Source organism: Chenopodium album, chromosome 11 (assembly GCF_948465745.1).
Source record: "Chenopodium album chromosome 11, dcCheAlbu1.1, whole genome shotgun sequence".
Lineage (NCBI taxonomy): Eukaryota > Viridiplantae > Streptophyta > Magnoliopsida > Caryophyllales > Amaranthaceae > Chenopodium > Chenopodium album.
This window is the reverse complement of record NC_137844.1, coordinates 40,465,215-40,537,303: the sequence shown is the minus strand read 5'-3', so window position 1 is coordinate 40,537,303 and position 72,089 is coordinate 40,465,215. Positions and strand designations below refer to the sequence as shown.

The 72,089-nt window shown below is 31.4% G+C and overlaps 3 protein-coding genes across 3 annotated transcripts; 1 reads left to right on the top strand and 2 right to left on the bottom strand.

Moving 5' to 3' along the window:
* Window positions 1-19,619: 19,619 nt before the first annotated feature.
* Window positions 19,620-25,280, bottom strand: LOC145566608 (protein FAR1-RELATED SEQUENCE 5-like). Its single transcript, XM_081625972.1, has 3 exons — window positions 25,268-25,280; window positions 23,114-23,943; window positions 19,620-19,775 (listed from the first exon to the last, which is right to left on the bottom strand). Exons 1-3 carry the CDS (start codon window positions 25,278-25,280, stop codon window positions 19,620-19,622), a joined length of 999 nt encoding a protein of 332 aa, XP_081482098.1.
* A 3,094-nt stretch (window positions 25,281-28,374) lies between these two features.
* On the bottom strand, window positions 28,375-52,967 carry LOC145567572 (putative starch synthase 4, chloroplastic/amyloplastic). The gene is made up of 19 exons (XM_081626885.1): window positions 52,555-52,967; window positions 50,819-50,852; window positions 50,341-50,407; window positions 50,105-50,233; window positions 48,680-48,884; window positions 45,878-46,012; window positions 44,524-44,628; window positions 44,241-44,339; window positions 42,592-42,721; window positions 39,933-39,983; window positions 39,723-39,833; window positions 38,007-38,116; window positions 37,703-37,871; window positions 37,327-37,404; window positions 37,145-37,213; window positions 29,244-29,357; window positions 28,999-29,060; window positions 28,795-28,888; window positions 28,375-28,666 (listed from the first exon to the last, which is right to left on the bottom strand). The coding sequence occupies exons 1-19, from the start codon at window positions 52,656-52,658 to the stop codon at window positions 28,547-28,549; spliced, it is 1,986 nt and encodes a 661-aa protein (XP_081483011.1). The 5' UTR covers window positions 52,659-52,967; the 3' UTR covers window positions 28,375-28,546.
* Window positions 52,968-58,030: 5,063 nt separating this feature from the next.
* On the top strand, window positions 58,031-60,411 carry LOC145568881 (dynamin-related protein 3B-like). Its single transcript, XM_081628258.1, has 5 exons — window positions 58,031-58,433; window positions 59,344-59,392; window positions 59,565-59,674; window positions 59,820-59,940; window positions 60,021-60,411. Exons 1-4 carry the CDS (start codon window positions 58,266-58,268, stop codon window positions 59,823-59,825), a joined length of 333 nt encoding a protein of 110 aa, XP_081484384.1. The 5' UTR covers window positions 58,031-58,265; the 3' UTR covers window positions 59,826-59,940; window positions 60,021-60,411.
* The last annotated feature ends 11,678 nt before the right edge of the window (window positions 60,412-72,089 follow it).

The window sequence follows — 72,089 nt, the reverse complement described above, 5'->3', positions numbered from 1 at the left end:
GCTCAAAGTTGATCCTTGAAATATTCCATGCAACCTGTAAAACAGGTTGAAGGTAAAAAGGGTTTTTTGAGAATATGGGGTGTTAAGGTGGGATTATTTCCAGAATATCCAAAGGTGGGATTGTTTTGAGAAGATCGGGCAAAGGTGGGATTATTAGTTTCCATTTTTCCTTTTGTTTTTTGTGTAACAAACTAATTAATCTGTTTTACAATGCTTAAATTGAAAAAAATAAAGAAAACCGTAGCTAAATCAGACTCTAGAAATCATAAAATAAAAAGGTTCTAAAATGCCATGGTATTACAAAAAGAAAAATATATGACCAAGGGCATGTTCACTTCAGCTTAATTTCAGTTCAGTTCAGCTCCTAATTTCCTTCTCTCATAAAATATTCATTTCAGCTCAGTTCAATTTAGTTCAGCTCTAATCAATCTAGTTAAGTTCAGTTCAATTCAATAAATGTAGACAGGCCCCAAGTCATGTCAAAACTCAAAAATACTCATGTAGTATACATATGACAGAGTAACTAAACCAATTAAGTGATTACTCATGAATCTCCTAATTCATTACACTTACCAAAGTACTGAAACAATACCTATGAAATAAACATCTCCCTAAGATATCAACTCTGTAATTTAGTGTAGGGCATAAGGTCACAATACTAGTTAGGTCGGACAGAAATATTTTCAAAGCTTATGTATTCATAAGAAATTAACTTTTGCCCTTATTAGGCAGTAAATATAAACTTACAAAAGGACATACAACAAAACCTTATAAGCACAAATATTACAAACAATAAAAAAAATTTAAAAAACAAAAAAAAAAGATAAGGTATAAAGCAATGTGAATTACCTTATATATATGCTATGTAAAGTCATACAATATAAGGTTGACATAGTCAAGGGTAAAATATATTCCCTTAATCAGACAACCTTAAAAAGTATAAACTTTTATCATGTCTTACTTTATTAAAACACAAATTTATATTTATCACAGTCGTATTATTTCACTATTGATAAAAAAATTGATAAAGGATACAAAACTAGATCAAAATAACAAAAATGCGAATAAAGCAGATATCTAAATTAACGCCGACGTTTGCAGGGAAATAAAAACTGATCATAATGGTGCATAGTGTTTTAAATAGTGGCAAATAGTATTCGAATAGTGGCAAGTAGTATTTGAATAGCGTCAAATAGTATTTGAATAGTGTCAAATAGTGTTTTGAATAGTAATATGCAATAGGTAATGCGTATGAAATCCAGCTGTTTCAATTACCGTTAGATAAATATTGATAATGTTGATCTGAATTGCAATTTATCGTATACAATATTAACCGTGGGAGAAAAAAAAGTAGCATTATTTCACTATTGACGATTATACATCCAAAATTGACAAAAGAATACAAAGAACTAGATTGAAATAAGCAAGACATAATAAAAAGTAAGATAAAAAAAAATTGAAAAAGAAAAGAAAAAGAAAAAAAAGGAGGAAAAAAAATAAAAAACAAAAAACAAAACAAAAGCTACGTATAAGATCCGAACTATACGCTGAGCATACAGTAAATTATAACAAAAAGTGAAATAATTGCTCCACTATAATTCCACAATCTACACTGAAATACATATAGCATTAGTCCATTTTACGCAGAACATTCTAATTATCAAGTTCCCACTACCCCGCAAATCGCTCAAGTCCATAAATTTATCATTTTAGATAAATATTGGCACAATTAACCCGGATTGAAATTAATCGAATCCAATATAAATTGAGGGAAAAAAAAAAGTAGTATTATTTTAGTCTGTGGCTCATAGTGATAAAAAGTGTACATTCAAGGAAATCCCATTAGTACTATGACGTGTACTACTTTTTTAGGTGTGGCAATCTTTATTGAAGGAAAAGAGAATGTTTGTCATTTCCCTGTTCTTTGTTGGGTGTTAGTCTTTGGAGTAGTGAACTTTATAGGCAAGTTGTCCAAATTGGAGTATTGTGCTCAGGTCTTAAAAAAAACTACTCGATAAAATAAAAAATACTCTAACACTCTAAATGACAATACTAATACACTTATCACGTTCGGGATGGTTAGACAATACTTGTTTATAGCTAAATAAAAAAATGACTCTTTTCCCTGGCGAGACAAAATGTCGTACTTTTATACTATACAATTGTCATAAGTATACGTATAAAAATATGGTATAATATACACACTTTTTTTTTAACTATAAAAAGAAGATTACCCTTATCCAAATCTCCACTCACCACTTATTTATTATCTCCTTCTATCTTCCTTCTTACTCGAAAAAACCAAGCAAAATCACCATTAATTCGGCCACCATGTTCCAAAATAACTAAGAAGATCAATCTATCTTCACATTCGAAGAAGACATGAGGGTGATATGGATCTACTTCATATACATTGTGGGGTTAGTGATCCTCCTAATGGTTGCATTAATTTACTTGCTTACTAGCAAATGAAGCCCGAAATTACTTCGGTGGAGAGGGTAAAAATGCATGTGGTGTTAGCTGTAGTTCAATATTTTGTAATTTAGTAGTTTAGAAATACAAATTGTAACATGTAGTTTGGAGATTATAAATAAAAATTATTATTTATTACTCGTTTTTTCCGTTTTAACTAGTTTAAAATATTATCATTAAGTTTATAAAAAAAAACATTTTCGCCTATACTTGTGTTATTATCACATAATTAAAAACGATAGCAAAATAATAATAATTAGTGCAAAAACAACAACTATAATAATAAAAATAATAAATAATAATATTAATAGTATTAATAATCACAATAGTATGATCAAAATTTGGTGTCTATAGCACCCACATATGAACATATAGACGATATAGTAATTTTAAAATAAACATACGTTTTTTTCCCTTCTTTATATTGTAACCTCTCTTTTCTTGTTTCTTACCTCTATTAATTTTCTCTCTCCGTTGTTTTCTTCTCAATCTGAAATTTTCTCTCTCCTTTTTTTTCACCTTTTATTAGAAGTTAAATTTCACTCCTACCTCCATATTCGGATATTCTCCATCTTTTTAAACGCACATGGCCTCCTTATTCAGATAAGCTCCAATATGTTACCATTGTACCATTCTCCATCATCATCATCACGATCGTGAAACTTGAGGTACTTTTGAGTTCTTTTTATTAAAAATAAATATATATTATAAATATGTGGGAAAGCAAAACATTATAAATATGTAAATGTTGTAAAATTGTTGATTTTTATCAATTTTACATTCGTGATTCCTAATCTTTTATATTATAGATAGATAATGATTGTCTCTATGATGAACTAAGATTAGATTTAAGGTGGATATATTCAAATTTTTAGAGTTAAAATAATTACAATCGAATTTGTTCTCTATAAATAAAAAATATAAACATACCGTACTTTAAAATTGAAGATTTTGTGCACTAAAAATGAACATTAGTATATATAAAATGAACATAATTTAATGATATATTTTATCTTTATATTTTTGTTAATTATTATATACAATGAATTTGAACCTATATGAATCTATGAAAATCATATTCATTTTATATATACTAAATGTTCATAATTATTTTTAACGCGTTCATTTGTTTAAGTGTTTATTTTTTTGTACTAAATGTTCATTTTATATAATATGTTCATTTTATATAATATGTTCATATATTTTTATGAAATGTTCATTTTATTAGGTATGGTTCAGCTATTCTATGATTGTATGATAAATATTCATTTTTACTATACTAAGGGCCTAAACTGATTTATTAAACTGAGCTGAACTGAACTGAACTAAACTGATTGGAGCTGAATTGAATTGAACTGAACTGAGCTGAACTGAATTGTTTATGAGAGAAGGAATTTAGGAACTAAACTAAACTAAATTGATTGGAGCTAAGCTGAACTGAACTGAAATTAAGCCGAAGAAAAAAGACCCTAAATATTTAATTTTTTTTTTTTTGACATGTACTTTTTTTATTACTAAATATTCATTTTCTTACGTGTTCATTCTTTATTACCTTAAATGATTATTTTATTTTTACGTGTTCATTTTGTAATATCCCTAATATTTTAGTACTCTATCTATATATTTGACGAAACTTGTTTTAAGGAGGGTAGATTGTAATACCCCTAAATTTTTCTAACTCTAAGTTTCGAAGACGAAACTTGTTTTAAGGAGGGTAAATTGTAATACCGTATATTTTACGATTTGACAAAAGATAAAATTATAGTTATTATATTTTAATAACCCATTTTCTTATTTTTTGATAGTTTCCTTTTTAAAAAAAAATCTTTTTTTTATCTAGTTAAGATCTTTGTATTTATATCCTTTTATCTCAAAAATAAATAAATAAATAAATAAATTTGCTATTATTTTGCTTGTGCGTGAATTCCACAAACCAACCCCAAACTTGATTCTGTTTTTTTTAAAAGCTTTTCTTTCGTTACTCCCCAATCTTCATTTCAGTATTTCGTTCCTCCATCGGATTTGTATAATCAAATCCCGCAAATTGCAACAACACTCCATATACCCAATATTGTAGTTCGAAAGGTAATCATACTATATCAATTCTTTGGAATCGTATGTTTAATTTATATACTTTTTCTAGCAATCACACTATTGATTTCTTGGAGTTGTTTGATTATAGATTATCGGTTGTATTGATTGTCCTTCATATCATTGTGTGTAAATTTTATGATTTGTTATTTGTATGATCAAGATTTATATATTTGTGATTAGTGTGTTGAATTATATGATTTAATTGTCGTATTGATTATTGTGTTATTTATGCTAGGGTTTTTATTTATTATTGGGGTTTTAGGGTTAGTTACTCATATAAATTATTATATTGGGTTGAGATTTGATTATATTTGGGTTATTAGTTTTATTTCCCTAAGAGTTGAGATATTTATAAATCGAATTGTTATGTTATTTGGGAACCTGTGCCATTATTGAGATATTATAAATTAGTCTGTGAATGATTATTTGATCGAAGTATGAGAACAAAAGGTTGAGCAAATTATTTTGTTCTTGGTTTGAGGCTAGGCATTATAAACTTTAATCCTTGGCATGTTGGTAAGGAGATAATGATCATGAATTAAGAATGAGGTACAATGTTTATTTATATTTTTCTATGGTCCCTATAGTGGGATTTGACCCGTATGTTGGTTTGGTTCAAGGTGTTTTCTGTTTATTGAGAGTATTCAAGTTTTTATACTTGTTGGTTTGTTAATCAAATTACCCATGTCCAAAGCTAGGTATAGAACAAAGAGCATGGCACACTTATGGGATAGTTGAGTTAAATGAGTAAAGAATCGTATTATTAATCGAGGTTGAGTTGACAAAGGTTATTTTCAGAGTACAATGTGTAATGTAGTTTTGAACTACATTGTTTAATTGAGCTAGTAATGTTAATTATTCCATTATTCTCTGTATTCTGATATGTGATGATTACTCAGCTTTTTGCTAACGTATGTGTTGTTTTGTTGTGCTACTTGTGTTTGCGGCTATGTCTTTTTCTTATGGTGGCCCTGCAACGATCTATTTTGGAATTTGTTCTTAATGGTGAGCAATCAAGTTTGTCTAAACAAGTTGATCAAGTGATCGTAGCTAAAGGAGCTCAAGTGTTTCGATTAGTCTGTTATAAAGAGTTTGTACAGTTGTATAATTAGCTCACTTAGATTATTGGGTTGTAATTATTGGGATTTTTGTAAGCCTTAACACTTGACAGGCTGTCGAGTGTGGCAGTAATACCTCCGATTTAGGTGTATGCTTCCGCGATTTTATTCAAAGATTGTTTAATTTTCATTTAATTCTTGTTTAATTTTAGTTAGTGAATCCGGGGTTTTACACATTTACTTTATTTAAATGTTCATTTTTTTAAGGTCGTAGTCCATCAATTTTATAATTATATGATAATCATGTTCACTTTTAATATACTAAACTAGTTTTTGGCCCGGGTAATGCCCCGAGTAAATTATATATATATTATAAATGAGGAATAAAATTATGTGATAAATTACAAATATAGATTAAATTAGTTAAATTGTTGTAAATAAAATAGTCTAGTACAAACAGTATAAAAATATTTAAGTAAGATAAAAAAGATAATCTCACAAACAATGGAACAATGTCGGTGAGTCGTGATGAAAATCTTTGACTTGAAAACGAATTTTCGGCACAAGCTCCAAGGTGCTCAATTGTATTTGCCGAGATGAACCCTAAGGTTAACACACCACTTACACACAAAGACACTTTTGGGTGGAAGGTTTGAGAATGTGTTTAGACTATCGTGCTTGATGTATTTTTCAAGTGTAAAACCAAAAAAAAAAAAAAAAAAAAAAAAAAAAAAAAAAAAAACTTCTTCTATTTATAAAGAAACATGAAAGAACATAGAAGAAGAATCTCAAACATCAACGGAGGTGAATAATCACCTTAAACATCCTCTTAAATGGGGGGTTATGAGAGTTACTTATCAAGAGAATAATGGTTGTATTTGTCTAGTCATGACGACACATGGCGTGCTCATGTCTTCCCATATATGTATATATATATATATATATATATATATATATATATATATATATATATATATATATATATATAATCCTTTTTTTAAACATGTTTACTTTTTAATACTAGATGTTCTTTTTCTAATTTTATATGGAAAAATTGCAAAAAACCACTTTTTATAACACCATTTTTTTTTTGTAAAAAAACACCGTATAGAAATATTCTTGTGAAAGCACACCTAAAACCATTTTTTTTTTTTTTGCGAAATTACACCTTAACTTGATTTCCGGTGTTTGACTTGGTTTTCCGGCATTGACTTTGCACTGTGGGTCACGTGAACTCATAAAACCACCTTCCTTTATATTTTTCCCCTTTCCCTCACAAACACCACCTCACCACCACCACCATCTCACTGCCACCACCACCTTACTGCCCCCCTCACCAACACCATCTCACCCAATAAATCTACTCCTATGAAAATTCCAGCCTAGTTAATTCACCCCCATCCACCCAAAAGCCCCACCTCCTCACTCCTTTCCTCCATTGAAGCCCAATGTTAATTGTAAGCACATAAAATAAAATAAAAAATCAAAGACCATATTGGTGGGCATACTAAACACATTGGCCCCTCAAAATTACTGCTAATTTCATCCTAAACACATTGGTGAGCATAAATTAGACCCAAAATAGTAACCTAAATTTTCAATTACAAACCCTAATTTTATGAAATTTTGAAAACCCAAAAAAATTAATAAGCAATTTCATTAATTGAAACAACTTACTAGCCTCGAATTTAGGTTAATTGCAGCAATTTGAGCTCAACAATAGAGTTTTCTTCTTCAATTGAGAGTAATTGAGGCTTGGTTGGAAGAATAGAGGAGACAGAAAGTTCAATTGGAGGAAAAAGGGGGAAAAATTAGGAAAAAAGGGTTTTGACCGGACCACGTGCGACTCACGTGAGGGTGAAAACCAAAGTCAAACACCAAAAACCAGGTCAAGGTGTTACTTTACACAAAAAAAAAAAAAAAAAAAAAAAAAAAAAAAAAAAAAGTGATTTTAGGTGTGCTTTCACAAGAAAATTTTTATAAAGTGTTTTTTTTTTAAAAAAAAGGTGTTATAAAAGGTGGTTCTATGCAATTTTTCCTTTTTTTTAATGTGTTTATTTTTTTATTAATAAATGTTTTTTTTTTTTACTTTTTCATATTTTTTTACTAAATGTTCATATTATAGGGCGTGTCGCAGCTATCCTAGCTGCACTAAGGTGTAGTTAAGACTTATTGATTTATCATGCCCTTTACACAAGAGCTCGTTGGGTTTAAAGAAGGGGTTAATGAGATTTAAACCCGTGACCTCTTGCTTTGATACCATGTCAAAGGACTAAGTCAATCAAAAATTTAAACTAATGGTTAAAGCCTAAAATTGATTTATAAACTCTAACCCTTACCAATTGATTGTTGGTACAGTGGTGATTGAGACTGCACTTGGTAGGGAGGACCGCGTGTTCGATCCCCACAACAACAATTGGGAGGGGACTGGAACTTAACCACCCAAAACTAATCCCCGAATCCGGATTAACCCAAAAGGTGAACCGCATGGAACACTGAAAGAAAATAAAAAAAATAAATTCATAGCCCTTGCCTATAATACTTATATTTTAATTGAAGGTGATAATTTATTTATCAATCATATTTTAAAGCAAGGCTCATCAGCTATTGTAATTTGAAAATGTCACATCATATATGTAGAGAAGGCAAAAGGCAAACTAGTAGCAGATTAGGAAATTTTGACTTTTGGTACTACGAAAATTGCCTCTATTAACATTTGGTACCCATCTAAAATTTTATTTTATTTTGGTACCTATCGGGGTAAAAAATTATATTTGTTTTTACCTTCATCTAACTTCTGTTACGGTTTTCGTTATTGAGGCCCAGCCATCATCCTGCCACCTTCCAGCCACCCCTTCCTCTTCAGCCATCCCTTCCTCCTCAGCCATCTTCACTACAGCCTCCCAGCCCGTGCCAGCTGCTGGCGACTCCACCCCCTCCCATTCCTTCACCCACGCTGCCCACGGCGACGATATCATATCAAAATTAAGGCTTTTCAATTTGATGCAAAATTGGTGCAATTGGGGCTACTTGAGGTAACGAATGGTTGAGGTTGATGCTGCTTCTGTTGGTGGTGGGTTGCCAGAGTTTGTGGGGCGAAGAGGGAGTAGCAGTGCGACTGGAATTGCTGCTACCATTGTTGCAATTGTTGGAGTTACGGTGAAGGCTGCGATTTTGTTCGTGGGAAGAGGAGTAGCGGTAATGATGAATTGTTGCTGGAGTCAAGGGGGTAGCGAGGTTGTTGCTGGTGATTTAAGTGAGAAGAAAGGGAGTAGAGAAAAATTTAATACGTAATCTATTTTTTTATTATTATTAGTTTAGTTAAATAGTGAACGAATCTAAAAAATTTAGAATTAATCCGCCTAGTCCTATCTAGAGTGTCTACGCACCGGTTATTGTATCAACACAGGCGGCTAGATAAAGGAGGAGTGGACTTTTTATCGGTATTTATTAATTTCAATTTCAACAAGCAAGCTTTTTTTTCTACTCTTTTTTATAATCTTCTTTTTTGCCCAGCCAGTTCTCTTGCCTTGCTTTTGGTAATGCCTTCAATAATATATAAAAAAAAAAAAAATTGTGTGCAGGGATTGATGTTGTCGGTGTATGAGAGCAGAGCTGTGCGCGGTGGCGGCTAGTGGAGTCGGGGTGGGAGTAGGAAAGAGAGGGGGTGGGGTCGCTGGCACTGGGGGAACGTTTGGGCATCGAAAGCCGACACGGGGAGGGGGACAGGGAGAAGGGTGGCTGACGGGGAGAGGGAGGGGTGGCAATGGCTATGATTTTTTTTTAAAAGTTTTTTCTTTTTTTTTTTGATAAATTAAATCATTAATTAATTATATAATGAGCCCCACTTAACGACACCCTAACGAATTCTGTTAAGTGGTACCAAAATCTATATTTTGTAACTTTTGAAGGTACCAAAATAAAATAAAATTTTAAACGCAAACTATTGGGTGCGAGCGCCGGCACCCAACAATTTGTGCGTCTGTGCAATTTCGGCCCATTTTAATACGACCCTTTAGCAAAGGCCCATATCAACTTTCAGTCCATTTATTTTCTTCCCTTTATTCCGCCATTTTCTACTCCATTTTATTATTCCAAAAAAACCGCCATTTCTACTGCTGCAATTTCAACTTCTTTTCTTCTTTACTTACATTTTTCTGTTGTTTATTTATGAAATATTTCTCAATTCAATACTTTCGTCAAAGAAAATCTTTAAATATGAGGTCGAAAATGCCAATCGTCCGCCATTGAAAGATACGGAAGTAGATGTGCTGAGTTAACTCTTTCAAACATTAGGTATTCATTTTTTTTATTCTTAATTTCTTATTTTAAAATGTTTTGATTTAGGTTTTTATGATTCCGTAATTTGTTCAGAAAGTTCAATTAGGTTTTAGTATTTGTATTTGATGTTTTTTTTTTTTCATTTACAGAAGATCTAAAGTGCGAAAGGGAACTTCAAAGAGAAAAAATCAAACGGAATCTAGGTATGATGTTTTACTTTTTTTAACTTTTGTGTTGCTTGATATTTTGATTGTTTTCCTTGATATTTTTTGTTGTTTAAAATGTTTTACGAATTGGCTGATATATTTTTGGTATTAGCATATATATCTTTTATACAATGTGATAAGATTTACTATGATGGCTTGTTTATGGTGATATTGGAAGGTGATATATGTATTTTATTGCGTTAAATAAACATATTGATGGCTTATATATCTTTCTTACTTGTTGGCTGATATGTTTAATGTGTTGGCTGATATGTTTCATATGTTGGATGATTTGGTATTTGAGTTGGCTAATATATTCCTTTTGTTGACTGATACACTTCATTTGTTGGCTGATATGTTTAATGTGTTAGCTGATATGTTTCATATGTTGGATGATTTGGTTTTTGAGTTGGCTAATATATTCCTTTTATTGACTGATACACTTCATTTGTTGGTTGATATGTTTCATATGTTGGATGATTTGGTTTTTGAGTTGGCTAATATATTCCTTTTGAATTGGCTGATATTAAACAACATTTGGCTTTTATGCTTCTTTAGTTGACTGATATATTTATTATGTTGGTCGATATGTATATTATAATTGTTGGCTTAAATGTTTCATTTTGTTAACTGATATATTTAATTTGTTTGGTTGCCTTTTGTTTTTGTTGGCGCTGATACACTTCATTTGTTGGCTAATACGCTTCATTTGTTAGCTGATACACTTCATTTGTTGGACAATATATTCTTTTTGTTGACTTAAATGTATCTTTTGTTTGTTGATATACTCCTTTTGTCGGCTGATATGTATCTTTTGTTGGTTGATATACTTTTCTTGTTGGCTTATATGTATCTCTTGTTGGCTGATATACTCCTCTAGTTGGCTTAAATGTTCACTTTGTGGCCGATATGTTCTGTTTAATATTTGATATATACTTTATTTGTTGTCTTACATGTTTCCAAAGTTTACTTATTTTTAATCTTTGTTAGCATATATGATTTATTTGTTTATATTGATGGTTTGTATGATTTCTTTATTTGCTGATATTCTCAGTTTGTTGGCTGATATGTATAATGTGTTGGCTGATATTTTTCCTTTGTTGGATGATATGGTTTTTGGGTTTTGTAATATAATCTTTTTTATGATCTGTTATACACTAATTGTTATCCTATATGTTTTAAGTTGGCTGATTTATTATTTTAGTTAGCTTATTGATTTATTTGGTTGGCTGATATGTTATATATATTTGGTTTACATGTTCTATTTGGTCGTTTGAATACTTTTTTGTTTTATTAATTGACTGATATTTTACTTGTTGGCTGATATGTTTCATAAGTTGGCTGATATGTATCATATGTTGGATAATTTGGGTTTTTAGTTGGCTAATATATTCCTTTTGTTGAATGATACACTTCATTTGTTGGCTGATATGATTCATGTGCTAGCTGCTATGTTTCATATGTTGGATGATTTGGTTTTTGAGTTGGCTGATATTAGACAACATTTGGCTTTTATGCTTCTTTAGTTGACTGATATATTTATTTTGTTGGCTGATATGTGTATTTTAATTATTGGCTTAAATGTTTCATTTTGTTAGTTGATATGTTTAATTTGTTGGGTTGCCTATTGTTTTTGTTGGCTGATACACTTCATTTGTTGGCTAATACGCTTCATTTGTTGGTTGATACACTTCATTTGTTGGCTGATATGTTCTTTCTGTTGGCTTATATGTATCTTTTGTTTGTTGATATACTTCTTTTGTTGGCTGATATGTATGTTTTGTTGGCTGATATACTCCTATTGTTGGCTTATATGTATCCCTTGTTGGCTAATATACTCCTTAGGTTGCTTAAATGTTCACTTTGTGGCCAATATGTTTTGTTTAATATTTGATGTATACTTTATTTGTTATCTTACATGTTTTTAAAGTTGACTTATATTTAATCTCTGTTAGCTTATATGATTTATTTGTTTATATTGATGGTTTCTATGATTTCTTTAGGTGCTGATATTCTAGCTAATATTTTTCTTTTGTTGGATGATATGGTTTTTGGGTTGGCTAATATATTATTGTTTTTGTTGACTAATATGTTTTATTATCTCTTTTGTTGGCTGATATCAGACATCATTTGGCTTTTATGCTTTTTTTGTTAGCTTATATATTATTTTGTTGGTTGTTATGTATATTTTAATTGTTGGCTTAAATGTTTCATTTTGTTAACTGATATGATTAATTTGTTGGGTTACCTGTTACTTTTATTGGCTTTTATGTTTCATTTGTTGGCTTAAATGTTCAATCAGTTGGCTTATATGTATCTTTTGTTGGCTGATATTTCTCTTTTTATTTGTTATCTTATAGGTTTTTGAAGTTGACTTATTTTTTATGTTTGTTAGCTTATATTATTTTTTATTTTATTTTTTTTTGTTGATGATATCTATATTAATATTGATGCTTATATGATTTTCTGTATTTGTCGATATTCTTTGTTTGTTAGCTTATATGTTTCTAAAATGGTTGATTTGTTATCTTATTTATCTTATATGTTTTATTATGTTGGCTTATATGATTTTGGCAATGTATTTTGCTAACACATATCAGCTAACACATGAAACACATAAGGCAAAAAATGAAACATATCATTTGGATTATTTGTTATTTTAGTTAGCTTATATTATTTATTTGGTTTGTCTCAAATGTTTCATTGTTGAGTTATATATGTTTTCTTTTTTAGTTTATGATTTTACTCTTTCTTTTTTTTAATACTTTTCTTTTTCTCTCAGTGGCAATTCTAGTGATGTTCCTAAGGTTGGAAAGAAAAGAAAAATTGTAAAGGAACAATTCGATTTTAGGTATTTCATTTTTCATATTCTTGATTCAAAATGGACATGTGTTGTTCTTTATTTAAAATTTTTTAATTGATTATTTTTCAACAATATTACAGAAGATGATTTGTCATATATTTCTATTGGAAGCCAATCTAATGCTTCAACAATCACCAAGATGGTTAAATTATTCAGTGAAAAACAAATAGGTGATATTATTGATATTGGGTTTTGGTGGTTTGTTGAAGATTAATTTATCAGAAGATCTCAACGGAAAATTGTATCCATATTTGGTTTTACATTACAATCCTACAACAATGATATTATTTGTTGGAGATCAGAGGATATCATTTAATAGTGCTGATCTTCATAATGTGCTTGGTCTTCCTGCCATTCTTATGAAAAAAATTATCTTCATTTTTTTTTTCTTTTTTAACAAAAATATCTCCTTAAAAAAACACTTAGGGTATTGTTGAATTTATATAAAATATATGTAAAAAAAGTATAAGACTCTAAACCTAAGTCAAGCATGTAATTAATATTTGAGTTGAAACTTCTTGAAACTAAACATGCAATTAATATTTGAGTTGAAATTCTTGAAACTAAAAATGAAGTTAATGTTTGAAGAAAAAAAAATTAATTTTAGGGTTTTTGATACGGGAACAAAAAGGAAAGATGTGAAATGATGATTAATAAAGAAGAGCTTCCTTTATATAATTACGTTTAGAGTTTTTTATTTTTTTTTTTCAAACAATATGTCGTTTGGTTTTTGATAAGATATTTTAAACAAAATTAATATTTTTTATTTTTTTCCAAAATTAATATATTCCTTTTGTTGACTGATACACTTCATTTGTTGGCTAATATGTTTCATGTGTTGGTTGATATGTTTCAGATGTTAGATGATATGGTTTTTGAGTTGGCTAATATATTCCTTTTGAATTGGCTGATATTAGACAACATTTGGCTTTTATGTTTCTTTAGTTGACTGATTTATATTTATTTTGTTGGTTGATATGTATATTTTAATTGTTGGCTTATATGTTTCATTTTGGTAGCTGATATGTTTAATTTGTTGGGTTGTCTTTTCTTTTTGTTGGCTAATACACTTCATTTGTTGGCTAATACTCTTCATTTGTTCGCTGATACTTTTCATTTGTTGGCTAATATGTTCTTTCTGTTGGTTATATGTATCTTTTGTAAGCTTATATCTATTTTTTTAGCCTTATTATGTTTAATGTATTGGCTGATATGTTTCATATGTTGGATGATTTGGTTTTTGAGTTGGCTATATATTCCTTTTGTCAACTGATATACTTCATTTGTTGGCTGATATGTTTCATGTGTTGGCTGATATGTTTCATATGTTGGATGATTTGGTTTTTGAGTTGACTAATATGTTCCTTTTGAATTGGCTGATATAAGAAAACATTTGGCTTTTATGCTGCTTTAGTTGACTGATATATTTATTTTGTTGGCTGATATGTATATTTTAATTGTTGGCTTATATGTTTCATTTTGGTAGTTGATATGTTTAATTTGTTGGGTTACCTTTTCTTTTTGTTGGCTGATACACTTCATTTGTTGGCTAATACGCTTTATTTGTTGGCTGATTCACTTCATTTGTTGTTTGATATGTTCTTTTTGTTGGCTTATATGTATGTTTTGTTTGTTGATATACTCCTTTTGTTGGCTAATATGTATGTTTTGTTGGCTGATATACTCCTCTTGTTGGCTTATATGTATCTCTTGTTGGCTGATATACTCCTCTAGGTTGCTTAAATGTTCTTTTTAGGGCTGATATGTTTGTTGTGTTGACTGTTATTTTTTTTGTCATTTGCTAAAATAAATCAATACTTGGCTTATGCATTATTTCCTCATATATTTTAACTTAAATAAAAGCTTATATGATACCTTATATAATAGCTTATAGGTATTTTTGTTAGATTATATAAATAATTTGTCAGCCTATATAAGAAACTATATTGTTTTATATCAATAATATGTTATCTTAAAAGTATTTTACTTGGCTTATATCAAAACTTTGTGAGCTTATTGGTATATTTTGTAAGCTTATATAAAATTTATAAGCTTATATCTATTTTTTGTTGCCTTATTATATTGAAATTTTTTACGCTTATTCAAATTATTAACTGGCTTATAATATTCATCATAAAACAGAACCATTGGTACTATGATTACATATACGGAATAGATGTATTTCACAGATTAAAAAAAATATTCTAAAGAAGGATTTAAATTCATACATATACATTCTAAAGAAGGATTTAATTAAATTCATACATATTAAAAAAAAAAAAAAAAAAAAAAAAAAAAAAAAAAAAGCCATCCATCATATACAAAATTAAGATCAAACATAATTAAATTTATATATTTGGACTATAGGTCTTCTCCAAATGATCAATAGAATGTTTATCATTATCAGAATCATAATCCGATTTTTCAAACAATTGAACTGTAGAGTCGGGCTCATACCATTGCTCAATTCTCCTAGCTTTTTCCTTCCTTTTTTGTGAAATTTCCTTCTGCTTACTTTGCCCTCTTCCTTCTATTTCTTTCCTCCTCCTACCTTTGTTTCACTCTTTCTGCCATCTTCTCCTTTAAGTCTTCTTCTTTGAGTGCTTAATCAAGATTATCCTTCTTGCTTAAAATATCACTTAACATGTCTTGCATCCCATACCCTATTTACTGAATATATAGTACATACCATTCACACTCCACCAACAATTTCTTCTTCGCTTCCTTATCATCCTTGCTTTCTTGTATCCTCTTCTTAATGTCTATGCAATTCTCCACTATTTTTCGATACCCATCTTCTGATCAAAGCCAACAATAGACAACTTGAATTAAATGAGCAAAAACTTTGACTATCTCCCTTAGCCTACGATTATCTCCGCAAATTTCTTTGTCATTAGAGGAAGAAGCTTTTACCATTGTTAATTTTAAGGAGAAAACAGAAGAAAATTTTGAATGAAAAGCTTAGGGTTTAGTTTTTTGGATAGATTTATGATAGAGTAGAAGAAATGAAAGGGTTTTTATATTAGAAAAGAAGAAACGAAAAGGCACCAATATGGGGAGATGAATATTAATTAAATGATTCAACTTCCATTAGTAAATATTGTTGACCATAAATTATACACATCAAAATAAATGTTATGGTTCTTATAATTTTAGGTTCTCTGTTATATGTTGGCTATTATGATTATGTAATCGGCTTATATAAATCTATTGTTGTCTAATTTGAATCTAAATATGAATTCTATATTATTAGTGTTGGCTGTTATAATTCCTACTGGCTTATATATTACTTAATTTGATTATATGAATCTATTGTAGTCTACTTTGATATTTATGATGGCTTAAATGAATCTATAGATAGCTGTTATGATTTTATTTTTGGCTTATATGTACTATTGATGGCTCACATGACTTTTAAGTTGGCTTAGATCTTTTTTTTCCTTGGCTTATATGTATCTATTTTTAACTTATGTGAATTTAATCTTAGGTTCTGTGTTATCTATTGTAATACCCCATATTTTTATACGTATTTTATTTGAAATAAGTATTTTGTGAAGTATTTAAATAAATTGAAATGTTTTATTTATAGTATTTTAAAATAAGTTTGGAAATATTTTATAAAAGGAAAGTTTATTTAATTAATTATTTTATTTAAATTGGGAATTTATTTAAGAAAGTTTTATTTTAGTAAAGTTTTATTAGGAAAGGGATTAGGAAAGATTAAAAAGGAAAAGTTTAGGAAGAAGGGTTTCTAGAGAAGGGGTATAAATATTCAACACTTGAAGCAAATCAAACTTTGTTCAGATAGAGTGGAGAAAACCCAAGGTAAACTCTCTCCCTTCTCCTTATTTTTCTTTTCTTTTTCTTTGTTTTTCCCCTTCCCATTTTTCGGCCTTCACCACCACCGGCCACCACCATGCCGCCGGTGGGCTGCCGGCCACCACCAGTAGCAACGGCGCCACCAGCAGCCGGCTGTGGTGCCGTGGTTGCTACCCGGAATTTCCAAAAAAAAAAAAATATTCTTTTGTTTTAAAAATCAATTTAATCCTAGATCTAATTATTAAATATGAGTTTTATGATTAATATTATGATGTTTGATTATAAGTAGTATGTAATTTAATTTTCAGATTTTAATTCTAATTAAAAAGCCCCAATTTTGAAACCCTAGATTCATAAATTATTAATTATTGAAGGATTATGATATAGGATGGTTTAAACCTTTGATTTAAGTGTTTTAAAGCCTAATTACAGCAAGTTTTCATTAAAATATAATGCTGGAATTTTTGGTAGTTCATTAAAAATCAAGTTTTTTTAAGGAATTTTAATTATCCATTAATTGGGATTAAAGTATGATGTTTTAAATATAATTTCAGCTTATTTTAATTAAATTATGAGGGGTTTAATAGTATATATTGCTGGAAATTTGTGTAGAGAGGATTTTAATACTCTTCTATTATTTTAAATTGTAAGAGACTTCGAAGTGAGTGATTTCTATTAGTCGTGGCGATATTAAGATCGTATTCAAGGTACGTTCGCGTACTTAGCATAATTTTATTGATGTAGTAGCATGCTAAATGTGTTTAATTGATTACAAGTAGTATCATGCTAGATTCGGAATGGAAATTATGATTTGGTTGTTATTGGTGATTGAATATCGAAGCATGAATTATTTGTGATGGATTAATGGTTGGAAAATAATAGTTTGGAATATTGTATATGAACCACACTTTTATTTATGGCATGATAAAGAGCATGTTTAATTAAACTAAATGTTTAATTTGGTTTGGAATATTAAAAGAGAATTTTATTATGGTTCATATAATTTTTATTGATACTTTAAGCATGAGAAAGGAGCTATGTAAGTGTCTATGTACACGAGGAATAAATTGTATGTTGGTGCCTTAGTGCACTTAAGGTGTTTTTAACACCGAGGGATAGGATTTGTGGCGATTTATGCGTTTAAGGCGTCATTGACATCGAGGTAGATTTAAAAAGGGTTCAACATTAAATATTATGTGGTCACTAATTATTCAAGAATTAAATCAGTATGTTTGATTGTTTGAATAATTATTGTTGATCGAGTGATTATGATTTGAGAATCATCACCAAGTTTAATAAATGTAAATAACGTAAAGTGAAAGAGATTACGCACCAAAACTCTTGGAACGTATATACCTTGAGTATGAACATATGGGGGGGGGGTTATGGAGTTTTACATTTAACCATAACTTCTACTGGAGTACAGGACGCTGTACATTCCTTTTATTATTATTATGTGCAGGAATTCTGCTACTTACGAGTGGTTATTTGATGCTAGCACAGTTAGCTCCCAAGTTAGTAACCTCATTTATTGGGGGAGGTTAGTTGGGAAACCCGTTCGATGCGTAATTAATGCTAAACAAATTATGTAGTTGTCTAGTTGAGAAGTTTTGTTGAATGTTGAATGCTTGAAAAACAAGGACAACAAGGTAAGTTGTGTGTTGATAGGTAATGCATGTTAGTGTGTTTAATTACGCTTATGTACTCAGCTTTGCTGATTGTGTGTTTGTTGGCCTTGTCTTTACCTTGACCCTATGATGACCCATTTTTAATGGAAAGTAATGGGAACAAGTAGAGAGAAGCTTTTCAGGTGATGAAGTATATTCATGATGGGCATGAGTGAAGAGCGAATCATGCTAGTTTCCATAAGTATATGATGTGTTATTGCTTTATTTATATTATGATATTTCTATTGCGAGACTAACATAAAAGTTTTAAGTTGAATTGATTTGGTTTTAATAAGGGCCTATAGTGGTTCCAAGTTGTAGGTTGATTTTATTTTACTTCGTTTAACTTTGGTTTTGACTTTACTTTTGTTGGTTGACCTTTCAAGTTGACTTGTTTTGAATGGTTTTGAAATTAGTCTTCCGCTGCGTGTCTTTAATAGTTGCCTTAGCCGTTTTCACGGTGGCGGTAATGTCTTAGATGTTCCTATTTAAAGTTTTAAACAGGCAAAACATGTATTTTAAAAGAAAGAAATTTCTAGGGTGTTACATCTATGTTGGATGTTATGATTCTAAAATTGTCTTATATAAATATATTGTTGTCTTATGTGAATCAAAATATGAATTCTATATTTTTAATGTTGGCATATATATTATTAGTGTTTGCTGTTATAACTCCTAGTTGGCTTATTTAATACTTAATTGGCTTATATGAATCTATTTTTATCTACTTTGAAATTTATGTTGGCTTCAATGAATCTATAGTTGGCTGTTATGAATTTGTTCTTAGCTTATGTGAATCTATTATTAGTTCTGTGTTATATAATACTTAATTGGCTTATATTGATTTAAAAAACATATAACTGAACAATATTATATACTAATGTACAACCATCCTAATGAATATTATAATCTAATTTATATTACATATAAGCCAATCTAAAAACATGTAACATCTAACAGATAATCTTTCACTTTATTTAAGAAGAAAACAAACATTAAAATGTAACATAATTTTATTAAGATGTAAATATATATTACATTTTTCTTGCAACAAGATAAAAATACATTAAATAAAAAAAAATAAAAAAAAAATTAAAAAATTAAAAAACATTAAATTTAATCATATGGATAACTACTTTGAAGATTGACTAGTTTCCTTCTACACACAAATTCTTTCACTTTCCGCTGCAGCAACGGCAATATCATCTTCCCAGTACCTTTTCTTCTTCTCTTTCACAATATTTTCTAGTTTGTTCATTTCCATTGTTAGATCAATACATAGCTTTTCTTCAGCATTGCATCTATCAACGGCTTCCTGTAATTGACCCTTGAGATAGCTCAATTGAATCTCTAATTATTTAATATTGTGCATTTGTTTTTTCAAGTGAATCATTTGTTGATTTTCGGTCTTCCATTTTTGAAGAAAAAAAAATTAATTTTAAGATTTTTGATATAGGAACAAAAAGAAAAGATGTGAAATGATGATTGATAAAGAAAAGTTTCCTTTATATAGGGAGGCGTTAACTTATATTATGCGATTAGGATTTTTTATGCCGTTTGGTTTTTGATAAGATATTTTAAAGAAAATTAATATTTATAATATTAATAATTGATATAAATGATAATTATAATTCTTTATAATTGAGATACAAAAACTAAAGTAATTCATCAAATAAAAAGAATAAAAGGAATATACTAGCATAAGTTTTCATTTAAAACATATCAGCTAACAAATAAAAACATAGGCAACACAAAATACACAACACCCTACCTAAAATATATATCATCCTACAATTTAAACATATCAACTAACACATGAAATGAACTAGCATAAATCAATATGTCAAGTTACATGTTTTCTAAATAAGTTGATTTGTAATAACTTAGATTATAAGATTTATTAGGATGATATTTTTTTATAAAAATGAACTACATTGATATATGATATTGTTAGGTTACATGATTTTAACATTAATAAAAGCCAATTAAATAATATGTAAGCCAACACTAATAATATAGATTCACATAATCCAACAATATATTTATATAAACCAATTATAGAATCATAATAGCCAATAAAAAAAACACAGAAGCTAACAATAGATTCATATAACACATGAAAAATATCAGCCAACACAAAATAAATAACAGCCAATGCAAAATATATATCAGCTTACAATTTAAACAAATTAGCTAAAACATGAAATATTCTAGCCAAAATATTTAGATTGTTTTATTTCAATTGTATAATTAAATTACTTTTAAATAAGTTGAGGATTTGGAGTTTTTGTTCCAAATTCATTTGGATGTCTTGTAGCAGCTTTTCTTTTTTGATTCACATAAGCCAATAATATATTTATATAAGACAATTTTAGAATCATAACAGCCAACATAGATAAGACAAAAGCCAAAATTAGATTCACATAAGTCAACAATAGATACATATAAGCCAAAGAAAAAAAAAAGATATAAGCCAACTTAAAAGTCATGTGAGCCATCAATAGCACATATAAGCCAAAAATTAAATCATAACAGCCATCTATAGATTCATTTATAATTAAATAAGTTGAGGATTTGGAGTTTTTGTTCCAAATTCATTTGGATGTCTTGTAGCATCTTTTTTTTTTCAAAATGACCTCTAATCCTTTTGTTTCTTCCAGGCGGCCTTCCTTTTGTTTTTGGTCTTAAAGGATCAAGTACTATCTTTCTTCTTTGTTCTTCTTCATTAATTTCTTTCAACTTCTCCTCATCTGTTTGAAACACCTTTTCACTAATTGATACATCTTTTCAAGTGCATCATTACATACTTTTTTAGCTTCCTCATTTGATTGACAAATGGACACCAAATTGTAGGAATTTCTTGAAATTGTATGTCTCCATGGTGTGTCAACTACTGAATTTTGATCCAATACTTCTTGAACATTTCCTAAAAAATTATAAGCCAACAAAGATTCTTATAATAAACATATCATATAAGCCATTATATAAGTTAAGATAAATTATATAAGGTATCATATAAGTTAAGTTTATTACATAAGTTAAGATATATCATATAAGCTTTCTAATGAATTATATAAGTTTACAAAAATTCTTATAAGACAAATTGGTACCTTCACTGTCTTCCTAAATAGAAGATTTTGCTGATTTTGTCCATCTCTTTTTTATGTATACTGATGGAATAGTAAACACATTATGCATATGCATTACTCTCAATATATGATAGCATATCATTCCTGTTTCATTAAAACATAAATAGGTGCATGCAAATTCTTTCAAATTCTCATAGTACATGACTCGATGGCTGCCCTTGAAATCTTCATTTATTGACACTTCAAGCATCTTTAGACCTTCAGTTAAAATAAAATCTCGATTATAAGATCTCATACTTATTTCATATTCTTCTAAAAAGTCTTTGTAAAGGTTCAAAGTGTAAACTTGAGCCGCTTGCTTCAACAATTTGCAATTTGTTTTTGGCTTCTCTGTTTTATTTATGAAATTATCTTCCTTTTCAGTGCTTGTCCATCTTTTGACTGTTGTTTCAAAGATATGAAAGAATTCAAACAATGAAGTCTTCTTGTTTTCTTTGAAAGATATAGCTTTATTTGTCACCTCTGATCTTTGTGATGATAAAATACCAGCAGAAAATATGTAATTATTAAACACAGGACACCATTTCTCCCTAAAATCATATAATCAGTCAAACCACGATTTTTCTTCCAAACCACACTTCTAAATCATTTCAATCCATAACGCATCAAATTCTTTATCATCATCACAGCCATATAAACATTTGTCAAACATATTTTTAAATTCTTCATTACTTTTCAGTTGACCAAACCTTGAAACAAAGTTTTTTTGAAGATGCCACAAACATAATCTATGTCTTGAATTTGGTAAAACCTGAAACTATTGATAGGACATAGGATGATTTATACAACCCAACAAATTATTTATATAAACTAACAAATAATACTTATAAGTTACAAAATTATTGATATAAACCAACAAAAATTATTGATATAAGCTAACAAATTATTTATATAAACTAAGATTCTTATAATATATCATCCAACTGTACATCTATATAAGCCAATAGATTATTGATATAAGCCAATAGAAAATACTTATAATCTAAGAAAGATAACATATCAACCAACTGTACATCTATATAAGCCAATAAATTATTGATATAAGCTTACAAAAATTACTTATAAGCAAACTAATTATTGATATAAACAAAAAATTTTATAATATAACATATCATCCAACTGTACATCTATATAAGCCAATAAATTATTAATATAAGTCAACAGGAAATACTTATAAACTAACAAATTATTGATAAGCCAATAAATATTCTTATAAAGACAACATTTTAGCCAACTATAGATTTATATAAGGTATCAATTTATTGATATAAGTAAACATATAATTCAAATAAAGAGAAAAAGAATTCATAAGACAATTAATTATATTAATATTTACCTTTTCAATTGCATTACTCATTGCTTGATCTTGATCTGTAAATATTATACTTGGCTCTGATCCTCCCGTTGACTTTTTGAATGTTTCAAGAATCCATTCAAATGTAGCAGTTGTTTCATCAGCGATAAATGCACAACCAAACATACTTTTTCTTCAATGGTTGTTTACCCCAGGTGCACAGATTAAACCATATTTATTGGTCCTATAAGTTGTATCGAATAGAACTACATCACTAAAGGCTTTGTAATCTTCTAGCATCATTGAATCACGCCAAAAATAACTTACAATTTGATCACATTCACCAAATTTCAATCGATAAAAGAATGAGGAATCAGAATCTGCTCTTTCTTGGAGTGTATCCAAAACACTTTGCATATCTCCACCTTCAATCATATCTGCTTTATATCTAGTCACATAATTTAACAAATCTCTCTTTGTGTGTCCCAAAGCCTCTTCTGATCTAGCCTCATTAGATAGAAATTGATATATATCCATTGGCTTTATACCACTTTCAATCATTTTTTCAATCACTTTTCCTATTTCTTCCTTTATATTTCTTTCAGATTTCACATGATGTCTTTCTGTTGATGGAACATCATGATAGTGTTTTGTGTTATGTTGAATAACACAATATTCTCCATTTTCTTTTACCTTAAATTTGATATTGGCTTTACAACCAGTTCTAGTCTCATTGACACTTCTTTTTTTCCTCTTCTTTTTTGATTGTCCTTCTTTTTCTGAAGGCATTTCACCAACAAATATAATTTCTTTATCCTTTTTCTGTCTTTTTTCATCTGTACATCTTTCCTTTGAGCAGCAAAAGTAAAAATCAGATGGTATACCATTGTTTCTTTTTAGTGTACTTTTTCTCACACTAAATCCAACTCCTCTAAAATGTGCTTTGTATAAACGATATGCATCTTTATGACTTTCAACCATTCTTCCCATCAAAGATAAATTTATGTCTTTGTCACCATCATACTTGAAATAATCCAAATCTGTAATAAAGTAAATTTTTAATGCATGATAATTAATGTATAAAGAATATAATAAACAAGAAAAACATATAAGATAATAAATGAAATACATAAGTCAATAACAAAAACATATTAATAGTCAACAGAAACAACAACAAATTATTCTTATAAATATTATAAATGCCAACACTAATAATATAGAATTCATATTTAGATTCACATAAGCCAACAATAAATTTATATAAGACAATTATAGAACCATAATAGCCAACATAGACAACACAAAAGCCAAAATTAGATTCACATAAGCCAACAATAGATTAATATAAGCCAAAGAAAAAATGATATTAGCCAAATTAAAAGTCATGTGAGCCATCAATAAATACATATAAGCAACAACAAAATTATAACAGACAATAATAATTTCATTTAAGCAAACATAAATAATGAAGTAAACAACAATAGATTCATATAACACATGAAACAAATTAGCCAACACAAAATACACAGCAGCCAACGCAAAATATATATCAGCCTCCATAGACAACACAGAAGCCAAAATTAGATTAACATAAACCAAAAATAGATTTATATAAGCCAAAGAAAAAAATGATATTATCCAAATTAAAAGTCATTTGGCCACAATAAACATATATAAGCCAACAACAAAATCATAAAAGACGATAATAATTTCACATAAGCAAACATAGAAAACAAAGTAAACAATAATAGATTCATAAAACACATGAAAGATTTTAACCAACACAAAATACACAACAACCAACGCAAAATATATATCAGCCTACAATTTAAACATATCACCTAATATTGTTATAATCCAACTCATCGGTATCAGCTTCTTTGTCATAATGTTGTGTGTTTGTTTCTGATTTTTTTTTCTTCTGTATTACAAAAATACATATAATCAGATCATTTTAAAAATCGTAAAAAGATTGATAAAGTAATAAAAATAAAATTACCAAGATTTTCCGACGTGATTGTAGATGAATTAGGTGAATTTGACTTGTCTTTTTCTTAATTTAAATCAAATTGTTGAAAATTCTGTTCGTTTTGTTGATCAAGTTCTTCATTTTGATTATTTATTGATTTTTCTTTTCGATTTTCTGCTTCCATTGTTTTAAATTTCGAAACCACACGATCGTGTTTTTTTTTTTTTTCTTCAATTTTGCGAAATAAAATTTTGAAATTTCTCTATCGATCTTGTGCAACACAGAGTATTTTGAGTGACCTAATTCTAAGCTTCTATTTCGAAATTGGGTTTTAAACCTGCGAAGACCGTTAATACTACAAATTTTTGCCTACACTTTAGTGTAGGCAAAAATACCTGCACCCCCCATTCTAACGACCAAAAAAACGCATCCTCAACACTGTATCACCGCACTTCACTCACACCTACTCTGTTGCCCTTGAGCACCGTACTTACCCCTTGTCCCTACAAGGCTACAATAATAACAACAGCAGGAACCAAACAGAGTATTTAGCAAAGCTGTCGAATTTATATGCACATCAATCGAGTTCACCCAAATTGATGATCACAAATTGATAATCCTAGCTTATATAAAACAAGCAAAGTACAAGCCTAATCAAAGCAACAACAAGCAAATAAAGAAAATTTAAGCAAAAGTTCCCTAATTTTGATAGGGATGAAGATTTGCACAAAGGTTGTAACGATGACGATTTTTAATTGTTGTTGTTATGGTGGCAATGACGACAACGATGAAGCAACAATAGTTACTGTGGCTGGAGATGAAGTTCCGTCAGACTAAGCGGCTAAATCAGAGGATTTATGAAGATGAGAGAGATTGAAAGAGCTCAAACCACCGTATATATATGTTCTAACTTGTGACCTTGAAAATGAACATATGTAGCTTCTAAAATGTACATATATGTCTCTTAAAATGAGCATGTTTATTTTATATATATATATATATATATATATATATATATATATATATATATATATATATATATATATATATATATATATATATATATATATATATATATATATATATATATATATATATATATATATATATATATATATATATATATATATATATATATATATATATATATATATATATATAATACTTTGTACACAATATATATTTATTACAATAATAATGCATACAAAATTATAAACATTCATCATCATGAAAATAAAAATATGGTAAATTAGGAGGATATTGTGCTCAATATATTTAAACAAAACTCTTTATAACAGCGTGTTTTTGATGTTGTTAGTCATACCATGTGACCACTTGTGAAGAAAAAAAAGTACATAAAAAGAGAAGAATTAATAATTTATACTACATACGAGTATGAGATTTTATAGAAATGAGCATTTTACTCTCTAGGTAAATGAACATATCGGTATATCTAAATGAACATATGTGTGTTACTAAACAATTTAAATGAACATACTACTTTGTACTATTATAGTCACTTTATAAATAATTATAAACAAGTGTTATAGCAAATATGTATTTCGTATTATAATTATCACCTTTAATGTGATAATAAATAATTATAAGTGTTAAACTAATGACCATGTTTAGATATGAAAATGGATATTGTATAAATGATTATCTTTTACTTTGATAATGACCATGTTTAGATATGAAAATGAATATTGTATAAATGAACATCGTTTACTTTGATAAGTCGATAAAGAACAAGTATTAAATTTCAAATGAACATCTTCCAATATGAAAATGAACATGTAATAAAGAAAAGAAAATGAGCATGTATCAATTAAATTGCACATTTATAAATAGATGGCCATAAATGAGCGTCATTTAAAATGCTCATTTACGATAGATTAAATTAATTAGTTGCCCAAAGTTCACCGAATACAAGTTTTAACTTTTAATTCGCGAAATAAGTAATACTAGTAATAATCGATTATGTATATATGCTTCAATTCTATAAATCAAATTGATATGACTTAATTTTAGTTATTATAATTAAAATATTATTTCTTTTATATATGAACATGAATCCTATTTAAATTGAACATTTATAATTGAGCCTGAATTTCATCTAAATGAACATTTACGATAAATTAAATTTGCCATTCAAAATTCACCGAATAATAGTGTTAATTTATAAAATATTTAATACAATTGATAAGGGATGCTTCAAGTAGATAAATCAAATTGATAATTTGTCTTTAAATATTAGTTGCTATAAGTAGAATTGAATATTAAACTTTTTAAAAGTGAACATAAAGTCCATCTAAAATGAACCTTTACGACAAATTAAATTTGCTATCCAAAATTCACCGAATAACAGTATTAATAACAAAAATAAGTAATATAATTAACAATTGATGTTTCAAGTTTATGAATCAAATTGATAATTTGTCTTTAATTTTAGTTACTATAAGTTGAATATTAATCTTTCTAAAAATGAACATAAAGGCTATCTAAAATGAACATTTATGATAGATTTTTTTTTTTAATAATAATTAAAATAAATGTGAAGTACTACTTTTAATTTTATTTTTTTCATTTGAGAATCACTAAAAATAATCTTCTCTCCCCTCTTTCTTGATAATGGGAAAGAAAAAGATGGTTAACTATACTTATGAAACCAATCAATTAGAAGAGAAAGTATCTCACTATCTTAGAGATAGAAAATTTAGAGGAACCAAAATTCACGGGAAAAATAAAAGAGATTTGGGGTTGATTAAATAATTTTCATTTAAATGCTTCATTAAATTACACACTTCTAAGTGAAACGGGTGAACATTCATCTCGGTCACTGTTGGCGACGCGAATTCAAAGTACTCCGGCGTCGAAAGAGAGAGAAGCACATTTCCCAACGACGACTGGGTTGCTAAGGTAGAGCAGTGGGAGTAGTTTTGGGGAGAAATCATTGTCGGATCGTTACTTGTGAGCGATCTTGTTGATTTTATGAAACATGTCATTTTGATGGGTGTAGATAATGGAGGTAACTGGGGGTGTAGGTAGAGATACATACACTTGGGTCTAGGGATATATAATTACGTTAATACCGGGTTTAAAACCCGTTTTCATTTTGGGCTTTTGTTTAGTAGCATGTCCGCACGAAATAGCGAACGTCCGCACGCAATAGGTTCTCAATTTTAAATGGGTACCAAAAGTCAATAGAGACCATTTTCGTGGTACTAAAAGTCAAATTTTCCAACAGATTATGTTGCTTACCTTGTTTATTTTATGCATACTAATTATTAGGATCCTTTAGGAATTCGTCTTTGGAAAAAAATTGTCCTAATTCCTTCTATTTATTTTCTTTTTTAAAAAATTTTTAAAAAAAAATGAGATATCTTTTTTTTTTTTTTTAATATATATATATATATATATATATATATATATATATATATATATATATATATATATATATATATATGTGATGTAAAATCAATTTTTAGACCTGATTTCCCACTTCTCCGTTCTAAATATATATATATATGTGATGTAAAATCAATTTTTAGACCTGATTTCCCACTTCTCCGTTCTAAATTAAACAGCAGATAGTGGGAAAAGCATTTTTTGGGATTACATTTTCATCCAACTAACAGAGCCCTAGTTTTACATCAAATGCATAATACAAGGTTTTACAAGTTCTTTAAAGATTCATAAGCAGATATATGCACATCATAACACTCAGTGTCCCACGAAAAGTCCTTCAACATTGCCTCTTCTATCTTTCGGCTCCACTCTACAGGATTATTTTTCTAGGAAACAAAACAAAAAGAAAATGAAATCTAAAGCTAAGCAACATGCTTGGGTTTTTTAGGTAAAAAAGAAGAAATGAAGCAGTACAGTAGGTTAGGAAATAATATGATTAAACCAGAGAACTCACAATTTCATAGAGAGCTTGCTTTAACGACATGCTAGAGAATGTGGAAATGTACTGAGAAAAGTGAGTACTACCAAAGTCGTGCTCCACAATATGCCTGTTACAACAATGCCGGATGAAATAAGTCCTTTATAAGATAGCTAGAATGGTAAAAGCAGAGGAGAGACAAAGGGAATGACGCTACTCCGAGATTAAAGAGAGTATAACCTGAATCTTCTTTCAATTGAAGTCACCAAGATGGGGGCAGCTCCATATCTAATAGCTTTAAGCTGTATTAGACCAACAATTAAGCATATCAGAATGGCTTAGGAACATAAGAATGAAATTCCCAAAAAACAGTATGCCAGAAGTCAAGACATACTTTTTCAATGGAAGAACATTTTTTTTAACGGAAGGAAATAAATCAGATTGAACAAACTTTATTTCACCCAAGTTATTTGGCATCAACATACCGGCACTTGCAGCACTGGATCTTCATATGAGTGGCACAATATTATATCAGATCCTCCAAATATCAAGTGCAATAAAGCTTCGTCATACTTGTTTATAAATCTCACATTCTTATCCTGAGAACATAGTAATTTAGCAAGTGATTTACAAAAAAATGACTCCCTAACCATTCCAAAAGTTGAGAGTTCCTGAAGTAAGATTTGGAACGAAGAAGCAGACATAATATAACCAATTTCCAAACCTCTTGATCCTTGAATAATTTAATCATATGATGCAATTTTAAAAATTACAAGATATGAGTGATAAGCTAGAGTATCTTGTAAGATTACGACAACTCTACAAGGGATCAACACATTATTCTTTTCTCTCATATTCATTTTTGGTTCTTGACTTTATGCATCAACTTTTGTTAATTGCTATGTTTTTAAATGAACACGAACACTGTTGCCTTTCAAGTCACAACTTAATATTATAGGTATATGTTATTTGAGCTAAAGTGGTGATTATAACCAGGAAAAGCAAAGCAATGGTAATTTTATCAACCAAAACATGAAATAGATACAACCAAATTATGTTTATTTGAGAGATCTAGCCATCAGACCCTAACCACCCACCACTAATGCATTTTAATTATGATAGCAAAATACAACTGCCAAAATTTTCAAAATGCAATTGAAACTCCAAGATACCTTACCTAATACTAGATCTAGACTCTAATTTCAAACTCTTCATCCAAGTAAATCCACCATGGTAAAATTAAAAAAAATTTACTGCCACCAAAATGGGTTTGGTATATTTCGGATTTTCTTCATTTGAAAGTGAACAAGATTAATTCCGCATCTTCTCATTTACTCTTATGTACATATGTCCCTTTTTAACAACTAGTATTCTTTCACTACTGATCATCATATAGATATTAGTCATTTTGCAATGACCTGATTTGCAGTCGCCACATCAATAAAAACTTAAAAAGTTTTACTAATAGAGTTGAGCAAAAATTTTGAATATCTGAATATCCAAAAGTCTGACCAACATCAAATCTGATGATCTAGGATTTTTTATCCAAAATTTTCAGATTTTGGATATCCTATTTCCAAAAATCTGCAAATAAAAAGGTAATCACATAATTCCTCCGTTCCCTAATATTGCAACAATTACTAATTAAGAAGTTATACAAATATTGCAACATTACCATATATATGCACGTGTTTTCTCTCAATCTCTTTCCTCATCACATGGGTCCCTATCTTGATTTCTCTCTATCTCTCTCATCATCTTAAAGTCTATGTCTTTACCCCACTATTGCAATATTAGAGGAACTAAAGAAGTATTAGATTATAGATATCTAATCCAATATCCAAACTTTGTGATATATTAACATTTTATTTCATTAAAAATGTACATTTAAGGCACTATTCATTTCACCTTATGATAACTTGTTATTTGATATGATTTTAGGGTGTTTTTGAACCATGTTTACTTGATAAATTGGTGTTCTAGTTCACTTTTACTCTATTATTATACAATTTTTGTGTATCCTATGCTTCACGGGTTGTTAGTGTTTTTGTTGAGATTTTAGGTCCAAAAACAACCAATTGAAGCCTATGGATAATAAACCGAGGTTAGAAGCAAGAAGATGATGGGAAAAAGCCAAGACAAAGTAGCAAAACTAAAGAAACGGTGAAGAAAAGGGCATTAAAGACCCTACACGGCCGTGCTAGACCTTGCACGTCCGTGCAGGAGTGCTCCAGCAGAATCCGACGCTTCAGCCAAACGGTTTCAGAGCTTGCACGGCCATGCAGAGTTAAGTACGTCTGTGCAAGATACCCATAAGAAGTCTGCACATCCGTGTAGGATGCCAAGCCCAAATCAGTAGGTACTGATCCTGCAATACAAGGCCTGCACGGCCGTGCTTAAGTTGGCACGTCCATACAAATGAGGCTGCACGTCCGTGCCATACTTGGCACGTCCGTGCTGGACAATAACAGTAGCTACTGATCTCGGTTCTCAAGCTCTACACTGCCGTGCATAAGGTAGCACGTCCGTGCGTAATAGGTTGCACGTCCGTGCCAAACGTGGCACGTCCGTGTAGACCTACAGTCGAGCCCAATTCTTGTTTTCTCCGTCCTTTTCATTTGGGGGTCTTATAAATACCCTCTTTAGCTCATTTGTACGGATATCCAAATTTTTAGAGCTTTTCTCTTAGTTTGTAATCTTAGAACATCAAAACTCTCAAATCATTAGTTAAATTTTAATTATTAGCTTGAAAAATTCAATTTCAATCATTATAGAAGACAAGATTCCACCATTGGTGTTCAAGTTTGAAGCTTTTAGTAACTATTTCTTACTCTTCTCTTCTATTTCTCCTTATTTTGTTGTTAATTACTTGCTTAATTCTTGCATGCTTAGATTGTTAACTAGTTTAATTCATAGTTTGAATTTGTTCATGAATTGCTTAAACCCTTTAATTACTTTAATTTCCATGGATTGTGAGTAGTCTATTTGTTAATTTTCATGAATTGCTTAAACCCTCAATGTAGTCACAAAGAATTTGTTGCATGTGCTAATTTGGTAATTGTTGGGTGTTAATTAGTTAAGCTTAAGTGGTTTTATTGTTTAGTTCTTGTATATGGCAATTGCTAGAACTATTTATCTAAGCTTTCTCAACAAAGGATCGAGAGATGAACTTAAGCTAGCTCCCTTATGCTTAATTAACTTGAAATGCCATGAGAATAGGAATTTTCAGTCAAGGGAATGTTTATGTTATCGTGATTATGCTTTAACACTTGCTTCATGCTTTGTAACCACGAGAGTAGGTTGTATTCATGATTCAAGTAATCCCTCTAGCTTGAGAGAGTAGTTAGGTGCTTTAGATGACTTCCCCTATATTATCCCCTTATTTTACCTTGATTGTTGCATGATAAATGTGATTTGTGATGAAATAGAGTGGTATAACCCGAGCCCTAGATTCCTCTTAATATTGTTAATCTCCCCTTAGCTTTTAGTTGATTTGATCTAGTAGAAGTTACTTAAAACCAAACCAATTTCAACTTCATTTAGCTTATTTAAACGGTAGTATCTCGGGGTTGATGCAACGCCAAACTTGGGTTCGACCCTTTCTTACCCTTGTTATTAGTTAGTGAGACCAAGATAGGATTAATCTTTGGTAGGTTCGACACTTTCTTACCGTTATTATTAGTTAGTGAAACCAAGATAGGATTTATCTTTGGAAGGCTTTTGGGTGGCCCATAACCGGAACCACCGGACCTAAGGTTAGGTACCCTCATAATTATAATGTAGGGGACTTTTAGAGAAGAATCTCGGGTCTTTTTTAGTACAACCCTAGGTCTGATAAGGCCACAGTCATTAACTACCTCTCTTTTAGGCTATCTCAGCGTACTATAGCAAACACGACGTTTGTTAGGGGTGATAGTTGAGGGCTGGTGTCCAGAAGAGAGCTTTACTTCCTTTGGCACTTCAGTGAGGGGAACACTGCTTTGGATGTTGGGTCTTGACTTATAGACCACCTTGAGAATATTGCCACAGGATCCGATAACATCACCATAGGTGGCATGATTACCATTATTGCTGCTTCTCTTAATGCTGATGAAGAGGTTTGTCCAAAACTGACACAGTTAGACATGCAGTCGTTGAGGACGATGAAATGGCTTAGGGATGCCGAAGGGAACCACCCCTACTTGTGGTTGGTGAGTAGGTGGCCCTATGCCTACCTCCCCGACTCGGAGAGCACGGTCATCTACAACGAAAACAACTAGGTCTTTGCAAAGGAATTTCCATGGGCTCCCGGTGAAGAGGGAGAAGAGCAAGAGCAACAAGAAAAACAGCAACAACATCATCAACAATTTCAGCAACAATTTGATCAACAACACGAGAACCAACAAGGGTACCAAGGCCAAGGGGTGGGTGGAAATAACCCATACCTATCATTTGAGCAACAAATCACAAACATGAATGCGGGTTTCAACCGCATGACCACCGAATTCGAGATCATGAGAAAGTCAAACGAAGACATGAGGACCTCATACGACAATATGAGAACAAGCTTTGAGGGTCTCAAATCGGAAGGGCGAATTCTGCAATGTGTACCGGCATCTCTACCCCGGGAGCTCGAGCTCCCAAGGGGGCCCGAACCAATGAGTTAATTTCTTCCTCCCCTTCTCTTTGTGCTTGCATTGCTTTATCATTGGGGACAATGTTAATGATACCGCAGGGGGGGGGGGGGGAAGTGTTTTCTCATGTGTCAATGGTTCATGTTGTTTTCTCATGTTTGTATGTTGAGTATGCATGTTGTTTGTTCCCTTTCCTTTAACATCCAAATCCCTTGAATCCAAATTTGCTCCCTTTGAAATCCAATACCCTAAATCCAAATCTCTTATCTTGTGAATACTTCTCTTATCTCCGTATTTAGATGTATAGTTATGTTTTATTTTAATGCTTAGCTTAGCTAAGCTTAATGTTGTAAATTTTCTTGCTTTGCTTTCTATAAAAAAAAATTATAATAATAATAATAAAAATAAAAAATAAAAAATAAAAAATAAAAAAAAAACAAAAAAAAGCCCAAGGATGAAACTCAAATGACGATTCTTATGTAATTCCCTTGTTTAACTCTTGAGTAATGAGTAGTTAGTTTTTTTTTAAAAAATGTGTATGTAAGAGTTTAGGTCATCTAAAAATTTATTAATCTTGATTGCACAAGTGTATATGAAATAAAAGCCGATGAATGCTCAATTGCACGTCTAGTGTAGGACATTGCTTAATTCGCTCGAAGTAGGATATGTTTCAGTATTTGCGATCCCGTGTGCCCTTGATGTGTTTCCCACTCTCCCCAAAACAAAGCTTTATTGGAGACTTGTTTATGAGTGTAATGTATGAAATAAGCGGCATAATAAGTCACAAGTTATCAATAAAAGAAAGAGTCGCTCGCAGTTAAAAGAGGCTAGAGCATTGAAAAAAAAAAAAAAAAGAATCAAAGAAAAAAGCTCTAGAAAAAATTTTCCCAAAAATCTTCTTTTTCTTTAGAGGTTAATTTGTGGTTGCCTCCCACACTTTCTTTTTTTATTTATGTGATGTAAAAGTCTCGAAATAGAATGTAGTTAGGGGTGTCTACGCGCATCTTGGGAGGTGGACTTGTATTTTGCAATTTTATAACGGAAAGAGAACTTGTTAAAACCTTGAAATAGCTACATGTACTCTAATGAGCTAGTAAGAAGCTTAAGTAAGTGTCCAAGTGCAATCTTGTTTAATTTCTTTCTTTACCGCCAACTCATGTATACATTAGATCAATTCTTCTTGAATGAAAGTTGCTCTTTAGCCTTATTTGTGTTTCATGTCCCGATGAGTTGACTTGGGCAAATAAAATGAGGATATATGTAGTTTGATAGTTTTGTTGTGGTTTGTGTGAGTTATAGGTTAAGCTCAATGGAAACCCTTACGAGATTAAAACTCGTCCTCTAAGGCGACTTAGAGGTTTAAATTGCTTTTCATTTGCGCTAAAAGTGATTATGGTTGTCACCATACGGATTTGTGTATATGTGCTTCCTCCTTGTTACCTCTCCTTGGTTTGATGTTAGCAAGTTGTTTTCCTTCTTTGGTTTGACATGTTTGTTTTGCTCGAGGACTAGCAAAAGCTTAGCTTGGGGAAATTTGATAACTTGTTATTTGATATGATTTTAGGGTGTTTTTGAACCTTGTTTACCTGATAAATTGGTGTATTAGTTCACTTTTATTCTATTATCATGCAATTTTTGTGTATCCTATGTTTCACGGGGTTGTTAGTGTTTTTGTTGAGATTTTAGGTCCAAAAACGACCAATTGAAGCCTATGGATACTAAACCGAGGTTAGAAGCAAGAAGATAATGGAAAGAAGCCAAGACAAAGGAGCAAAACCGAAGAAAAGGGCATAGAAGACCCTGCACGGCCGTACAAGACCTTGCACATCTGTGTAGGAGCGCTCCAGCAGACCAGACACTTCTGCCTAAGGGTTTCAGAGCTTGCACAGCTCAGCGCGTCCGTGAAGAATGCCCAGCCGAAATCAGTAGCTACTGATCCTGCAATACAAGGCCTGCACGGCCAAGCTTAAGTTAGGCACATCCGACAGAAGAGGCTGCACGTCTGTGCCATACTTGGCACGTTCGCGCTGGATGTCCAACCTAAAATAGTAGCTAATGATCCCAGTTCTCAGACTGCCGTGCATAAGGTGGCACGTCCGTGCGTAATAGGCTGCACATCCGTGCCAAACATGGACGTTGACGTTTGTGCAGACATGCAGTCGAGCCCAATTCTTGTTATAAATACCCCCTTTAGCTCATTTGTATGGATATCCAAGTTTTTAGAGCTTTTCTCTTAGTTTGTAATCTTAGAACATCAAAACTCTCAAATCATTAGTTAGATTTTAATTATTAGCTTGGAAAATTCAATTTCAATCATTGTAGAAGACAAGATTCCACCATTGTTGTTCAAGTTTGAAGCTTCTAGTAACTATTTCTTACTCTTCTCTTCTACTTCTCCTTACTTTGTTGTTAATTACTTGCTTAATTCTTGCATGCTTAGATTGTTAACTAGTTTAATTCTTTGTTTGAATTTGTTCATGAATTGCCTAAACCCTTTAATTGTTTTAATTTCCATGGATTATGAGTAATCTATTTTCTAGGGTTTGCGTAAACCCTCGATGTAGTCACAAAGAATTTGTTGCATGTGCTAATTTGATAATTGTTGTGTTTTAATTAGTTGAGCTTAAATAGTTTTATTGCTTAGTTCTTGTATATGGCCATTGCTATAACTATTTATCTAAGCTTTCTCAATGAAGGATCGAGAGATGAACTTGAGCTAGCTCCCTTATGCTTAATTGACTTAAAATGCCATGAGAATAGGAATTTCCAGTCAAGGGAATGTTTATGTCATCGTGATTATGCTTTAACACTTGCATTATGCTTTGTAACCACGAGAGTAGGTTGTATTCATGATTCAAGTAATCCCTTTAGCTTGAGAGAGTAGTTGGGTGCTTTAGATGACTTCCCCTATATTATCCCCTTATTTTACCTTAATTGTTGCATGATAAATGTAATTTGTGATGAATTTGAGTGGTATAACCCGAGCCCTAAATTCCTCTTAATATTGTTAATCTCCCCTTAGCTTTTAGTTGATTGAACTAGTAGAATTACTTAAAACCAAACCAATTTCGACTTCATTTAGCTAATGTAAACGGTAGTATCTTGGTGGTTGATTCAACGCCTCTCCTGGGTTCGACCTTTCTTACCCTTGCTATTAGTTAGTGAGACCAATATAGAATTTATCTTTGATAGGCTCGACGACGGCCTATCACCTTAAAAAAATAATATTAAGTAAAAATAAATTCAGTTTTGAGAATACGTAGCATGGATAATATTAAGTCAAAATAATTTCAGTTCAAACAATCCATTTTCATGGTTCTCATATCATAGAAAGGATAATTACCGGGCTACATGTAACTTTGGAAATTTTATATCAGGCAATCATAAAGTCTTATTGTGGATATGCATAGTGTTGAGATTTCCAAATATCTATGATGTTATAATTATGCAAGATAAGTTTAGAGAATACGCATGAAAGAATCGAAAGAGGCAAGCGGGGCCGCAAGCCTATACAGATTTGATCATTCTGAATAGTACCACATAATCAGGGTAATCTCAAGTCCCAAAGAATCTTTCTGAAGGAACATCAGGGGTAATGATGAAGTTTTGAAAATAAAATTAGCTATCTTTTCCTACAATCATTTAAAAATTTTACCCCTCCATCCAAATTAGGTATGAAAATTAAATTTAAAATTGATTGCAACGACATAGAAGCTTTAAATTTGAAACATGAAGATGCGAGAAATTGTGAATTGAAGCAGTTGATAATTTACCTTAATTCCACTGAGAGTTTGTAGCACATTGTTGATGCTAGGTAGCTTGCTTTTCCCAATAAAGATAAACTGTGATAAAACATGGACATACTTGGTATTTTAATTGTATTAGAAACACTACCAATAGAAAACTGAATGCATCTTAAAGGGGCTTGATAGACATAATAGAGATGACGCAGAACCTGAATTCCACTCAAAGCAGTAATCTGCATTAGATTCTCCAGATCCACGTCTGAAATTTCAAAGAAGATGCATCCAACCTAACAACGGACCATTGCTTAGATATACAACAATAAAGTCAAGAACAAATATAGCAACTCCCCAATATGTATTCAACCTATTAGACAATTTGAGAAGACTAAATGTAATATCTGTTCTAGACATGTCATCACCAACCAACAAATATTCTATTCATAATGTTTCAACTGACGCTTAAAATATATTGGGTCCCTCTTTTCCTTCTAGTAAATTAAACATTGTGTTTGCTGCAAAGAACATGGTCCGCTCACGAGTGTAGGCACAAAAAGCATAAAAAATAAGAGTATTCAAAAGACATACCAGTATAGATGAAGCATCCTCAATTAATCCCATGCGTCTCTGTAGTGAACCTTTACAAATGGCTTTTCCTTTCATGTCACTGACACTATAGTTTTCAGGAAGTAATACATCCCTCGAAGGATCCCAAGTGGTTTGATCAAATCCATATGGAGCAATAACTAGCTTATCCCTGTATCCACAGTGTAATGACAACATTTGTAAGTGTGTCGCTTAGGCAGTCCACTAATTTAGGTCTAAACCATCTTGGCTAGGAAAAGACAGGGAGAAATTCTCAATATAAATAACAAAAGTACGGTAGAATTACTTATGAGTGGACAAAGTTGGTTCCAAACCATGACCTAGACTCTGGATGATTCTTTCTTTTGAATTCATGGATGACATAGCCATTACTTTATTGGAGTAAACAACTCCACCCTGTAATTTTAACAAGATAACACAGTAAATTGATAATCTGCTAATGTATCACTAGGAATTAGGCTAAGATACAGGCACAAACATAAAATAACTTCATGTATTACAGGGAAAAATTGGGTAAGGCACGTCAGTTCTACTTTGGGTTGAGCAATTCACTAGTTGGGGCCTTGGGACCTGCTGAAGGTGGACAGGTAGAAAGCGATTGTCAATTTGATTCAAAGTCTCCAGATTTTGGTTAACATGGCAATTAATACTTACCAACACCAAATAGCTTTCAAATGAAGTGTAAGAAAAAACGAATTTCTTCTATATTATTACAGGTACAACTCATGATCATAAACATGCACATACAATACTTAATGAATTAACACCATCTGTACAATACATGCTGCCAACAGATCAAAAACAAAAAGAAGCAATTGAGTATATAGGGACAGCAAAACATCAGAACAGATATTAAAGGAAGAAAACAATATAGTGCATGATGTATTTTTTTTCATATTAATATAGTACTACTATTGCCTTTTGACTTTCCAATTTGGAATTTCCTTTTATGTTCTACCTACATTTACTTTCTCTTTTTGGGATTTCCTTAATTCCCTTTAAATGTGACATATAACAGAAAACAGAGAAGTATAAATTAATAGACTTAAATCTTGAATCAGCATTTCTGGTATTATGTTGATGATTAGAAAATGAGGTACAACATGCAGCTTCAATGCATACCTATTATGAAAGGCAATTATCTAGCCCAACTAGAGAAAAAGAAAATATTTTCAGACTTTCTAAATTGAGGTAAAGCTAATACTTTTATCAAGATTAAATGTCAATTAAATCGAACATGTATTCTAAAAAACAGCTTAAAATCAATACTACCCTACAAAAGTACTCACAGAAAAAAGGAGGGAGAAACACATACACCACAGTACCAAAGAAAAAGTGTAGGAAAGGGAAACCAATGAAATTCATGGAACTGAATAAAGAAGTTAAGAAAAAAAGAAAACACAATACATGTACTCCCTCTGTCCCAAATTAGTGACTGTAAATTCTCATTCATAAAAAGAAAAAACCATAGTCAAATGAGATCATTATGTGACATTCCTAAACATCAAATTTTTATTTATTGTTTTCAATACAAAATAAATGATATTTTCTTAAAGTTGTAGCTTGGGAAGCGTAAAATAGTACTTCCACCATTAATTTTGGGATGGAGGTAGTAATGTGTAGTAGGGAATGATATGGTCCGCGAATTTTGCACAAGGTGCTTTCACAAAATACACCAATGGTTTAATCTTTTCCCTATAAGGCTACCAAAGCCACCCAACCCAAACTAGAAAATTTTTTTTGACATAGATCTAGGTTTGAAATGAATATTTTTTTTTCAACTCCCGGATTTTGAGTTTTTTCAAGTCCCATCCATTTTTGTTAGGTCTATTCACAATGGACAATGTATCTATTGATTAAAAATAATATGCCAGAAAAGAGAAAAACATGGATGAAACCATCACTCCAAGATAATATCCACAAAAGAGAGAAACATGGTTGAGAGCTATATTCTGGAGTCATAAGTAATCATTCCACTTGAAATATCATTCTATAACTTTACCTTCAACAGATTCACAAGATGCGGTTTATTATTATCTTGCAGACGATCTGGACGATTGATTCTAGAGGGATCAAGTCCACATAGTTCAAGCTTTTCAGGCTGCTCAAGGCACTAGAGGTCATATTTTCAAGGTTAGAGCATATCATAGGGTAGCCTAATCAAAATGAGACATAGAATGAAGGAAAAAGAACAAAGAAAAAAAATGTATACCTGGGAAGCAAAGCTTTGGCATGTCAATAGTATCCTGGTACCTGCAAATCCCTGAACATACCAGTCATTATTCAAAAGGATCACACTCTAGAGAACCATAAGGCTTATTGAAATGCCCAAATGCCATTGCCATGTCTGAGAACCATTATTTAACATTGGTACAATAAGTCATTATTCAAAGCATCATGAGCCACAAAAGTAACATGAGCTACCTTTAGTCAGATGGCTATCAGATACTCACAAAATTGTTATTACCCATGGATTATCCTTGCATGAGAACATGTCTTCTTGATTTATAAAACATTGAAGGCATATCTCCTTGGCATTAAGTGCTCCAGCCTTCCAGGGAATTGAAGTGAAAGTCAATTTTTGATGTTTGCAAGTGATTCTTTGTGATCATCTTCTACTCATTTACCTATGCTTATTTTTGTGATATTTGCAAGTGATATTTGAAAGTTAAAGTAATAGACTGGAAATTTGGTGATGAGAGCTAAGGGAAGTAGATGATTATTATCAGTAATAATATGAGAGAAGACATACAATAAGATGAAATGAAATCAAGCATTATGGTTAATTGATTGTAATGCTAAACAGTTGGACACTACCAAGTTCCAACTACTACCTATGTTTCCGAAAGTTCATAACATTTACTAGTTTGAACACAAATTAAGGCATTAAAGAGATAGTATTGATGTGATGAGTTGGTGTAAGAGTAAGGTGAATATAGAAAGAGAGAGAGTATAAAGAGATGGGTGGGTTTGAGGTGGGTGAGTAAGTAAAAGGAGGACAGAGACAAATCAACCTTGCTCAAGGTGCCAAATTGGTTCAATTTGACCATTTCGTGAAGGACTTTAGCTTCTTTACTTCAATAATTGGCTCATTTTCACGATCTTTAATAACTGAAATGAAATATGAGAGGGATTCATTTAGTTGGTTTTTTGCCCTAATTTGACGATTTCTCTCCCAATATTATACTCTTGATGTTTTGGATTCATGTGTGTGTTACTTGGCTCCTTGAGCATGCTTGATTGAAGCATTTGAGTTTGGAAGACTTAGGAAGCTTGAAAAGAAGATTTAATCAAAGAAGAAGAGCCTAGAGCAGTGGTGTGGACACTGCCTCTCCGTGTGCCCACACCAATAGAGCAAAAACTCACACCATATCTAGCAACATCCGAGCATGCATCAGCGTAGCCAAACCCTACACCATATACGCAGCAACTTTGTTCTCAGTGTGGTTAGTGGGCCAACAACAGCCCACCCACGTGATGCACTAGCACCACCACCAACCTGCACGTGCACCGTATTTTCTTCTTTTCTCCTTGTTTGTATATATATATAGACTTCGATTTCAAAGCGGAGTTTTGTGGAGTTAGTTTTTAGTATATTTTCAATTTCCAAAGAGAGAAGCTTTATTAGAGAGAGAAAACCAGTGTACTTCAATTTCAAGTTCAATCCAATGATCATATTCAATAATCTTTATTTCCTTTGCTTTAGTTTTTCATATCTTTGCTTTATCTCTTATTAATTTCATGCTTAATGAGTTGATTTACATACTTAACTATGTTAAGAATTTTGGTTTTAGCTTTGACTAGAGTAATTGCTAGGTTGATGATATTACTTGGTTTAATTACTTTCTCTCTAATAGAATGAAAGGCGAGTATCGTGGTTGACGATTACAGAAGCCATTTTTGGGATGAAGACTTTGACTGTTGTTGTTGTTGTTGTAAGTGTATTCTCCCTTATGATGATCATGTTTCATTTCACTTCCATGAGTGAGTAAATTCCTTGTAAAAGTAGGGGATTAGCAAATGATGTGATCGATCAAATTATTAGCATTGTTTTTGGGGTGAATAGCTTAAAAATGGCATGAGAACATGATCTTACTCATCTACGGTTATCATTACTAATTTGAGCTTATTTTTGACACCTAAATACTCACTCTTCTAATGAGAATATGATTTCCTAGAATGTAGGATACATATAAACAAATGAGAATTCTAAAATGAGCGAATTGATAAATTAGTTTCTCATACGATAAGTGCTCATGTGATCAAACTGATCATTGATTATCACGATTTCCTGTATCATTGATTACAAAACCTGATCACTCTCTTAGCCTATCTAATTCTTATTAACTCCCCTTTTTTTTTCTTTTTTATTGTCGTGTTTAGTTTATTAGCATTAGTTTAGATTGTCATTACCCAGTCCTCCTTCAGTTTAGCCGCACCACTCCTAGAGAATGGTCTCTTACTTGTTGCTGCACTTGTGTTAGAGCCCCGAGTCCTTGGTTTCAGTTGTTTAATTGTGTGTCTGCGTGTGTAGATGACTGGCAAGGAGGATAAGTAGATAACAGGGATAAACCTACTTACTAAGAATGCAGCAATCTTTACAACGGTTGTAAGACAATCAGTCATAATAGTCGCCAACCGTAGCCATTTAATGATGTTTTTTTCATTACAGAATTAATTAAGTTTTTTCCTCACAGTGATGCAACTTTAAATCAAGTACAAGGGGAGATGTTAACTGTCGATAAACTAATATGGAAGGATCTGACATAAAACAGTCACGTTTTAGAAATTATTATATTCATAATCCTACGATAATTATCAGAAAAATATTCGAAATTAAAAATAAAAAAGGTAGTGTATCTTATTTATACCTGATTAGAAAATAAATCCCAGAAGAGTGGCCCAATTACAGCAGTCTCCCAATTATGTATATGTAAAACATCAGGATACTTTGCTAATTTTGCCAAATAATCCAATGAAGCACGAGAGAAGTATGTGAATCTGACGACACCTAATAAACAACCCATTAGGATATACAATAGAGGAAAAGAAAAAACCTTGCATTTTGATCTACACTTCATAAAGCCTAATACAACGAATAACTTTATAAAGTTAAAAAATCATTTACATAAATGCCTCTGACAAAGTAATGCAAGAAATTACATTATGTAACTGGATAAATATTATCTAGTTAAATTAATTATGTTTTATGAAGGATATATTCAACTAACAGTTCTGAGAAAAGAATATACACCAACCATTACTAAATTTATTGAAGGAAAACTCCAAACTCTTATTTGATTCTTTGCAAGCGTTTGGAGCGTTTGGGACCCTTCTCATCTCACTATGAAGTAACAACATTGGTTGTTAGAAAGCATATTTTAAGTGTGATATAATTAATATGCTTGCAAGCAGGATTACAAAAACCTTTTTTTATCCAAGTTGCCAGGTCAAGCATATGTAATGCCTGTGAAACATCATTCCTGTAAATTCATAAATCCAACCAAAGCACCGCGATCACATTATTTTCTCTAATTAGCTGATGACTAGTTTGTCAAGAGCCTATGTCAAAACATGTGGACGGTCATAACTGTTTAGGCCATGCTTGGATTGGGCATAATAAATTACGGGGGTAATAGTAGTCAGACTAGGAAAAACATAATCAATTAGAGGTGGTGTTGTACAGAGATAAGGTGTTTATAAATGAGATAAGGTAGTTGTGACATGAGAAAAAGAGAGAGGTAAAGGAATCATCACCTTCATAATGAGGAAAAAAGTTACCTACCCTCCCCCTAGTGTAGTATTACCCCCAAAATGAGGGTAATAGCTCCCCTTTTTTCACCTATCACCACATCATCACTACATAAAACTCCTTACAATCACACCATCACTATCTCCACCTCCCCTATATTCACTTTCATTTTGTTTAGTTTGACTTTTATTACCCTAGTAATACATTAATCTCAATCCAAGCATGCCTTAGGGTCATTGGAGGACAAATCATCATAGCTGTTTAGGGTCATTGAAGGACTAGTCATTATATCATGCCTCGTGCATTACCAAGGATGTCATATTATTGAGCAAGCTAATTTGACATCTAGGATTTATTTACAAATTTATTGGGGACATTTAATAGCAATCAAGGTGGCCCATGCGCAACACAGAGCTTAAACTATTAACTGCCAATGTGATGACATATCTACTTTAGCCTATGGCCACCCTACTTACCAGAAGTTTACAACTTTAAATCATCAATAATTATAGGACAGATTTAAACTATATCCTAAACACTACTTACTTGGAAGAAAAGGAAAGCATGCAGTACTTTACAAATTCTACAAAGTGACAAGATTGTGATTTCACATGTACCAATCAGCAAATTGTAATTCACCATCATGCAATAAGAAAATAATTGAAGTTCTAATAAATCTTTTGATAGACACCATTGACAAAATTATTTGTACAATAGCCAATGTAGCATGACTACACAAGGTAAAACTGAACATGTGCATACATGTACCTTTCAAAATCATCAGAGTAGCCATAAACCATCTCACGGTCAAAGAATGATAAATTGTACAGAGGCTGAATAAAAGTAACTCCAATCCCATTGACCACACTGTTTCAAAATTGAATTCATATGCATTCAGCATCAAATTACACATGAATGATAAAAAATTCAATAGATAGACCAAATATAATTTTCCCAGATAAAAAACTTAATAGCTAATACAGGTTCAAAAAATTTAGCTACCCAAATTCATATACAGAGGGACATATAGACGAAAGGGATAAATTCTCACCCAGTCCATACTTTGTTTCCATGTAATTGTCCATTGAAATATGAATAAAATTCCGTTTGTATTTCTTGTAATCCTTGTACCTCATTCAAATCCAAGCTTTTATACCTGTTTATAAAATGTATTCGATTGTGAGACAAGTGCAAATTAAGATTGGACAAAAATCACAAAGCTCTAGATTCTCAAGCACCTTCATTAGTTTCTATTTCAGTAGCAGATCCAAGACCCTCAAACAGGGTAAGCACACTGAACTATTCATAACTACTCTAATCATCATCCTATATAAACAAGGTAATCACACTGCACTATTCATAGATACTCTAATCATCCTATATACTTTGTACATATCAATTGGATTGAATCATAGGGGATAAAAAGGAATCTCATACCAAACATATGATTAATCAATTAATAATCTTGGTAATACTGGCTTTCTATTAAAATCAGCATTTGCCACTAAGCTAGAATGACTTAAAAAATATTATTGCATCAATATATATTTGAGGGATATGCACTTGCATATCCTCGATGTTAGTTGCATTTTCCCATGTATCTATTGGCAACACCTACCTACAAGTTTACATTGCAAACATTAAGGCACTCACAAAAAGATGGGAGAAGGATATATTTCAATCAATATGAGCAGAAACAACAGCGGAAATGCAATTTCCATTTTAATCTCTCGCTTTAATGAACCATAAATTGCATAGCTTGATCATTCAACTCACATATTCATTATCAAAATACCAATGCCACCATACACCATTGATATAAACATATCAAGATATCCAATTTAACCTAACAACCATAGAAAATTAAGTCAACTGTAGAAACCCATAGACAACTGAGCAGGAAGGCATTGATAACCACCAGGGCACATATTCTGAGTTCCCTAGCTTCAGCATCAGAAGGTAAGACATGTGATTGACATTTCTATCCCCTCTTAAGAAAATAATCAAATATGCACAAAAAACCTAATATCCGGGTTGATTCTTGAGGCTATGGTTCAATCAATCAATCCCCAATTTGAAAGCCGAGTTGCAAGGAAATGTTATTCTTATTGTCCCAAAACAATAGGCCTCATTTGACATTTTAGTATGATATTGTTAAGTTTGACCCCAAATTTCTATCACCATATTATAACAAAATGTTAAATTTTGTAAAGATAATTTTAATCCAAATCTTGACAAACTTAGGGTTAATGTTAGTGCTCTTTAACAGTATAAAACTATTATCAAATCTAAAGAATTAAAGATCAGACATTAGTAGAATGCAAAAAGATAAAAGCAATCTTAGTATACTGCATGCATATTGTCAATAACATAGCTAAAACATGAAATATGAGATCCATGATTACTTTGGTAAAATAACCTCAACCAAATTGCCATTCCTTTGCAAAGCACGTGATATGCCAGTAACATAAGGTCCTAAAGATCCAACAGAAATCACTGGCTCCATTTCGGTACAAACGTGTATAATATAAAAGCCATTCCTGAACAAAAAGTAAAATGCTTATTAGTTTAAGGGACAGCCCCAACAACAAAAGATATAAAAGGAATATACATGCAACGAGAGTTTCATAAAGCCTTGTAAAGTCTAAATCTCAATTATTATAGATTAGGGCATCAAGTTTCCTTTTTGTTAATTTCTAATTATAAATATATCAATCCTTTAAATTTTTTAGTTTTTCATTTCAAAATTTTTTTCTAGTTTATTTACAAAAGGTTGTTCTTGCAATTGTAGAAACTTAAAATTATTTAATTTAATTTCTAATTGCTTTAAGAATCTCAAAAACACAATTGATCTTTTTGTGTTTTAGAAATGAATTTGTATTTATGAAGCGTAAACTTGATAAATAGCACATTAACAACTTACAAGGTATTCATTTTCTTAAATTTCATGGTTATTCAGTTTTCATTCAGTCAAGTGCTTATTTTTGTTTCTTTTGTATCGAGTGGGTCATTACTGTGCTCATCCATGAATTTTAGAATCATTTCATAATAGTACTTCATTTCCACAAATCATTAAAATGTTGTTTGTATATATGGTTTGGTTTTTCATTTATAAGGAGTAAATGACACCTTTTCCAAAGTAATTTCATATAGAAAATTGTATACTAAAAAAGGGGTATGGTGTCTTAAAAAAAGGGGTATGGTCGGTTGAAACTTTAAAGCCTATCTGATTTTCACGCGCCTGGATGGAAATTACTACTAATAGCCTTTTTCTTGTCAACAGAAAGAGAAAATAAATATTATAATCTACAAGTGACATAATGAAGGGCACAACAAGATGTATTTCACAAAGGGGAAAAGAAAATAATGGAGGGAACAGACAATTGCAGGCCAACAGTGACCTTAAATTTGACAAAGAAGCAAGCTTTTCACAAAAGTTTGGCAACATAACAACTTGCCAGTAAGGACAAGCATATAAAAATCAGATTTTCTACCCACCAAAAGTTTTGAAGAAATAACAATCCAAACCTTGGTGAGGCTAAAAGGAATTAAGGAAGAATAAAAGGAAAACATAGAGTGAAAAAAGGTAAAGAGGTAAGCGGGTTCGTAGAGTACACACTAACAAGGGCATTCTTTGTTTTCTAATGAGAATTAAGGTGGTATGATTTTGCTACGTCAAAGAGACATCATTAATTCGAGGTATTTTATCTAGAGTCAAATCAGACCTAACCTAAACCATTCATAAAACAAACCAATAATTAATCAACTAGAGCCGCTATATTGGATAAATAAGTGCTCACTTAGTCTTATAAATTTTGTCCCAAAACTTAGACCATTTTTAATCTCAACTCTCCAATTAAACTGTTACAAGTTAAGGAGTTAAGACCTTTATATAGGCTTATTAATTCTACGTTAGCCAGGTTTTTAAATTACAATGGAACACAATCTTTTTTTGTCACATGTAAAATCATATTCTTAAGGAATAAGAAAACCCATACAACTTCCCTAAAAATTATCCTACTTGAAATAAAATCTTAAGTTTCTTATAATTTGGGCTCACATTTATTTGGTAAAATAAACTCAAAAAATTAAATAAAAAAAAAATATTAAAAAAAAAAAAAAAAAAAAGAAAATAAACCCTTGATATCCATATCAAACTCTTCTTGAATCATGATTCTTCCACGAATCATATTTGGGTCTGAAAACAAACATGAGACAAATATATTATCCTCCTTAATGCCATTTTTCTCTTGCTCTCTTTGTAGTAAGTTCTATTCATGAACAAAAAAGAAAATGACCACTCGTGGGTCTATAGTCATTCACCCAATTATAATCACCCCTCTCGGGGCACATAATCACCTCTTCATACTCCAACTCTTAACTTTTTCTTTAGCGGTCATAATATAATTGTTCAGACAATCACGAGCTTAATGACCTCTTACTTGGCACTTAATACACTTGACCACGTCACACTTCTAGTAAAAGGATTTTTCTTTGGTTCATACACGTTATTAGGTTGATCCACCTCATTGTTCTTGTCAAAAGCCATAAATTACATACTATCTCCTTTACTAGTTGATGTACTACACTTATCGGAAGTCTTCTTATCCTCGTTTTCATTAAAATCCTAACACTCCTCTATTAGAAATCTCAATACACCTTTAGACTCAAAAGAGCAACTCAAGAACTTGGAGAAAATCATCCTTATTCAATAGTGTGAATCCAATCTAACAGAGTACCAAGTACTACTCATTACACCAAAAAAATCTTAGGGAATTCTATGTTGTAAACTTGTAATGGGCTGCCATCTATAGAAACATTTTAAAAACTAAAGAATTGGGTCAAATTCTGTGATAGACTACTAGCATTTAGCAGCTAAAGCAGTTGCACCCATCTTCTGCATGTAAAATGTAATACCTGTAAATAATGGGAACACCTTCTGTACTTGGTCTCCTTTTACTGTATTAAGTGATTATTTCAATATTCAAGAAATTAATTTCATTTCCTTGATCTTAACTACAGATACAGTGAAGAATCAACAAATTCCTCTTTTGATTGTAAACACTTGCAACTTCCAGAACTTCCCTTTAACTTACAATTTTTTCAATGCTACAACTTACACTCTCAAAAACACTCCTAGCAGCAATCTTTAAAACAAAATAAACTAAATAGCTACAGGAATTCACAATTTTCAATTAAAATTTCACCTTTTAGTTTGCTCTGACAATCGACGCAGTTCTGCCAAAAGCTCAGCATCCCTCTTCTGCAAAAGAGGAATGAAGTCATCCTGTAAACTGACCTTAGAATCCATGACCAGCCTTCGTAAATCACATGCATCTCCACTCTCAATCATGCCTGTGAGGACCATTGAATCTATCCGAAGAAGTAATTCCCAGAGAATTGATGAATCATCTGTTATATGGAAAAATAAATAAAATATTACAACTCCAGATGAACCACAAGCAAACAATTCCCTGAAAATGTACCATACTTAAAAATACAAGGTTACAAAGAATCAGTATGACAAAAATGACATATACATCAAGAAGTGGATATCAAAGCATTCAAAATATGTAACATATTATCCCAAGGACAAAGTCAGTAGACATGCCATCCATATTAACACATTCTCCTTTCCCTTTCTTCTAACCAGACAATGTAAAAAGGGTCTGAATGTCTACTAAGCATCTGTATATAACATGATAGATGGCTGATTGGCTGGGATATTAGCTCTCAAAAGAGACAAATGTCACTTTTGCTACCAATTACTTCAAGAAAATTGGTACATTTTTTATATTTATGAGTCAATATAAGAACGTGTATGTGAAGTGGAAGAGGAAAGGTATATTAACCTATTTATTGCACAAATCAGACTGAAAATAATCTTATTGTGTAAAGCTGCTCCAGGGGGTTGTATGGTTAAAGGGAAAGGGGACCCAGCCCACAATTTAGCCCTGCTGGTAAGTATTAAATTGGTATTTTCCCTTGAAGAAATTCACATTAACACCCAACCATAAGCTTAGGGAAGATGAGAATCAAACCCCCAGTCCCCAAACTTACGATTGGGAGGTGGGAAGTTCAACCATTGAGCTCCCATTTGACTCTTATTTGTGAATGAAAGGAAACACAATCCCTTTTTTTTTTCTCAACCCAGCTCTCAATTTGTTAGTCAGCACTCAGCAGCTACAATCTTATAAACTAAAAATTTGCAAACTGAAACCATATATACACCCAAGAAAAGCCAAAATAAACCTGATCCTCATGGCTTGGGCAACTGTGATACTGCGTAGAAAAAATAATAATACTAGTCCTCATGTGAAATAAAAAATAAATAAAAAAAGTTATGTAGCCCAAAGGGTCTATACTAAAGAAGCACAGACACAACAGCAACGTCATGTTTATGAAATCCATAGATAATCCAAGGTCTAACCTTTAGTTTTGAGTCTAGTTAATAACAACAATTCAAAAGTTTATTTTACGATATTTATAGTATTGCAGATAAAGAATGAAAAAAGACACAATATAACACAAAATAAAAAGACCTTCAGGAAGGAAGTAAAAAAGAAAAAGAAAAGGAAAAATTGCATCAAGTTCATAATTATCCTTCAAAGTAAAATCTATAACAATATCACCTCTTCCAGTACTTTTATGCTTCCCAGCCTCCAGAATCTCTATTCTTTGATGCAAAGTTTGAATTTCCTTTTTTACCCTACTCAACTCCTCCAACGCTGCTGTACGCTGTTTGTTCAAGTACAATATGTCTGCATTTTCATTACCAAACCAAACAATCTCATAGGCAACTGCTCCACTATATTTATTGAAGTATACATTGATTTCAAATTTGATTCTATGACAGCAGGGCTCTTACTCTGCTGAGCTTCTGTGAAGAGTTGCCATACATCACTAGTTTGCAGTTCTGATTGGCTAGTAGACGGCTGTTCAATATTCGTTGTAAAGATAAAATCAGTAATAAATACTCCCTCCATTTTTAAATACTTGCTTCACTTTCCTTTTTTGGTCATTTTTAAATACTTGCTCCATTTCCTTATTTGGAAAACTTTTACAATATTTAATTCATTTATCTCATCTAGTGGACCCAACATAAATCATATTTTATTAATTTCGTATTCTCTCTCCTCCAATTCTCTACACTACTTTTGAATTTTACATTTTTTATTCTTCCATCCACCCCACTACCTCCATATTTTATTACTTTCTTCACATTCTCCTAAAACTCCGCACATGGAGAAATGGAACAAGTTTTTAAAAACGGAGGAAGTAGCAATCTACATTCTGTTGGACAAATGAAAGTATCAAGTCAACTAGTGAATACCAAACATCCATACCTGAGATAATTCCATGCTGTCATGATTTTCCGAACTGTCAAACGAAAAATTAAATACAAACATAATCTATAGTATTCAACAATGAATTTTTTCTATTTACTACTCGATTTCCCAATTATTTTTCTATACCTTACTAGCTTGACTAGGCATCATCCACAGACTTACAACTTCATGTCTTCAACCATGAAAGGACTAATAATGTCATTTTACTCCATACTTCCTCGTAATCATTTCTTGTAAAATCTTGTTCTTAATAATCATTCAACTTCAATGGTTGATTACTATATATCACATAATTCTATCATAATCCACGGTCCACACAACTTTTTTATCTTTCCCATGTAAAATTCTCTCACACATCCATAAATTTTTATGCTATTAAATGTTTTTTCAACTTTTACATATAAAATACACAAAAATCCAAATCATCATTACATTTTATCTTTCTCATATAATATTCCCCTACTTTCAAAAATATTATGTACTCCCCCAATCTCTTCAATTACCGTGAAATATGAGAAACAAGCACATCATTTAGGGACGGAGGGAGTACTACACACTCCTAATCACATTATCAGTAACTTATTTTTCGTAAGGTTGAACAATTGAGAAGCAAATGAATTTGCATGAGAATGAGGTATCTGATCATATACGGAGGAGGAAGATTTTTATGAATAACTATATGAAATAATCACATTTGGTTCATGTAGCCAAAATACTTATGGGATAAGGCTTTGATGGATTGATTAATTGTTGAACAATTGACGGCCAACTTTCACCAATTGTATTGAATCATAAATTATGTGCCTAACAAAATACCTAATATAAATTATCACTTTTTTAAATACTTACTATTTATTAAAATTGTTTAACAAGCATTAACGCATAAGACATTTCTCTAGACGATTTCTGACATTAAAAAAAAAAAAAAAAAAAAAAAAAAAAAAAAAAAATCTATACTATATTAAAAGGCGTTTCTTCTTTCCAAAAGAAAAGGCGTTTCTAAAACACGTAATAGCTGAATTAATCCTTTAAAACTAAAACATAAGTGAAACTCTATTGACCCGGGGCATCGATATGGCCTATAAGAGCAACTCCAATGGTTGTAGCTAGGGACTTGCTTGCAATTTTAAATAGTCTCTAGCTACTAGCTTGACCATTGGAGCAAAAATATGTAATTAGCTTAATCAAGCAAATTAGCTTTGTCAAGCTAATTTGCTTGGAAAAAACTTGCCAAAAAGAAAATGTTAAAAGTCAATTAGTAATTAAGATAAAAATAATAAATTCATAATTTAAATAGTAAGTTAATAGATAGCCATTGGGGATGAAACTAGCTACAAACATAATTAGCTTGAAAGCAAGCTTATGTGGCATGACAAACTAATTTGACAATTGGCTTGTCATTGAAGTTGCTCTAAATAAACTACTTTTAAGATAATTTCAACAGTACTTACCACAATAACTCCAAATTACAATTGAGTTTAATTTTTGAAATTCTATAGCCAAATAGTATAAAAAATATCTACTACCAAGTGAAATCTATTAAAAAAATAAAAATAAAAATGACAAAGCTCATTGACTAAAAAAACATAAAGCAGTTCATAATTTTGTAATACAAAAGCACAAATATGAACAATAGTAAAAATAAAAATTTAAAATTAAAACAAAAAAATAAAGCACAAATATTAAGAAATGGTCAAAAAAAAAATTGCAACGAAATTGGAAATTAAATTTACCTCAAACGAATAATTGGAGTTCTGACAGACTTTCTGGAGCATTTGAAAGAGGTTTTTGCTAAATGTAGAGGCAGATGAATAAGCGGATTCGCTAAAACCGCCATTTAATAGTTGAATAATAGTAAGTACAAAAAATATCACAAAATTTTTAATTTTTTTTTACAATTTTGATAGAGGTAGAATGATCTTGTTTGAATGTAGAGTGTGTCGGAAAGAAAGAATATCTGCTTTGATGAAGGAAGTTCCTAGAATTAGAGTTTTACTCTTCCTCGCCTTGTGGCTTGAGCCCGTAGCCCCGTACCACATCTAAATTGGAACTTTTTTTTTTTTTTTTTTTTTTGAAGCAAAATGGAACTTCCTCTAAGGCTCTAACGACTCAACTGTAGTAGATTACTCCCTCTTGTTTTTTTTTTTATTTGTTTTTATTTCAATGCATTTAGGAAGTGATTTCCCTAAAAATTGCTTCAAGTAACCAAAATTCCACAATTACTTTACTTTTGATGAAAATTCCGTACGTACCACTGTCCACGTAGAGCTATTGAAAATTAACCCAACTAGAGAACCCGACCTGAATCGGCAATGATTTGAACGTGTACTTGAACAATGGGGTGAAACTATTGACTTATAACCCCAATCCGAACACGACCTGATATTAATCGACAACTAATTTGATCCGATACTTTTTTACTAAACCTGAACCTGCACCCGACCTAATAGTAATCGACAATCAATTTAACTCGACCCGACAACGATCCGAACACGAACTTGTACCCAATTCAATTAGGACCCGATCATGATTATAACCCAACTCAACCAATTATTATTGAATCAACCTGTAGTGACCCATAACCAGGCTTTATTTGAACCATCAATTCATCATTGTTAATCCAACATGCCATTGACCGGACTAACATGAAACTAGCTAGATATCAACACGACCTGCTTTCACCCAAATAACCCAAAACAAATTAAGCCAAATAATGATAAAACTGTAGAATTGTACAATTTGTTTAGACAATATACCAATATGTTGGCTTAACAGCATATTGGTACAATTTGTTCAGATTATATACCTCTTGTTCTCTATAACATATGGTTAATAAAATCTTCATAATTTCTGATCGAATTATGGAGTACACAAGTATATAGGTTCAACTTGACCACACTGATATTGATTTGACTTGAAATTGACGTAAAACCAAGAATGATCCAATTTAAAGATAAGACATGATAACTTGACCACCGTATTTTTATATGTATTTTATTTTAAATAAGTATTTTGTGAAATATTTAAATAATTTGAAATGAACTATTTATGGCATTTTAATTATTTACTTTTAATAAGTTTGGAAATATTTTATAAAAGAAAAGTTTTATTTAATTAATTATTTTAATAAGTTGGGAATATTTTAGGAAAGTTTTATAAAAGGAAAATTTTATAAAAGTTAACTTTTATTAGGAAAGGGATTAGTAAGGATAGAAAGGGAATTTAAGGTAGGAGGGTTTCTAGATAAAAAGGGGTACAAATATTCAACATATGGGCAAATTAAACTTTGCCCAGAGTGGAGAATACCCAAGGTAAATTTTCTCTCACTTCTCCTTTATTTTCTTTTCTTTTTCTTTCTTTTTTCCCCTTCCCCTTCCCCTTTTTGTTGTACACGGCCGGCGCCGCCACCACGCACCATCGGCCGACCACCACAACCATCGCGCGCAAGCGCCAGCAGCAACGACGACACCGACGGGCGCGACAGCAGCCCAACCGTGTCATGGTGGCTATTGCTGCCGCTTGCGACTGTCCGAAAAAAAAATATTTTTTTACTTTCTTTTGCTTTAATCCTAAATCTAATTATTAATTATGGGTTTTGTGATGATTTTCATGATGTTTGAATTAAGGTAGTATGTAAATAAATTTTCAGATTTTAATTTTAATTAAAAAGCCCCAAATTTGTAACCCTAGATTTGTAAATAATTGATTATTGAAGGAATATGATTTAGGGTGGTTTAAATCTTTAATTTGAGGGTTTTAAAGCATATTTACAACAAGTTTTAATAAATTAATATTGCTGGAAATTTTGTTAGTAAGCTAAAAATTAAGTTTTTAAAGGAAATTTTGACTACCCATTAATTAAAATTAAAGTTAGGGGTTTTTAATTAATTTTCAGCTTGTTTTAATTAAATTATGAGTGATTTAATAAGAGTATATATTGCTGGAAATTTGTGTGGAGTACATTTTAATGCCATGTTATAATTTGGATTGTAGGAGACTTCCAAGAGAGTGATTTCTTTTAGTCATGGTGATTTTAAAATCGTATTCAAAGTACGTTCGCGTACTTGGTATTTATTTGGTGATGTAGGAACATGCTAGGCTTTGAATAATTGATTCCAAATAGTATCGTAATAGTTTTTTATTGGAATTTATTATTTGGTTGATATTGGTGATTGAATTATGAAGCATGGATAGTTTGTGATGGATTATTGAATGGAAATAATTATTTTGGCATGTTGTATATGAACCACACTTTTATTATTGGCATGATAGATAGCATGTTTAATTAAACTAAATGTTTAATTTGGTTTGGAATATTTAAAGGGAATTTTATTATGGTTCATATAATTTTTATTAATGTTATAAACATGAGAAAAGAGCTATTTAAGTGTCTATGTACACGAGGAATAAATTATGTATTGGTGCCTTAGTGCACTTAAGGTATTTTTAACAGCGAGGGATAGGAATTTTGGTACATTATGCGTTTAAGATGTCTTTGACATCGAGGTAGATTTAAAAAGGGTTCAACATTAAATATTATGTGGTCACTAATTATTCAAGAATTAAATTGGTATGTTTAATTGTTTGAATAATTGTAATGTTTGATTGTATTATGGTTTGAGAGTCATCAGATCACCAAGTTTAATAATATGTAAACAACGTAAAGTGAAAGAGATTACGCACCAAAACTCTTGGAACGTATATACCTTGAATATGAACATATGCGAGGAGTTATGAGGTTTTATATTTAACCATAACTTCTACTTGGAGTACAAGACGCTATAATTTCCTTTTATTATTATGCGCGGGAATTCCGCCACTTACGATGGCACGGTTAGTTCCCGTGTTTATACTGGCACGGTTAGCTCCCGTGTTAGTACCCCTTTATTAGGGCAGGTTAGGGGGGGAACCCATTCGATGCGTAATTAATGCTAATATCAATTAGTTATTTAATTGAGAGTCATGTTGAATGTTGAATGCTTGTAAACAAGTGCAAGAAGGTAAGTTGTGTGTTGATAGGTGAAAGCATGTTAGTGTGTTTAATTACGCTTATGTACTCAGCATTGCTGATTGTGTGTCTGTATGTTTGTTTGGACTTTTCTTTATCTTGGCCCTATGATGACCTATTTTTAATGGAGAGTAGTGAAAACAAGTAAAGAGAAGGTTTTCAGGTGATGAAGCATATTCATGATGGGCATGACTGAAGAGCGAATCATGCTAGTTTCCATAAGTCTATGATGTGTTTATTGCTTTGATTGTTTCATTATATTATGCTTGTGAGACTAACGCAAAGATTTTGAGTTAGTTCGGTTTGTTAAAAGCCTACAATGGTTCAAGTTGTAGGTTGACTTTGTTTTATTTTGATTTGACTTTACTTTCGTTTGGTTGACTTTAAAGTTGAATTGTTTTGAATGTTTTTAAACGATAATCTTCCGCTGTGTGTCTTTGATAGTTGCCTTAAATTAGCCGTTTTCACGGTGGCGGTAATGTCTTAGATTTTCCTATTTTGAATTTTAAAAAGAGCAAAACAGGTATTTTAAAGGAAAGGTGTAACACCCCGATTTACTAATTAATAATAAACAAGAATTAAAGGAAAAGTAAACAACCTTTGAATAAAATTGCGGAACCATACACTTTAAATCGGAGGTATTACTGCCACACTCGACAACCTGTCAAGTGTTAAGGCTTACAAAAACCCAAAAATTACAACCCAATAAACTAGGTGAGCTATTTATACAACTTTACAAACTCGTTATAAAAACACTAATCGATCACTTGAGCTCCTTTAGCTACGATCACTTGATCAACCTGCTTAAACAATCTTGACTGCTCACCATTAAGGAAAAATTCCAAAATAGATCGTCGCAGAGCCACCATAAGAAAAAGACATGGCCGCAAACACAAATAAAAATAACACACACACGTCAGCAAAAAGCTGAGTAATCACCACATATCAAAATACAGAGAAAAATAATAAAATAATTAACATTACTAGTTCACTTAAACAATGTAGTTTAGAACTACATATACATTGTACTCTGGAAATGACCTTTGTCAGACTCAACCTCGAATAATAATACGAACCTTTACTCGACTCATCTGTCCCATAAAGTGTGCCACGCTCTTTGTTTTATATCTAGCCTTGGAGATGGGTAATTTGAATAACAAACCAACAAGTATAAAAACTTGAATACTCTCAATAACCAGAAAAAAAAAACACCTTGAACCAGACCACATACGGGTCAAATCCCAATTTAGGGGACCATAGAAAAATAAATAATATAAAAATTGTATCTCATTCTTAACCCATGATTATCATCCTTTTACCAACATATCAAGGACTAAAGTATATAACGCCGAGTCTCAAACCAAGAACAAAATAATCATTCTCAACCTTTTGGTCTCATACATCGATAAAATAATCTTTCACAAACTAATAGATAATATCTCAATAATGGCACATGTTCCCAAATTAAATAACATAACAATTCGATTCATAAATATCTCAACTCTTAGGGAAATAATACTAATAACCCAAATATAATCAAATCTCAACCCAAAAGTAATACTCCACATTAGTAACCCTAAACCTCAAAACAATACTCCCTAGAACAACAACATTAAAACCCCAGCATAATCAATTATAAACATAAAAAAAATAATACTACCACATTCAAATCCAATCAGATCATATAATATCATAATAATTAATCATATACATATACATATACAAATTTGATCACACGAATAACAATTATAAAATTTACACATAATAATAATAATAATGATAATAATAATAATAATAATAATAATAATAATAATAATAATACAGAGTACGATTAAACAAATTATAATCAAAAAATTCTAATAATTTAATACAATCACATTATAATCAAACAACCCCAAAAGATCGATAGTGTGATTACATATAATAATACAATTAAATTAATCAAACATCTCAAAAGAAGTTTGTGTGACTACCGTTTAGATAAAAAAAATAAAATAAAGGGTTGCCGAACTTGTGAATTGTACTATGGATAGCGATCCAAGACATCACGCATAGTGCTCCAAATTAATTAGCAAAATATCCAAAATTGTGAACTCATATATCCCTACTTTATAAAAAATGGAAGATTGTTCTTATGAGCAGTGGTCGGACCTTTATACCCTTGAAATTAGTTATTTACCTTATTACCCCCACAGTAATTTACACCTTCTCCATCATCCTGCATCTTTCTCTCTCCTCTCCATGTGTGTTCATCTCTGTTCACCATTATCGCTTAATCGCTTCGGCTTCAAGTTCCCCTTTAGCACTTTTAAATTTTCTCTCTCTTGAAAAGTTGATACCTATCAATTATAAGCTCCATTGAACTGCTCATTTTTACAATTTCAAAATTAAGCACATTACAAATCAAATTGGGTCCTTGAAAAGTTGATACAAGAAATGACATCAAAGAAGCATTTCGTGGTCCATCGACAGGTGACGACCACGGCAAGGAAGGGGCTACGAAAGCACAGGCGCCTGTCAAGGGGGAGGCGGCTATGGGAGGTGGGTCACTGGTGCCTCCGGCAACTCTTTCTCTCTCCTCTCTGTACAGTGCAGAAATACAAGGTATGTACTCCTGAAACAGTATTTTTAGCAAAAATTGTGGCCAAGAGTTGGTTTAGTATTGATTTATAGTCACGATTTTGCCACCAACCAGAGATAAAGTATGTTCTTTTTCTATAATCCTACAATTCAGAGAGGGAGATTGAGCATCTTCGAGAGGGAGTTGGTTTAGTATTGATTAAGACTAATTAGTTGATGACTAATTGATTATGGCTTTTTAATCGCATAGTTTAGTATTGATTTCACAACCATCAAATTTATGCTCACAAATTTGCCACCAATCAGGTCTGGGCAATTATTCATTTCGAATCGTTGAAATTTGTGAGTATAAATTTCAAGGTCGTGAAAAAAAATTGTTTGTAACTTGAAGACTGCAAATTTGAATGAATGGAATTTGAAAAGAATTATAATGCAACAATAACTTGCAAACTAAGATGAAATCTTATGACTAACCACTAAACAATACTCCTATATGACTAGATCTTAGTTTCCAAATCAATGCACAAAGGGAATTTATAGGCTCTTAGTTTTCTCATAACATTAGTGAATTATTAATTGAGATTATTGTATTCACAGAGGAATATATATATACTTCTAAGATATATCAGCTTAGCTTGTACCATCAATACTGAAATTTTCACCAAGAAAAGAGACATGTCATGGGAGAGGCTGTAGGACTTCTATACAATGCAAAAATGAAACAAGGAAATTATATATACTTAAAGCCATAAGCTTAGATACTGGAAAAAAAATTATAAAGTGATAGGGGCAAAAAATTAAAGAATGCAGCTAGCTAAATAACCACGATAACTAAAATTTAGCTTACAAAATTTCTTTTAGATGCTTATGATATATGTGCTGCAATTTCTGTAATCTCAAGTTGTAATTGTTTCTATGTTCCCATGTGCTGCAGGCTGACCAAGGAACTCTCTTGCTTAACATCCTGTCCAAATATGCTGAAGGTTTGGATTGACAAGTCATTTCTTTTATCATTGGAATTTAACTATCTGTAATTAAAATAGCAGTTATATTGTTCACACTTCACAGTATCATTGCTATCTTCTCCTGAACTTTATTTTGTTTCATTCAATTTTCTGCCCTTTAGAGACTCATACATTGGTTTGCTTATGACAGCATTTTCTTCATTGGTGGAGGGGAAAAGTGAAGAAATTTCAACCTCCGAGTTGTCTGGTGGTGCACAAATTCATTATATATTCCAGTCTATCTTTGTAAAGAGTTTGGAGGTAAGTACTCTTTCCATTGTGTGTACTGTGTCTGAAAATTTATTTGGACATTGAATTCTATGATCCCAGTTTGACTTAAATTTAATTTTAATCAACCAATTCAACAAGTACAATAACCAAAATACTAACGTCCCTTTACACACAGGGTTAATTTCACATTCGATGTGAGTGACGCCACTGGGAATCTAAGACTCACTGCTTTTGCTGAAGACTGCGAAAAACTCATTGGTCTCTCTACTTCAGACATATATGAGAAGAAATTGGCGGTAAGAAAAGAAAAAAAAAGGCAAAGGCCATATATTTCGAATTAATACTCAACAAAAACATTAACTGCATTATTGGACAGGGTGATTGGCCGGAATTTGAAGAAATAACTACCAACCTGAGGACCAAGACCATACATTTCCAAATTGCACCAACAACTTCTCTCACTAGAATCGGGGTCCTGAAATGGGCCTATCAAAGACATCTCCGACTACTAAACATGCAAAGGCTACAACACAAAACAAAAATAAATTGTGTGTCCTTAAACGACACCTTATCCTTAGCTATATATTCATATTACTTTAGTACTAGCAAAAAAAAAAAAAAAAAAAAAAAAAAAAAAGAACGTGTCCTATTAGGACACTTTTTGCAAATCATTATATATATCTGTGTACTTCGTAATACTAGGCTTAATCTAAATTTATGTGTCGTGTAAGAACTCTTTTCATGAGATCAAATAATTGTAGACACCAAATTTTGATCCCCTATTTTCCATACTTTTCTTTTTACTTTCAATTAACTAATAAATTTTGCATAATTTCATAATTATAATAACAGATTTAATTTTACTAAACAATAACCGCAATAATTGGACATAAGAGACAAATCCAAGAAATGTTTATTTATAATTTTGGAATATACAAAACCCTTACAATTTGTACTTCTAATTTACGAATAAAACACAATGTTAATTTGAAGAACAACTCAAACCTTGTACACTCCGTGCCGGAAATTTCAAGTCGTCTTTTATTCATGATTATGAAGATCATTAACGCCATTAGTAGCACTACTAACGCCATAATCAAAGCTAAGTATAAATTTAGCACTCGAAAATGCTCGTCGAACAGAGATGGAGATTCACGGTTTTGGTTTCCGGGAGCCATGGAAACGAAGATGAAAAGGTAAGAGGTGTATTTTTGGGTAGATAAGGGGGTGATTGGTGATTTCGGATAAGGGAAATCTTCCTTTTATAGGGAGTAAATCTTATCCGTATTTTTATCATATCCCAATCGTGTAATCGTTTAGTCTAATAATAGTAATAATGTTATCTTTTTAAAAATAAAATAAAAATAATGTTGTTACTACTCATATGTAAAAATTATTTCGTTTGGCATATCATGATCAAAAGTATTAAATATTGACCCTCTAATCCTTATAATTTTAACCGCAACCCATTTTGTATTATCACTTTCTAACTCCGGGTAAAAGTGTAGTACTACTGATTTTATGTATCCTATATATTGTTATTATTATTATTATTCTAATATTTTCAATCACTTTTTTTTTTTTTTTTTTTTAACAATCACCAAAGACAAATGAGCATACTTTGATAATGCAAAAGCATGCATTAACATCAAAGCATGCATGTAATGCATGCATACTAATCTAATACCAAGGCAAGAAGTCACGACTACTCCTCCCCCCCCCCCCCCCAACTTGTATATATGTTTTTTTTTTGGGTTAACTTCTTTAATTTTAACATGTTTTAATCCCACCATTTTGCTTTGTTAATAACATACTACTATTCCATTTTTCATCTTCTTCCTTCCTCACCAAAACACCATTACAGTTATACCTTCATGACTCACTTTTTTTCTCTGTTTCATACACTCAGAAATAACAAGTGTAAGTATGCATGTTATTTCTCTTCCGAGTTATTGCAATGACGACAATATTTGACAGTGAAAGAGTGGCTCTAAGCAAAGATACCTCTGCTATTACCACTCATTTGATATGTCAAATCCCTACAGAAAAAGAAAATGGTAAGCCATGGTTGTAATTTAGCAACGAGAATCAGAAAAGGGTGTAATATGACAATACACGTTGTATCACTGGGCTGTGTTTCTCCCCAAACGGTAAGGTGATATGACTATCCACAATCAATGGCAAATAACTTTTTTCTCGTTATTTTCTGATAAGTGGGTTTTGTAATAGTCTTATTTTGTTATGGTAAGTTAGATATACGAAGAGTAAGTGCACTCTTCAAAGGAAAGCAGTACCAATTAACAATTGTATTAAAATTATATTAGTACTTTTAATTATTTTTAGTCATTAATAATATTGTCATTTGTTCAGTCAAATTAGTAATTAAGTTTTGCATGAAGTAGTAGGCTAATTCTATTTGTCCTCTACCTCATTAAGACGAATTTTGGTTACAATATCTACCTAACTCTTGTATTCGTACGTATTTATTTCGTACAACATTATATTCTTTGTATTTTACCACCCACTCTTCACGAGAAGGGGGACGAAAAAAAGAGATCGAAGAGAACAACTAAAAAAAAAAATCATAAAAGAAGTCTAAATTATTTCGGCACTATAATTATATATATATATATATATATATATATATATATATATATATATATATATATATATATATATATATATATATATATATATATATATATATATATTGTAGAAAGACCCAGCCTCAATTTAAATCGATCATTTTAACACTACTTTTACTAATTCCTCAAGATGGCTACTCAAAGTCAAAGGTAATATCTTCTTTCTTTTTATTTTTGATTTCATATTATTTTTTACATACATTTACTAACTTTTCTACTTTTGTGTGTTTCATAACCCCCAGGGCACTATACGTGCCGGTTTCCTAATTTGGAAACCAAGTAGAATTTGACCGACCGCGAACGAGTTTGAGCTTGAGTACACATGGTTTGTTTGATTTTTTTTCTTGTATGTATCATAATTACGTAGAGTATGAAATGGAAGCAATGATAATTGTACAAAATGCATAAGGAAACTCTAAAGAATGAATGATGGAATTCTAGTAAAATACCATAATCGACCACCTTTTTTATTATGTAAAAAATCGTTTTTCATAATAAAATTAAGAAATAAAATTTTCACAGTAAGCTTATGTATTTAGGAGTGTATGAGACTTGGAAGTTTATAAAAATAAATTTTAACCAATCCATAAAAAAATCAGACATTAAGGCTTAGTAACACCACAAATTTCTTACTACAGGTTTGTCTATTTTCCAATTTCGACCAACATTCTTTTTTAATAATAAAATTTGAATTGACTACCTAGAAATTAGGTTCCTTAAGCTTTGTAAATTGGGGTCACACGTTCTATAGGATGAATACTCTATTTTTTATGATTTTTACAAAACAAGGTATTAAAATGTTAAACTGATTTGAGGCTGTTTTTTTCCCAACCAAAAATACTTTTTTATTTGGCATATCAAATGAATTCTAAAAAGGGATAATTTTCTACAGAGCATCTACATGTTTGTCCTTAGCATACCATTAAAAGGATCATGCCAATTTAGAAGTATTTTGACCATTAACACCCAATTCCCCATGAACGTTCCAAACTAGAGTGATTTTAAAGAAAATTCATTATCTTTTAATTCAACCGTTGAATGAATCCCAATTTTTGATATGTTATAGAAGACTGGTAGACCTTTCCAAAAAGCAGTCATATGCTCAAATCCAACCTTTATAACATAAGTTATGGTGTCCGAAAGATTAGGGAAATTTTAAACCCTTAAGAACTTTAAGGAAGAAGAGAATGAACATTATTATATAATTTGTGTCACCCTATTATATATACCTCTGGTAATTTTTTTTTTAAAAAAATATTTTAAATTAAGTCATTTGAGAAATCTATGAATTACTCATGCCTCAAATTAATATTAATCTCATATAATAAAGAGACACATATGTATCACTTTAAGACTAACACTTTTTTTTTTTTTAAGTCTTCTTCATATCCTATGGCTATATGAAAGGAGCATTATAAATAATTTATTTATTTTGGAATAGAATGCCTTACTTCTTAAAGAACTTTTGTTTAAGTTTTAATTCCATCACCGTTCGGAAGAGCAAAATTTCCTTATGCATTTCTTAATAAAAAGACAACTAACTTTTAATTAAGTAAAATATGGCTTTGCATGCTTGTATCATTTTATTAATAAAATAAATCTTTCGAGTTATGGTTTATGGCTTATATTTAAATAAGAGGGTAAAATTGAATATTCAATCATGACAGGTTACAAGATGATCTATTTGCCACAGAGAATTATACTTTTAAAGTTTTATTCTCTCTGATAGATCGCTTACATAATCTAACATGATTAAGGTTTTCAATTCACTATCTATCATTTAGATTTAAGCCATATGGAATGTCCATTTTGCATAAGTCAACTTCATACAATCCAAGTACATTTCCTTCGTATTCTTCTCAATTCCTACCAAATAAAATGCCCTTTTTAGCACACTCAAATAAGCCCATACAATCTCTTTTTGGAAGTTGGTTAACCCTAAATGAAGTCGTTAATTGAAACGCATTTTACAAACAAAAATCATTGTCCTCAAAGAAACTCCTATGGTGTCGCTGATTCTAGTGACTTCCTCAACCTTGATAAATTGACCTCCATCTTGAAAGCAAGATTGCTCAGCCTCATTCAAATGACCCTATACGGATCGACCACCCCTTCCAAAAAAAAAAAAAATCTTCTCGAAACCTCATATGAAATTTTTGACCATGTATAAATGGATGTTCGTAAGAACTACGTAGGGTTTTGATCCGGGAGTGGATTCAAATCCCACAATGAACGGTACGTAGGGCAATTTTAATGCTCAAACCCACCATATATCGTAACGTTTATTTCACTTTTATTTTAAATTTGAGTGTGATTGACAATGTGGAAACTTTCGTGTTTTTATGCATTAGTTTAAGGAAAAGTATGTGAATAACCATAACCAATTAACAACGTACTAGTAAGAGCCTGTTCGTTAGAACAGAGGAAGAGACGAGTTCCAAACGTTCGATCTTCCTAATTTATACCCCGTACCTAGATCTCTAATTTTCCTAAGACCATACTTATATAGTGCCTCACCTAATGGAGTCAATGTCGTTTTCTATTTGAAAACGATCATAAACATAAAGACCGTCTCTATTCGGGCAAATATAGAGTGGCGACTCTAATTTTTTTTTTAGTCAAACACTTACGTGGGAATTTGACTTCTAATTTTAATTAGTCAAAAAAATGTATACCACAATAATAAATGGTAATGTAGGCTGTTATACAGCAACACCTTTGGCAAGCTCAATTTGAAGCTCATTACACCACTCCAATACATTAGTCACTACCAGCTCATCGCAGCAATAACATATAATTTTTGTTGTTATATGCTATACAATTGACACACAGAACTAATTTACAATTTCCTTTACAAAACACCATCACACAAGCGATTTATTTAAAAAAATTATCCAAAAAAAAACAACAAATTAAGCAAATAAAAAACAACACAATATAAACAAGAAAGGGCGAGCCGCTCCGCGCGCATCGCACGCGTTGGTTCCCCTAGTATAGTGATAAATGATAATTACCCATAATTAAAGGGGTGGAGATATTTGGTGAATTGATTTTCACGCACCAACAAAGTAAACAATATCAATATAAACCTAAATAGCAAAGACACGGCTGCACATATGACCATATATATAAATATATAGGGTTTAAGATAATTTATATAGGATAACAAAAATAGAGTATAAAATAAAATTCATAAAATAATTTAAAATATTTTATTTTAGCCATAAAATATATCTAATAAAATCTTAAAATATTCGGGTATTACAAAAGGAATTTCTAGGGTGTTACAAAGTGGTATCTGGGAGCTTTGGTTGAGATTTTATTACCACTAAAGCCAAAAACGTGTTTTAAAGTGTTTTGTTTTGAAACTTGGCCAAGTACTTATTTAATTGTGTAATTTCTAAAGTGAGTTATTTTATTTAATTTTGTTTTAAGAAGATCGAATATTTTATTTAATTAGTTTAAAAATCCGAAATTTTATTTTTTATGAGGAGAGGTCCGAATTTTTTTTTATTTTTAGATCATCCGAATTTTTTTTTGTTTGTTGAGGGTGTCCGAATTTTTTTTAAGATGGCCGAAATTTTTCTGGTCATTTCGGAGCTTATTTTCAATTTTTTTTTTTTTTTTTAGGAGGAGTTAAAAATATTTTTTTTTAGTTTGTTCATTTTGCAGGAAAGCAAGGATTGAGGTAAGTATTATGTGTTAACAGCTTTTAAAAGCATGTTGGTGAGTTTGGGTAGGAAAGAATTTGGGCATATAAGTTAGAAATAATCATGTTCTTGTGTGCATCAATATTTAGGTTGTGATGTTTAATCATGTGAATGGATTGCTTGTGAGAGCATGTAAATGTGATTAGAAATAAGAAAATTGTTTGATTGAACATTGAACCTAAGCTAATTCATGCAAGAACTATATTATTTTTGCTTTCTTTGGGGAGGGAATTCTTTTTCTAAGTCTTTTCCTTTACAGGATGTCGAGCCTCCCTAGCAAAAACACCCAAATTGGTACTCTTGTTAAGAAAAAGAATGAACACCCCTATGATTATGTAGAGAAAATTCGCTACTACTATTCTTACATGAGTAATGTCCTGAGAAACAAGCTTTATGACCTTTTTGACCGTATCTCTGCTATGATCGTTCATTGCCTTCTGGATGAGCCTCCATATCTCGCTGTTAAAGCAAAGTTCTCTAATTTCTACCTTCTGGGGGACATCCCAAACTACTCCAAGCATAAGGATTTCTTTGGTCAGTGGTATCCGGATTACCGATTCTTCATTACTTAACTCATTAGGGTCGAGAAAGCCCATTGTCAGCGTATGCATATCCCATATCCAGACTACTATAATGATAATCCAGTGGGGAATAATCCCCCTTCTTCTAGCCACCAGTCAGGTAGTTCTTCTTCCACCGGAAACCAAGCAGGGACAAATGGAGAGCAAGAAGAGGGAGAATCAATGGAAGAGAGTAACAACACTGTTGGTAGTTCCCTTATGGAGATTTCTGATCCAAATCCACCTCCAACCCAATTTATAATTGATATTTCATCTGATGATGAGGAAGAGGGAGAGTTTGTTCAAGTAGATCTTGAACCAGAGTCACCTGAACCCATGGAGGAGGCAGATGATCCTGAGTTCAATCTTGGAAGCTATAAACAGTCCACAGATAAGAGGGACAATGTTCGAAAGGGTTAGATCTTTGTGGTTTCATTTCTTTTAGGGATTCTTAGTTTCATTTTTGTTTATTGTTTCTTTCAGTTTTAGTAAAGTAATAAGTGGCATGACCACAGTGAGTCAGTGAGCTTATGTAATGCATAAGTTTTTAGAACTCATTTTATTTCATTATTCTATTCATTTCCTTAATTATTAATAAAATTCAATTTATTTCCTTGTCAATTAATTCATTTTATTGATAATTAATTCATTTCACTTCCCAAAATTATTCATTTCATATCACTATCCCAATGAGCTAATCCTCAATCAAAAGCACTCCAATGAATTATTTCTAAGCTATGGGGATTTATGGGAATTATTTTTATTCATTTATATGATGCTTTATTAAATGTACGGTTGGTTAGCAATCAATAATTGATTGACCAAGCTGCAAATTTAGGGAATTTTAGCTCTTGCTATCCCAATTTGATAGCTTCAAATTTATTGTGTATGATTCAAGGGTGTTAATCAATAGATGAGTGTATACCTTGTGAGCTAACAAAGACCATATTTAATATAGGCCCTTGTTTTAATTCAGGCGAAGAAAGATGGCAGGGGGGAAGTGGTAACAATAATGATGGAGGAGAGTTGAGTGAAGTTGTGAGGCAATTGGCAGCTGTTGCCCAACAGTTGGCAAGGAACTCGACTAACAATGGGGATGCTCAAGGAGAGCTTTTAAAGAAGGTGGCCCAAAGCAAACCACCAACCTATTAGGGAGAGCCTGACCCTACCATACTGGAAAATTGGTTAAGGGAGTTTGAGAAATTGTTTGGGGCAGTTGGATGCCCAGAAAATTCTAAGGTGGGCTGTGCTACTTATTATCTGAGGGGTGAAGCTAACCTTTGGTGGCAGCAAAACGAAGCTACCATTAGGGCACTACCTGGATTCAATTGGACTAAGTTCCAAGAGAAAGTAAGAGATAAGTTTTACCCTAGCTTCTTACAGAAGCAGAAAGCTGAGGAGTTTTCAAACTTTAACATAGAGGAGATGTTAGTCACTGAATACTACACAAAGTTAATCGAGCTGTCTTGTTTTGCTGAGGAGTCTGTTGCTACAGAGAAGGCAAAGGTTAGGAAGTTTGAGAGTGGTTTGACTACTGATTTGTAGCTAAAGTTATGTGGGCAAGTGTTTGAAACCTTGGATGAAGTGTATGGAAGAGGCGCACACCTTTATGCACTATAAGTGAAGAAGAAGAAAGAACTAGCTGAGATAGAAGGGAAGGAGAAGAGAAAAGAGGTGGGACAAAGTTCTGGAAACTAAAAGGGTAACTAGAACAATTTTAAGAAGCAGATTTACCACCATAACAACAATAATTCCTAAGGTAACAATCGTCAAGGAGGATGAAACTTCAATGGAGGAGCAAGGAACTATAAACAAGGAAATAACAAGAATGAAAGGCGTTATTTTTGCAAGAGGTGTAAGAATAACCATCCTGGGAAGGATTATGAGGGCAATCTGGTTACTTGTCGTGCTTGTAATAAGCTGGGGCATATGGAGTACGAGTGTTTCTCCAAAAATTCTGATGGGAACAAGAAGAATAATAATTCAGGAGGGACCCAAAGGAACTTTCAAGGGAACAACAACTTTTATGGGAATAAAGGAGTGCAGCAGAATGGAGCGAAGGGCAACAACAATAGCAATGGGAATAATCAACAGAAAGGTGGAGTTGCAGGGAAAGTGAATGTGTTGAGTAGACATGAGGCCGATTCCAAAAAACATGTCATCACTGGTACTTTTTCTATTAACTTTATTCCTGTTAAAGTTTTGTTTGATTCTGGTGCAACTTTTTCTTTCATTTCAAAGACTATTGTAATACCCCGTATTTTTATACGTATTTCATTTTAAATAAGTATTTTGTGAGGTATTTAAATAATTTGAAATGAATTATTTATGGCATTTTAATTATTTATTTTAAATAAGTTTGGAAATATTTATAAAAGGAAAGTTTTATTTTATTAAGTTGGGATTTAATTTAGGAAAGTTTTATTTTAGTAAAGTTTTATTTGGAAAAGGATTAGGAAAGATTAAAATAGGAAAGTTTAGGTAAGAAGGGTTTCTAGAGAAAGGGGTATAAATATTCAACACTTGGGCAAATTAAACTTTGCCCAGAGTGGAGAATACCCGAGGTAAACTTTCTCTCCCTTCTCCTTTAGTTCTGTTTATTTTTCTTTCTTTTCCCCTTCCCCTTTTGCACGGCCGACCACCACCACCACACCACTGGCCGCCACCACAACCACCGGCGCAACGCCCTACAGTCGCGGCGGCACCAGCAGGGCGCGACAACAGCCTAACCGTGCCGTGGTGGTACTGCTGCTGTTCGACCTCCCTTTCGGAAAAAAAATAATTTATTCTTTTTATTTTTCTTTTGTTTAATCCTAGATCTAATTATAAATTATGAGTTTTGTGATATTTTATGATGATTGATTTTAAGTATGATGTAAATTAATTTTCATATTTTAATTTCAATTAAAAAGCCCCAATTTTTGAAACCCTAGATTTGTAAATAATTGATTATTGAAGGAATATGATTTAGGGTGGTTTAAACCTTTAATTTGAGGGTTTTAAAGCATAATTACAACAAGTTTTCATGAATTAATATTGTTGGAATTTTTGTTAGTATGCTAAAAATTAAGTTTCTTAAAGGAATTTTGACTACCCATTAATTGAGATTAAAGTATGAGGTTTAAAATTAATTTTTAGCTTGTTTTAATTAAATTATGAGTGGTTTAATAAGAGTATATATTGCTGGAAATTTGTGTGGAGTAGATTTTAATACCATATTATGATTTTGGATTGTAGGAGACCTTGAAGTGAGTGATTTCTATTAGTTGTAGCGATTTTAAGATCGTATTCAAGGTACGTTCGCGTACTTAGCATACTTTTGATGATGTAGTAACATTCTAGGCTTGATTAATTATTCCCAAGTAGTATCATGCTAGAGTATGATTGGAAATTGTGATTTGGTTGATATTGGTGATTGAATTATGAAGCATGGTTTATTTGTGATGGATTAATGATTGGAAAATAATCGTTTGGCATGTTGTATATGAACCATACTTTTATTTATGGCATGATAGAAAGCATGTTTAATTAAACTACGTGTTTAATTGAGTTTGGAATATTGAGAAGGAATTTTATTGTGGTTCATATAATTTTTATTGATGCTTTAATCATGAGAAAAGAGCTATTTAAGTGTCTTTGAACACGAGGAATAAATTATATGTTGATGCCTTAGTGCACTTAAGGTGTTTCAACACCGAGGGATAAGATTTGTGGCGCATTATGTGTTTAAGGTGTCTTTGACACTGAGGTAGAGTTAAGAAGGGTTCAACATTAAATATTATGTGGTCACTAATTATTCAAGAATTAAATTGGTATGTTTAGTTGTTTGAATAATTATTATGATTGAATGATTATGGTTTGAAAGTCATCACCAAGTCTAATAATATGTAAATAACGTAAAGTGAAAGAGATTACGCACCAAAACTCTTGGAACGTATATGCCTTGAGTATGAACATATGGGAGGAGTTATGCGACTTTATATTTGACCATAACTTCTACTGGGAGTACAGGACGCTGTATTTTCCTTTTATTATTATGCGTAGGAATTCCGCCATTTACGAGTGGTTCTTTTATATTGGCACGGTTAGATCCCGCGTTAGTACCCCTTTATTGGGGCAGGTTAGGGGGAAACCCGTTCGATGCATAATCAATACTAAATAAATTATTTAGTTACTTATTTAAGAAGTCTTGTTGTATGTTGTGTGCCTGTAAACAGGTACAACGAGGTAAGTTGTGTGTTGATAGGTGAAAGCATATTAGTATGTTTAAATACGCTTATGTACTCAGCTTTGCTGATTGTGTGTGTTGTGTGTTTGTTGGCCTTGTCTTTATCTTGGATCTATGATGACCCATTTTTAATGGAGAGTACTGGAAACAAGTAAAAGAAGCTTTTCAGGTGATGAAGAGCGAATCATGCTAGTTTCCATAAGTTTATGATATGTTTATTGCTTTCATTATTTTATTATATTATGTTTGTGAGACTAACGCAAAGGTTTTGAATTGGTTCGGTTTTGTTAAGGGCCTACAATGGTTCCAAGTTGTAGGTTGACTTTGTTTTATTTTGGTTTGACTTTACTTTCGTTAGTTGACTTTTTAAGTTGCGACGTTTTAAATGTTTTTAAAGATAGTCTTCCGCTGTATGTCTTTGATAGTTGCCTTAGCCGTTTTCACGGTGGCGCTAATGTCTTAGATTTTCATATTTTTGAGTTTTAAACAGAGCAAAACAGGTATTTTAAAAGAAAGGAATTTCTAGGGTGTTACAAAGTGGTATCAGAGCTTTGGTTGAGATTTTTATTACAACTAAAGCCAAAAATGTGTTTTAAAGTGTTTTATTTTAAAACTTGGCCAAGTGCTTATTTAATTAAGTGGTTTTAAAGTGAGTTATTTTTATTTTGTTTTTATTTTAAGAAGGACCGAATTTATTTATTTTATTTTGAGGAGGTCCGAATTTTTTTTTTTATACATATATATATATATATATATATATATATATATATATATATATATATATATATATATATATATATATATATATATATATATATATATATATATATATATATATATATATATATATATATATGAGGACATCCGATTTATTTTTTATTTTTTATTTTATTTTAATTAGAGGGTGTCCGAATTTTTTTTATGAGGGCTAAAAATTTTTCGGTCTTTTTTGAAGCTTGTCTTCGAAAATTGTATTTTAAAGGAGGAATCAAAAATATTTTTTTTAGTTTGTTTATTTTGCAGGAAAGCAAGGATTGAGGTAAGTATTATTGCGTCTAAGGGCAAGTGTTCCAATGTCTTCGATGTGAACACGTCTCAAATTGTGTCTCTCATCAAGTGCTTGGTACCGTGCCTGAGAAACATGAATGCTAAGTGAGTGATGGACCGCATGATCCGAGATTGTCTCCATTGATTCAAAAGAATGAAAAAAAAGAGAAAAGGAATTCAAATAAGAAAAATATATGAAAAATAAAACTTGCAAATTCCAAATTTTCAAATCCAAATTGCATATCTTGGGGGCTT

Coding starts and splice junctions, on each gene's coding strand:
- LOC145566608 (XM_081625972.1), bottom strand. Junction 19,776..23,113: donor GTTTAATCTGTGCACCTGGG/GTAAACAACCAT, acceptor GGTCAATTACAG/GAAGCCGTTGATAGATGCAA.
- LOC145567572 (XM_081626885.1), bottom strand. CDS start 52,658: ATGGCGGTTTTAGCGAATCCGCTTATTCATCTGCCTCTACATTTAGCA. Junction 46,013..48,679: donor TTGTCAGAGCAAACTAAAAG/GTGAAATTTTAA, acceptor CTTTTTGTTCAG/GAATGGCTTTTATATTATAC. Junction 44,340..44,523: donor GGAAACAAAGTATGGACTGG/GTGAGAATTTAT, acceptor ATTTTGAAACAG/TGTGGTCAATGGGATTGGAG.
- LOC145568881 (XM_081628258.1), top strand. CDS start 58,266: ATGACATCAAAGAAGCATTTCGTGGTCCATCGACAGGTGACGACCACG. Junction 58,434..59,343: donor GTACAGTGCAGAAATACAAG/GTATGTACTCCT, acceptor CATGTGCTGCAG/GCTGACCAAGGAACTCTCTT. Junction 59,393..59,564: donor CCTGTCCAAATATGCTGAAG/GTTTGGATTGAC, acceptor TGCTTATGACAG/CATTTTCTTCATTGGTGGAG.